This window comes from Ceratotherium simum, chromosome 17 (genome assembly GCF_057802395.1).
Source record: "Ceratotherium simum simum isolate JZ-2026a chromosome 17, ASM5780239v1, whole genome shotgun sequence".
NCBI lineage: Eukaryota > Metazoa > Chordata > Mammalia > Perissodactyla > Rhinocerotidae > Ceratotherium > Ceratotherium simum.
In genome coordinates this window covers 47,243,278-47,314,449 of record NC_141916.1, presented here as the reverse complement: position 1 = coordinate 47,314,449, position 71,172 = coordinate 47,243,278, and the positions used below count along the sequence as shown (strand labels likewise).

At 43.3% G+C, this 71,172-nt stretch overlaps 2 protein-coding genes across 3 annotated transcripts; one reads left to right on the top strand and one right to left on the bottom strand.

The window, feature by feature from the left end:
• Window positions 1–19,942: 19,942 nt before the first annotated feature.
• On the top strand, window positions 19,943–55,033 carry FAM234B (family with sequence similarity 234 member B). 2 transcript variants are annotated; one of them, XM_014791337.2, is made up of 13 exons: window positions 19,943–20,024; window positions 29,575–29,973; window positions 32,814–32,912; window positions 36,584–36,772; window positions 37,844–37,974; window positions 42,621–42,768; window positions 43,122–43,263; window positions 44,307–44,450; window positions 44,627–44,708; window positions 47,517–47,672; window positions 50,070–50,187; window positions 51,743–51,963; window positions 52,549–55,033. In XM_014791337.2, the coding sequence occupies exons 1-13, from the start codon at window positions 19,988–19,990 to the stop codon at window positions 52,552–52,554; spliced, it is 1,872 nt and encodes a 623-aa protein (XP_014646823.2). In that variant the 5' UTR covers window positions 19,943–19,987; the 3' UTR covers window positions 52,555–55,033. The 2 variants fall into 2 exon arrangements, with proteins under 2 accessions (XP_014646823.2, XP_004435558.2); XM_004435501.3 differs by lacking the exon at window positions 52,549–55,033 and having other exon boundaries at window positions 51,743–52,540.
• A 30-nt stretch (window positions 55,034–55,063) lies between these two features.
• GSG1 (germ cell associated 1) lies at window positions 55,064–64,741 on the bottom strand. Its single transcript, XM_087442718.1, has 6 exons — window positions 64,679–64,741; window positions 61,296–61,614; window positions 59,893–60,063; window positions 59,049–59,201; window positions 58,280–58,391; window positions 55,064–56,304 (listed from the first exon to the last, which is right to left on the bottom strand). The coding sequence occupies exons 2-6, from the start codon at window positions 61,612–61,614 to the stop codon at window positions 55,959–55,961; spliced, it is 1,101 nt and encodes a 366-aa protein (XP_087298844.1). The 5' UTR covers window positions 64,679–64,741; the 3' UTR covers window positions 55,064–55,958.
• Window positions 64,742–71,172: the final 6,431 nt, after the last annotated feature.

Here is a 71,172-nt window from a genome sequence, read left to right as displayed (position 1 = left end):
TTGGTTGTATTTTTAGGCTCTTCCAAAATTTGGGCAAGTGCCCTTTATCAGCTAAACCGTGCCTTGGTGCTTTTGACCTTGAGAGAAGTTTCAGACACCAAGAGCCAGAGGCCATCAGAGGATTTCCCACCATCTTTATGACCTTTGTGGCTCCCGTCCTCTGCCTGAGGATATCTTTTTTAAAAAATTATTTTATTGAAGTCATATTGGTTTATAACATTGCGCAATTTCAGATTTATATTACTGTATATCAGTTTCTGTGTAGACTGCATCGTGCTCGCCACCAATAGTCTAATTTTTATCCATCAGCATACATATGTGCCCCTTTATCCCTTTTGCCCACCCCCCAACCCTCTTCCCTTCTGGCAGCCACTAATCTGTTCGCCTTATCAATGTGTTTGTTTATCTTCCACATTCCAGTGAAATAATGCAGGGTTTGTCTTTGTCTGGCTTATTTCGATTAACATCACACTCTCCAGGTCCATCCATGTTGTTGCAAATGGCACAATTTGTCTTTTTTTATGGCTGAGTAGTATTCCATTGTGTATATATATATATAACACATCTTCTTTATCCATTCATCAGTTAAAGGACACTTGAGTTGCTTCCACGTCTTGGCTATTGTGAATAATGCTGCAGTGAACATAGGGGTGCATAAATCCCTTTGAATTGTTGATTGCAAGTTCTTTGGATAAATACCCAGTAGTGGGATAGCTGGATCGTATGGTATTTCTGTTTTTAATTTTTTGAGAAATCTCTGTACTGTTTTCCATAGTGGCTGCACCAGTTTGCATTCCCACCAGCAGTGTATGAGGGTTCCCTTTTTGCCACATCCTCTCCAACATTTGTTATTTTTTGTCTTGTTAATTATAGCCATTCTGACGGGTGTAAGGTGATATCTCATTGTAGTTTTGATTTGCATTTTCCTAATAATTAGTGATGGTGAACATCTTTTCATGTGCCTATTGGCCATCTGTATATCTTCTTTGGAAAAATGTCTGTTCATGTCCTCTGCCCATTTTTGGATCAGTTTGTTTGTCTTTTTCTTGTTAAGTTGTATGAGTTCTTTATATATTTTGGAAATTAATCCCTTGTTAGATATACGATTAGCAAATATGTTATCCCAGTTGGTGGGTTGTCTTTTCATTTTGTTCATGATTTCTTTTGCCTTGCAGAAGCTTTTTAGTCTGATGAAGTCTCATTTGTTTATTTTTCCTTTTGTTTCCCTTGCCTGAGTAGACATGGTATTCAAAAAGATGCTACTAAGACTGATGTCAAAGAGTGTACTGCGTATATTTTCTTCTAGGAGTTTTATGGTTTCAGATCTCACATTCAAGTCTATAATCCATTTTTAGCAAATTTTTGTGTATGGTGTAAGATAATGGTCTACTTTCATTCTTTTGCATGTGGCTGTCCAGTTTTCCCAGCACCATTTATTGAAGGGACTTTCCTTTCTCTACTATACGTTCTTGGCTCCTTTGTCGAAGATTAGCTGTCTAGATGTGTGGGTTTATTTCTGGCCTTTCAATTCTGTTCTGTTGATCTGCATGTCTGTTTTTTTTACCAGAGCATTGTAGTATATTTTGAAGTCAGGGATTGTGATACTTCCACTTGGTTCTTTTTTCTCAAGATTGCTTTGGCTATTTGAGGTCTTTTGTTGTTCTATGTAAATTTTAGGATTCTTTGTTCTACCTCCATGAAGAATGTCATTGGGATTCTGGTTGGGATTGCATTGAATCTGTAGATTGCTTTAGGTAACATGAACATTTTAACTACATTTATTCTTCCAATCCATGTGCGTGGAATATCTTTCCATTTCTTTATGTCGTCTTTGATTTATTTCAATAATGTCTTATAGTTTTCAGTGTACAGGTCTTTACCTCCTTGGTTAAGTTGATTGCTAGGTATTTTATTCTTTTTGTTGTGATTGTAAAGGGGATTGTATTCTTGACTTCTCTTTCTGCTAGTTCGTTATTAGTGTATAGAAATGCAACTGATTTTTGTAAGTTGATTTTGTACCCTGAAATTTTGCTGTAGTTGTTGATTATTTCTAATAGTTTTCTAGTGGATTCTTTAGGGTTTTCTATTTAGAAGAATGTGTGATCTGCAAACAGTGAGAGTTCCACCTTTTCCTTTCCAATTTGGATATCTTTTATTTCTTTTTCCTCCCTAATTGCTCTGGCCAAAATTTCCAGTACTGTGTTGAATAGGAGTGGTGAGAGTGGGCACCCTTATCTTGTTCCTGTTCTCAGAGGGATGGCTTTAAGTTTTTCAGTGTTAAGTATAATGTTGGCTGTTGGTTTGTCATACGTGGCCTTTATTATGTTGAGGTACTTTCCTTCTACACCCATGTTATTGAGAGTTTTTATCATAACTGGATATTGGATCTTGTCAAATGATTTCTCTGCATCTATTGAGATGATCATGTGGTTTTTATTCCTCGTTTGGTTAATGTGGTGTATCACATTGATTGATTTGCTGATGTTGAACCATTCCTGCATCACTGGTATAAATCCCACTAGATCATGGTGTATGATCTTTTAAATGTCTTGTTGTATTTGGTTTTCCAATATTTTGTTGAGGATTTTTGCATCTATGTTCATTAGCAATATTGGCCTGTAATTTTCCTTGTTTGTATTGTCTTTGTCTGCTTTTGGTATCAAGGTGATGTTGGCCTCATAGAATGACTTAGGAAGCACTCTGTCATCTTCAAATTTTGGAATAGTTTGAGAAGGATAGGTATTAAGTCTTCTTTGAATATTTGGTAGAATTCACCAGGGAAGCCATCTTGTCCCAGACTTTTGTCTTTGGGAGGTTTTTGATTACTGTCTCTTAACTTGTGATCAGTCTATTCAGATTCTCTATTTCTTCTTAATTCAGTTTTGGGAGGTTGTATGAGTCTAAGAATTTATCCATTTCTTCTAGGTTATCTAATTTGTTGGCATATAGTTTTTCATAGTATTCTCTTATAATCCTTTGTATTTCTGTGGTATCCATGTAATTTCTCCTCTTTCATTTCTAATTTCATTTATTCGAGCCTTCTCTCTTTTTTCTTAGTGAGTCTAGCTAAGAGTTTGTCAATTTTGTTTATCTTTTCAAAAAACCAGCTCTTAGTTTCATTGATTCTTTCTACTGTTTTTTTAGTCCCTATTTCATTTACTTCTGCTCTAATTTTTATTATTTCCCTCCTTCTGCTGACTTTGGGCTTTGTTTGTTCTTTTTCCAGTTCTGTTAGGTATAGTTTACGATTATTTATTTGAGATTTTTCTTGTTTGTTGAGGTAGGCCTGTATTGTTATAAATTTCCCTTTTAGTACTGCTTTTGCTGCATCCCATAAGAGTTAGTATGCTGTGTTTTCATTTCCATTTGTCTCCAGGTATTTTTTGATTTCTCCTTTGATTTCTTCATTGATCCAATAGTTGTTTAGTAGCATGTTGTTTAGTCTCCACATATTTGTGACTTTCCCAGCCTTTTTATTATAGTTGATTTCTAGTTTCATAGCATTGTGGTCAGAAAAGATGCTTGATATGATTTCAATCTTCTTAAATTTATTGAGGCTTGCCTTATTTCCCAGCATATGGTCTATCTTTGGGAATGTTCCATGTGCACTTGAGAAGAATGTGTATTCTGCTGTTTTGGATGGAATGTTCTATATATAAATCTGTTAAGTCCATCTGGTCTAATATTTCATTTAAGGCCACTGTTTCCTTGTTGACTTTCTGCCTGGATGATCTATCCATTGAGATAAGTGGGGTGTTGAGGTCCCCTACTATTATTATGTTGCTGTCAATTTCTCCCTTTAGGTCTGAGAATAATTGCTTTATATACTTTGGTGCTCCTGTCTTAGATGCATATATATTTATAAGTGTTATGTTCTCTTGGTGGAATATCCCTTTTATCATTATTTACTGCCCCTCTTTGTCTCTCATTATCTTTTTTATCTTCAAGTCTGCTTTGTCTAATATAAGTATGGCAACACCTGCTTTCCTTTGCTTGATATTTGCTTGGAGTATCATCTTGCATTCCTTCACTCTGAGCCTATATTTGTCTTTAGAGCTGAGATATGTTTCCTGGAGGCAGCGTATTGTTGGGTCTCATTTTCTAATCCATCCAGCCACTCTGTGTCTTTTGATTGGAGAATTCAATTCATTTACATCAGAGTTATTATTGATATATGAGGGCTTAATATTGCCATTTTATCTCTTGTTTTCCAGTTGTTCTATATTTCCTTTGCTTCTTTTCCCTTGTATTTCTGACTGCCATTTCAGTTTGGTGGTTTTCTGTGATGGTTTTCTCAGTTTTATCTTTATTTATGATTTGTGGATCTGCTCTGATTTTTTGTTTAGTGGTTAGCATGAAGTCTGTATAAAAGATCTCATAGATAAGATAGTCCATTTTATGGTAGCCTCTTATCTCCAACAACTTGAGCAGGTTCCATCCCTTTTCTCTTCCCCTTCTGAGTTATTGTTGTCACAAATTATTCTTTTTTATATCGTGAGTTTGTCACTAAATTGAAGCGTTTATAGTTATTTTTGATGCTTACCTTCCTTTTATCTTTTATGTTATAATTAAGTGTTTATTAACCTATTCTGATATAGAGGTGCAATTTTCTGATTCTACCTGTCTATTTATCTCCTTGCTGAAGGTTTTGTAAACCTTTGCTTTTTAGTTTCAGATAGGAGGGCTCCTTTCAATGTTTCTTGTAAGGCAAGCCTAGTGGCAATGAATTCCCTCAGCTTTTGTTTGTCTGGGAAAGTTTTTATTTCTCCATCATATCTGAAGGATAGTTTCACTGGATAGAGTATTCTTGGCTGAGAGTTTTTGTGTTTCAGTATTTTGAATGTATTATTCCATTCTCTCCTAGCTTGTAAGGTTTCTGCCGAGAAATCTGCTGAAAGCCTGATAGGGGTTCCTTTGTAGGTTATTTCCTTCTGCCTTGCTGCCCTTAATATTTTTTCTTTGTCATTGACTTTTGCCAGTTTTCATATTATATGCCTTGGAGAAGGTCTTTTTGCAATAATGTAAGTAGGAGTTCTATTGGCTTCATGTACTTGTAAGTCTAGTTTCTTCCTCAGGTTTGGGAAGTGCTCAGCTATTATTTCTTTGAACAAGCTCTCTGCTTCTTTCTCCCTCTCCTCTCCCTCTGGAATACCTATAATCCTTATGTTGCTTTTCCTAATTGAGTTGGATATTTCTTGAAGAATTTCTTCATTTTTAAAAAATTTTAGTTCTCTCTCCTCCTCTACCTGAAGCATTTCTATATTTCTATCCTCTAAATCACTAATTCTGTTCTCCATAACATCAGGTCTATTTTTTATGGTTTCTAGATTATTTTTTATCTCATTAATTGTGTTCTTCATATCCAGAATTTTTGTTTGTTTTTTTTTTTTAGAGCTTCCATCTCTTTGGTAAAGTATTCTTTCTGCTCATTAATTTTATTCCTGAGCTCATTGAACTGTCTTTCTGAGTTTTCTTGTAACTTGTTGATTTTCTTTTTGATAACTATTTTGAATTCTCTGTCATTTAGATTGTAAATTTCTGTGAGTTTAGGATTGGCTTTTGGAGACTTGGCATTTTCCTTCTGCTCTGAAGTGTTACTGTAGTTCTTCATGGTGTTTGATGAATTGATCCTTTGATGGCACATTTGTGGTAATATAAGGTTGCAGATTCCACCTGCCAGCACTTGAAGGAGGGGGATGCAGGAGTTGTGTTTTCTGATCCTGCCCTGTCTGCTGGAGGTTGTGCTAGTAGGGCTCCTCTGTGTTTGCGTGGACTGGCCACAGCTGCTTGGCAGGTCATGCATGCACATGCAGGCAGGGCCTCTGTGCTCCATCAGCAGGTCACTCTCATGTGAGCAGGACTGCTGCATTTGGCAGGGGACCAGCCAGGCTGCAGTGCTAGCAGAGACAGTTTCTTTTGCATGGGCCAGCTCTGTGCTCTTTGGTGGCTTGGCTGAGCTGCTGTGCTTGGTGGGCAGGGCTCCCTTGCAGGGACTGAGCTGCTGCCCCTCAGCGGGGAGCATTTCCAAGGGCAGGACTGCTGCAGCACAGTGGGTGCTCCCACAGGCCGGGCCACCACTCCAAAAGCATTCATGTGCAGGCCAGGCTGCTGCCACCTCCTCTTACAGCTGCCTGGCTGCTGTGTGAGGACCTGCGACCTGGATTGCTGCCACTGGGGAGGGGAAGGGGTCCACTCACCCAGTTCCACTGCTTCCCGGGGATCCAGTCCACCCACCTTCAGATGTAAGGCTGCATGGATCTCTCAGGCTTCCTGTTGTGCTGTGTAGGGAATCCTATGTTGGTTAATGAATGTCTGTTTAGTTGTAACTTAGAGGGGAGAGACAAAAGAAACAACTCATTCGGCTGTGATGCTGACGTCTGGATATCTTCTTTAAAGCTCCCAGTGGTCCTCAGCCCAGACTCAGTGTCTCTGTCCTGACTTGGTATGTCTTTGTCAGGACATGGACGAGAGAGGGCAATTGAGTGTCTGCAGGCATGACCTGGTGACTTTTCTAAGGAGTAAGATTGTTTTTTCTGATATATTTATTTTTTTTGATGAAGAAGATTGGTCCTGAGCTAACATCCATTGCCAATCTTCCTCTTTTTGCTTGAGGAAGATTCACCCCGAGCTAACATCTGTGTCAGTCTTCCTCTATTTTGTATGTGGGATGCCACCACAGCATGGCTTGATGAGCGGTGCGTAGGTCTGAACCTGGGATCCGAACCTGTGAACCCCGGGCCGCTGAAGCAGAGCGTGCAAACTTAACCACTATGCCACTGGGCTGGCCCCCAAAGTAAGATTGTTTTTTTGTCCATATATTACTTTGCTCAGAGCAGATACTGTGGGCTCATGGAGATATACCACCATATCCTCTACTTCATTTGGGTCACCAAGGGGCAAGTTTATTCCTGTTGCTTAGAAACATGAAAACATACAAGCATGTGTTCTCCATAACAGGAGGCTTTTAGTAGTGAAGTTGTAAAAAACTCACCTTCTGCTCTCTTGTGTCAGATGTACAGTCTGGTTTCTGGAAAGAGCTTTGTGAATATTGCAGTACCTTGTTTAAGAACAATAATTAGGAATGGTTTGTTAATCTCATCTCTTCCCTTGAGATGAAAGAATCACTACATGGCTGGATTAGGGTCTCTGGCTCCATGTCGAGGTATCTGCAACAACTAGGATAGGTGTTAACAGCTGGACTAGAGAAGAAGCAAGTAGTTTGGGAGAGAATCTCTTTAAGACAAGGCAAGAAGAGGAAAAAATAGTATCATTGGGAAAACCTACTATGTAAGAGAACAGAATTTCACACCTATCAAGTGGAGATACACAAAAAGGATATTTATGATTGTTGAAGGTTTAGGGGGCCAATCAGTTAATACCCATCTTCCTTGCATAGCTCTGACTGAACTGAGAATAAACTGAAGAGATGGGCAGTTGGAGATAAAAATATCAGCTTCGTTATTGAAAGAAAGCTGGACTCAATGACATGGCTTAGATCTGTGGCCAAAAGGGCTTGCAAATCCTTTCTTTGAATTAGAGAGACTTACTCAGTCTGGCATAGTAGGAAAATTGCAGGCTCCTTAAGCCACAGCAGAGAGTAGACCAAAATGCATGCTCTGAAGGTAGGCAGATCACTCCTCGTCTTTTCTTCCTTGATCTCTCTGCAGCATTTAAAACAATTGACTACACTGTTACCCTCAAACACTTTTTTCTCTTGGCTTCCAAGGCATCAAATTCTCTTGGTTATCCTTTGATCTCACTGGCTACTCCTGCTGCTTTCCTCTGCTGGTTCTTCCTCTTCTCCCTGAACTGTGGGTGTTAAAATGCTGCAGCACTTACTCTCCCCTCCCCTCCCCTCCTCTCCTCTATCACACTCACTCTTTTAGTGATATCATTCAAATATGGGCTGTACGTTCATGACTCCCAAATTTACATCTCCATCTAGGACTTCTCCTTGAAGTCCAGATTCTTGTATCCAACTGCCTAATCACCATTTCCACTTTCATGTCTGATGGGATGTCCAGTTTAGCACATCCCAGACCAAACCCCCATCTCCCCTTTCCAGCCTGCTCCTCTCTGTCTCCCATTCTCTAGTTTTTCAGTTGCTCAGGCCAAAAGCCTCAAAGTCTCCTTGATTCCTCTTTCTCTAACACCTCACATTCACTCCATCAGCAAATCCTGTGGCCTCTACCTTCAAAATAAATTAAGAATCTTACCACTTGTCCCCACCGCCACTGCCACCACCCTCATCTAAGTCACCATCAATTCTTGCCTGGATTACTGCAGTAGCCAAAAGGTATTCAGCACCTCTACCACCTCATAGTCTATTCTCAGAAAAGCAAAGTGATCCAAAGGGATCCTTTTAAAATCTAAGTCAAATATACACTTCTGTACCCAAAAACTTTCAAAGGCTTCCTATTTAACATAGACTAAAAGCCAAAGTCTTTACTTTTGCCTACAAAGTCTACATAACCTGTTTCTGCTCTGGCCATATCTGACCTCATCTCTTACTAATCTCTCCCTAGGACCATCTTTTCCAGCCACATTCTTGCTGGTCCTCAAGCAGGCCAGGCATGCTTCTGCCTCAGAGGCTTTTCACTTGCTAGTCATGCTGCCTCCATAAATGTTTGTTCAAATGTCACCCTCTTACTGAGGCCTTCTCTAACCATTCTATTTAAAATTGGGCCCCCCCGCCCAGTCACCAGCAACTTCCACACTTCGTTTCCCCTCCCTATTCTATGTTTCTCCATAACATTTATCACCATGTGACATAGCATATATTTTATTTATTTATCTACCTTCTCCCCTGCCTGGCTCCACTGTTCCCACAAACACATACATCATGGGGGCAAGGATTTTCATCTGTTTTGTTTGATCTTACATCCCCAGCATCTGGACTAGGGCCTGGAAGGTAGCAGTCACTCAAATATTAGTTGAATGAATAATTTTAAAAATGAAAGAATGAATGAATGAGTCCCAAAGGGGAAGCAGCTATACTAAGCATGCCCTCCTTCCTTCTTCTGAATACATCAATCAGAAAACTCACTTCTTCCATGATGCTGTAGTGGAAATCCCTCCACATAGAAATCTGAGGGTTGGGGAATATAAGTGTTCCCCCAAAAAGTGATGGAGGAAAATATAAAAACCCATTACAAAACATCTCCTCAAATAAGATGAGTGCTAGTCTTTAAGAGTGGGGAAGTGGTCATGCAAAATCTCCGAGGTGAAGAAGAAAACTCAGATTTTTAAAATTAACTTAGCAAAAGAAATAAAATGAGACATTTATATTAGGAAGGAGAAAATACCTTTATGCAAAATCTCATCTCTAACCCACCTTTGTTCTTTAAGACTGGGGCAACAAAGTCAGTAAAAGGAGGGAAATAATAAAAATGAGAGCAGAAATAAATGAAATAGAGACTAAAAAACAGTAGAAATGATCAGTGAAACTAAGAGCTGTTTCTTTGAGAAGATAAACAAAATTGACAGACCCTTAGCCAGACTCCCTAAGAAAAAAAGAGAGAAAACTCAAATAAATAAAGTTAGAAATGAAAGAGGAGAAATTACAACAGATACCACAGAAATACAAAAGATTATAAGAGAATACTGTGAGAAGGTATATGCTAACAAATTGAATACCGTAGAAGAAATGGATACATTCTTAGAATCATACAATCTCCCAAAATTGAATCAAGAAGAAATAGAGAATCTGAATAGATCAATCCCAAGTAAAGAGATGGTAACTAATCAAAAACCTCCCAAAAAACAAAAGTCCAGGACCAAATGGCTCCTCTGGTGAATTCTACCAAACATTCAAAGAAGATTAATACCTATCCTTCTCAAGCTATTCTGAAATATTGAAGAAGATGACACTGCCTAACTCATTCTACAAGGTCAACATTACCCTGATACCAAAACCAGACAAGGACAACACAAAAAAGGAAAATTATGGGCCAATATCACTGATGAACATAGATTCAAAAATCCTCAACAAAATATTGGCAAATTGAATACAACAATATGTTAAAAGGATCATACACTATGATCAGTGGGATTTATTCCAGGGACACAGGCATGGTTCAACATCTGCAAATCAATCAATGTGATAAACCACATTAACAAAATGAGGAATAAGAATCAGCTGATCATCTCAATAGATGCAGAGAAATCATTTGACAAGATCCAACATCCAGTTATGATAAAAACTCTCAATAAAATGGGTATAGAAGGAAAGTACCACAACATAATAAAGGCCGTACATGACAAACCCACAGCCAACATTATACTTAACACTGAAAAACTTAAAGCCATCCCTCTGAGAACAGGAACAAGATAAGGGTGCCCACTCTCACCACTCCTATTCAACACAGTACTGGAAATTTTGGCCAGAGCAATTAGGGAGGAAAAAGAAATAAAAGATATCCAAATTGGAAAGGGAAAGGTGGAACTCTCACTGTTTGCAGATCACACATTCTTCTAAATAGAAAACCCTAAAGAATCCACTAGAAAACTATTAGAAATAATCAACAACTACAGCAAAATTTCAGGGTACAAAATCAACTTACAAAAATCAGTTGCATTTCTATACACTAATAACGAACTAGCAGAAAGAGAAGTCAAGAATACAATCCCCTTTACAATCACAACAAAAAGAATAAAATACCTAGCAATCAACTTAACCAAGGAGGTAAAGACCTGTACACTGAAAACTATAAGACATTATTGAAATAAATCAAAGACGACATAAAGAAATGGAAAGATATTCCATGCACATGGATTGGAAGAATAAATGTAGTTAAAATGTTCATGTTCCCTAAAGCAATCTACAGATTCAATGCAATCCCAACCAGAATCCCAATGACATTCTTCATGGAGGTAGAACAAAGAATCCTAAAATTTATATGGAACAACAAAAGACCCCGAATAGCCAAAGCAATCTTGAGAAAAAAGAGGAAAGCTGGAGGCATCACAATCCGTGACTTCAAAATATACTACAAAGCTATGCTTATGAAAACAGTATGGTACTGGCAGAAAAACAGGACACAGATCAATGGAACAGAACTGAAAGCCCAGAAATAAACCCACACGTGTATGAACAGCTAATCTTTGACAGAGGAGCCCAGAACATACAATAGAGAAAGGAAAGTATCTTCAATTACTGGTATTGGGAAAACTGGACAGCCATATGCAAGAGAATGAAATTAGACCATTATCTTACACCATACACAAAAATTAACTCAAAATGGATTAAAGACTTGAATGTAAGACCTGAAACCCTAAAACTCCTAGGAGAAAACATAGGCAGTACACTCATAAGCAAATGGGACTACATCAGACTAAAAAGCTTCTGCAAGGCAAAGGAAATCATGAACAAAAAGAAAAGACAACCCACCAACTGTGAGAAATTTGCAAATCATACATCTGACAGGGGTTAATTTCCAAAATATGTAAAGAACTCATACAACTTAACAACAAAAAAACAAACAACCTGATCAAAAAATGGGCAGAGGATATGAACAGACCATTTCCCAAAGAAGATAAACAGATGCCAACAGGCACATGAAAAGGTGTTCAACGTCACTAACTATTAGGGAAATGCAAATCAAATCTACAATGGGATATCACCTTACACCTGTCAGAATGGCTATAATTAACAAGGCAAAAAATAACAAGTGTTGTAGAGCATGTGGAGAAAAGAGAACCCTTATACTCTGCTGGTGGGAATGCAAACGGGTGCAGCCACTATGGAAAACAGTATGGAGATTTCTCAAAAAATTAAAAATAGAAATACCATACGATCTAGCTATCCCATTACTGGAGATGTTCATCCAAAGAACATGAAGTCAACAATACAAAGAGATTTATGCACCACTATGTTCATTGCAGCATTAGTCCCAGTAGCCAAGACGTGGAAGCAACCCACGTGCCCATCAATAGATGAGTGGATAAAGAAGATGTGGTATATATATCTACAATGGAATACTACTCAGACATAAAAAAGACAAAATCATCCCATTTGTGACAACATGGATGAACCTTGAGGGTATTACGCTAAGCAAAATAAGCCAGACAGAGAAAGACAAACACCACACGATTTTCCTTATATGTGGAAGATAAACACATGGATAAGGAGAACAGATGGTGGTTACCAGAGGGGAAGGAGGTGGGGGGACGGCAAAGGGGTAAAGGGGCACATATGTATGGTGACGGATGAAGACTAGACTGTTGGTGGGAACACAATGCAGTCTATACAGAAACTGAAATATAATAATGTACACCTGAAATTTACACAATGTTATAAGCCAATATGTCCTCAATAAAATAATTTTAAAAAAAGAGAGTCTGGAGCAAGAGAATAAGGAGTAACTACTCAGATGAAAGAATAAAATTCCCAGGTCTTGAAGACTAAGACATAAAAGGAGAATGTTTATGGTAGGAAAGAAGAAAAAGAAATGAGTGAGATTTTATGAACTTTTTAAGTAAAAAGCAGCTTTATACAGTTTCTGGAAAAATTTCCCAGAGCCTTTAGTCTTTCAAGGACAAGCTCTTGGAAGGAAAGCAAAATAAAAGAAAAAGGAAGGAATGAAGATATTTGGTGGCAAAGGTAGAGTAGATTTATTTGTCTTACAACCTCTGCATGGTTTGTGGCTACATACATCATTTCAGCTCTGTCATTGTGATTTCTCCTCTCAAAACCTCAAATAACGTCCTAGACATGATTAAGCATCACATCAAATACTGTGTCATATTAGACCCCAGGTTGATGAACCAAGCTTGCTGTCAAACCCAGAAAGCCAGGCAGAAGTAAATGGTGATCAGGTTTTATTAGATTATTTTAAAGGCAAGATTAGAATGAAAAATATTTAAGAAATAATTTTTAGGTTTAATGTGACATAAAATTACATAACAGTATGCTTCAAATAAGGAAAGCTGAAAGTGTTAATTGTATAGGAATGAGAATAATGGATAGTATCTACTATAATTGTATGTTAGGGAGAACTTACTTTTATACAGTATATCTCATAGGATGGCCATTTACCTTCCCCTCACGACAGATCCATATAGAGGTAAAGAGTTTATTTCCATACATTGTGTGTTGCGCTGTCATCTAAGGTGATGGTTCCACACAGCCCAGTGGCATCACTGAAGGCCAGAGAGCCTCAGTATCTGTGTGTGATTTGGTCCAGTCTTCTGACGGATGAGAGCTGACTGTGGCTGCGGGGAGACTGGCTGCTGGAGTGGCAGGTATGTGTCAGGCTGGGTATAGGAAACTGTTCCATCTACAGTCAGGCTCACAGGAGAAAGAATACGAGTTCTGTAAGGTTTTAAAGTTTGTATAATAAGAGGAAAATAATCAGCACTCATTTTTTTTTCTTGCCAGAACAGGAAAGCAGGTGAAAAGTCAGAATTTGTGCATACATTGTGTCTGAGAGACAAAGCATGAGTAACTTAACCCACCATGACCTCTTTCTCGTAACCTGTCTCCCTGTCTCCACTCTTGTTTTCCTCCAGTTTATTCTCCACATAGCAGCCAATTGGATCATATCACTTTTTGATTAAAGGCCTCAAGGCATCTGCATGACCTGGCTCCTATCTACCTCTTGCTTCTCACCACTAGCTCTTTGCAACTATCCTCCAGGCACACTGGTTTCCTCCACAGAACCAAGCTCTTTTCTGACTTGGGCCTTCATACACTGTTCTTCACTCTTTACACAGCCAACTTCTACCCATTCTTCGGTTCTCAGCTGAAGTATCAGTTTCTTAGAGGGCCATTTCCTTACCCCCCACCTACTCTATGTTCGAACTCCTTGTAATTGTCTCTCATGGTCCCAGGTTCTTCTCTTTCACAGTGCTTATCACAATTTAAAATGATACATTATTTACTACTTGCTTAATGTCCGACTCCCCCACTAGATTGCAAGGCCTTTGAAGGCAAGGATCTTGCTGGCTTTGTTCACGATTTTGTATCCAGCTCTGCAGAAAGAATTGCCCAATATTGGCCCTTGAGAAGGATATAGCCGCTGGACTCAAGGAGCAGGGCACTTGATATCAAGGATCAACACTTCTTATTCTGTGTTATGATTCCTTATGGAGATGCAGAGATGAGATGACCAGAGGTAATTATCAGAAAAGCTGAGTCCTCCTAACCAGAGGGAGAGGGGAGAAGTGACAGCCATGAGGCATATGTGGAGTATGTAAGCTCTACAAAAGGATATACATACAGAGGGACTGGGTTTCCTGAAGTCATGCAGGCTGGGTGCTTGGACCGTGGCATTGGTGTGAAGAGGAACACAGAAAGAACTTGAGAGCATTTGGATTACGTGAATCAGGGAATGTGAACTTAGAAAAAAAGTTTTATTAATTATAAAAATTCCCCCCTCCTTTTTCTTAAGCTTTTTTCTAAATTGATTTCATTCTTCTCTCATGTGATAGTCATTCATTCATGAACTCACATTTATCCAATAAACATCTGGGGCAATGTGGTCTGCATTGTATAGGGCTGAAAAAGATACAAAAATCTCACTTGTATTCTTTAAGAACTCAACACTTAGTCTGGGAGTTTTAATATGGTAGACATATATTCATATTATTACAACACAGCTGCCTGTGATAAATACTCTAAGAAGGACATAAAAATGAAGTGTTCTAGTAGTTCAGTTACACAACCAGTGGTACCCTAATTTATTGACTTTTAGAGCATTACTTAGGACTTAACCAGTGAGCTAGAACTGCAGAGCTAAAAAGACTCAATCAGGGGTGTGGACTAAAGATTAACACACGAGTACTGCATAGGTCCTGCCCAATCAGAACGTTATGACTAATCTGCTAGAACTCCCGAACAATTAGAATGACTGTTGGCCAAATATGAGCTACATTCAACATTGAACACCTACCATGATTCAGGCACTGCCTTAAAGGGGTTTTTAGTCTGGTTACTATGGTATAAGCGAGGCAGAGGTTACAAATAGTTTTCAGTTTTTAGGCCGAATCAAACTGATAGGTGGTGGCACCTTGGATAGCTCAGGTGAGGATTCTAAAGCTGAGTGTAGGCTCACTGTGAAAGAGTGTGGTGACTGACATGTGCCATGGTGAAGAAAGGACAAATTGTAGCACACGTGCCATGTATTTGATGTCCTTGTTTGTGATTAAAAAAACAGACAAACTTGCATGCAAATCCTCCTTCAAGCACGTAGGAACTGTGTGACTTTAGACAAGTGCCTTTATCTATCTAGTTCATACACCCTCATTGTAAGATTGGGGCAGTAATACCTACCTCATAGGATTATTGTGAGAATTAAACAGGATAGTATTGGAAGGACAATATGGAGAACATTGTGTGCGAATTCCATTGTATGAAGTGACAGCTTCCATGGAAAGATTCTTCCCACTGTAGGATGGAGGTGAGATTCCAGCCTCATGTTGAGGCTAACGGCAAGAGGAAGCAGGAAAGAGAGGAGGAGAAAGCCTAAAAGCGAGAGAGACCCAAGAGGGTCCTGGTGGAGGAAGACACAGTGACGGAGCCAGGAGCAGAGACCTGGGACAAGAAATGTGTCTAACAGATTTTTTTTGGTGAAATGCTATGTGCCCTGTGACCCCTCCCCCTGGCCCCTTGAATCTTCAGTAAAAATACACAAGTCACAATGTGCTTGGTCCACTGGATTTTTTTTGGAGGCTGGTGAAGAGCTGAGTTTTAGATCAAGGTTGGCTAGAGTCCAAAACAGTGTCTTCCCCTGTAAGTGATAATGGTAGCTATCCCTATCCCCATTACAACCACAAGTGCTTCGGCAGACATACAAACAAGCTATGATGAGGGCCTAGACGAAGGAGAGCTGTGTTGTCCTGGGTGGGTCTGTCCTTAATTACACTCTCATTCTTAAACATAGGTTCCAGCCAGAGACTTGTTAAGAAGAAGCCTTTGTTTAAATCTTGGGGCCCAGAAAGCATTTTATAGTCTAGACTCTAGAAAGTTCCATAGACTGGAAGTCTGTATGAATCTAAGCTGGAAGAGTCCTTATGTTTTATTAAAGGACGCTCTGGGAACATAAACCTATTTGTCCTCATGATAAGCTATGCAACTCCTGGTCACAGAGTCAAGTTCTCTGTGATGAGAAGTGAATATGCCACTTGTAAAAGCCCTTTTCAAACTCCCTGATTCAGATGCAAGGCTGATTTCATGGGATCCTTGGCATTTGCATCTAACTCCAAAATAATCTCTGCTGAGCACCTCTTTTGCTTTTCTCAATCTCCCTGCTCTCATCGCTATTTGCTACAGTATTTTCTTTTTGCTTTTTTGATCTCATACTTATTATTTCTTCCTGATTCTATCTCTTTGGCACCCGTGTAGCAGAGGGTACTACTCTGAGCCTGAGATGGGTCTGCCAGTGAGTGCAGGCTCGTCCATGCCCTGCTGACAGGTAGGAATGGCCTCCAGAAATCTGAGGAGGGACTGAGGAGCCTCCAGGGAGAGCTTTCCCTTACACACAGTGACAAGTCCTAACTCAGGACATCAAGCTCGGTTCAGGAACAAAGCATTAGTCCCTAGAGGAAAAAGGCCATTCTAAGTAGACCAGTGGAACCCGCTCCCTGCCACCAAGAACTCAGCTCTATGTCCTATAAATGTGGGGTGACTAGTATAGCAGGGACTGGCTAGATGATCACCAAACTGTTTCTTTTTCTTCCTGGGTGCATACCTTCCTGGCACACACATTCTGTGTCTGATTCTGGCCAAATATGTGTGGGCAGAAGTCGCAGATACTACCTCCAGGCCTGGCCCATAAAACTTCCTGCATGATCGGGAGGTGCAAATGATCCAGGGGAGGACTCCAAGGCCCTAAGGATAAAAAAAGCACTAGACGGAAGGAGTCTGGGTCCTGAATGACTGGGAGGAATAAACCCCCAGTGCTGCCCATCTGTGCCCTCACCTTGACTGTGACATGAGTAGGAATGAACTCATTCTCGAAAACCACTGAAATTGTGAGGTTGTTTGTTATAGCAATAACCTTGCCCTGATTGACTCATAAGAAAAAGGGAAAGCTCTGTTTAATGAAAATACTGCATCTGACCTTGAAGAATAGGCAGCATAGCATTGGTATTTTTCTAATAAAGTGTAACATAAAAGGAAGAGAGAGGCAGTCTTCCCCAGTTGCCATTGCTCTGAACAGCTTCAACATTTTAACGGCACTAAAATATGAAGTGGCATTGACTAGCGGGAGACACGGGAAGATGTAACCGTTTTTGAAAGGAGTTAGAAATGGCCATGAAGTCTGGCAGTCTCAGTGGTACCAAGAGGGGTAGGTGGCAGCTGCTGGTGGACACAGTGGTACTTGTTCCAAGAGGGAGCGGTGAAAGCTAGGAGGAGGGTCAGGAAAGCAGAAGTGGCCACGGTGTCCAGGGAATGGTGAGTATTAGATGACCAGACTTGATCACGAGCCCATGTGGGACGCTTAGAGATTTTGAGCAGTACTTGGCATATCACAATGGTAGTAAGCACCAGCAAATATGGGTTCCCTCTACAAGGTTCTGGAACCTAGGAAGGTTGGGGAAGAATACTCCCACTGCAGATCAATGTAGGAAGAATAGAAGGGGCTCTTCTGGCTTCAGCTGTGACTTTCAGAAATAGAATTTCTTCTCTTTATGGCAGGCACAGCAGTCAGGCAGGTTAGACTGTCCACAGGCCTCCCTCCCCAGCCACCGTTGTCTCGCTTCTCGCGGAGGTAAGCCAAGTTGGGACATCAGGAAGCCCCGCGCTTTTGCCTTTTCCACAGTGACCTCAGTGGGTGTTCGGGCAGCAAAGGCACTCATCTTCCACCAGGTAACCGGAGAGGAATCTGCAGGTTTTCTCCATGTAAAAGGCAAAGATCCTGGTTCATTTGGTGGCTACTTTGAATTTTTTCCTTTAATTGGAAGAAAAGTATGTTAAATTTGAGAAACGCTGTTCTAAGCTGTGGTTCCTGTGGTAAAATGGGAAACAATGTGGAGGGATGGGAGAGATTTCCTGAGAGGCAAGGAAGACAAAGAGGAGGAAGCTTGGGGAGCTGGGAGGGAGGGATTCCTTAGCATCTGCTTCCCCCTGAAAATCAGTTGGGTGAAACTGGGGGGATTATGGGGAGAGTAGGAATGCCATAAAGATTAGGCATGGAAAGCTGAGGGGCTGGAGATGCCACATCTACGGGATGTGTATACACTCACATACGTTTATGGGCACACACGTAATTGTGTGCACACAGATGGGTACTTTGGGTGACTACACAGTCTGAAGCTAAGTTTTAATGAAACTTTAAATTATACAATTTCATTTTACTTTCATCACATAAGAAGGGAATCTCCTAGAATATACTTTTCACTAAGAAAAGTGCACAGATTTTCTCCTTTTCTCCTATCCTGTGTAAGCCTTCTCTTTAGTCTACCTGCACCCTCTCTTAGAAATGTGAGTTCCAGTTCTTCTGCAGCAAAAACGGACATGTCCTACATCCTACTCACCTTAAAGGTTATTTTTCTCAGTCTTTGTATCTCAGGAATGTGTTCCAGTTAGCTAATCTGATATCAGGCAAGCCACTTCTGGCTTATTGTCACTTGTAGTGCTGTTCCTCCTAGATGACCTACATAGATGTAAAATATGGTTTTTAATCATACCTCCAGAGAAGTGGCAAGCAGTGGAAATTTCAGGTATTGTGGAATGCTGAAAGAATAAATAAATTACGAACCCATTAAATTATTATAAAATTTATTATTATTTGTTATTAAGTGATTAAATTGTCAAAGAATAAATTATTAATAAAAAGAAGAGCTACACTTATAAAACACTGGGTGCTAGGCACTGTTCTAAGTGCTTTGTATGTATCCATTTAATTCTCAGGACAACTCTGTGGAATAGGAACTATTTCATCCTCATGTTGCAGATGAGGGAATTGAGGCAGACAGACATTAAGCAACTAGTCTTAGATCTGGAGGAAATGGTGGAGTTGGGATTTGAGCTCATGTGGCCTGACTCCAGAATCTGTGCTCTGTCAGAACTGGTGACATTTTTTCGTGGGGAAAAGGGTGGGGGGCATGGCTGTTAGAGTTTCTTGGATTACACCCACAGGATAGTCCTGTCAACAGTTTCTCATGGGAATGAGGCAGCGTCCTAGTGAGAGGTATCTTCGAGCTTTTGTTTGACACCAGGTCACATCACCTTTCTAGATCTCAGTTTTCTCTTCAATAAAACAAGGAGGGTGGACTCCATGGCGTCTAAAATCCGTTCCAGTTCTAAGATAAATAACATCTTCAGCATAACTAACATGCTGATCTCTTGGTGCCTGGGGGGGAGAAGCAGGTAAGTTCTTGCTTCCTAGACCTTTCACACTGGAAGCTGCGGGGTAGGGTGCCGAGTAGACACTGGAAAGAACTGGTAACAAGAGATGAGAGTTAGAGCTCCAGGAAACCTCCATCTTTACCTTAGAAACATAGACACACTTACTAGGTGCCTGCTGCGTGCTGTGTGTTTAAAACAGACTATATAATTTAATTCTCACAGTAAGCTTGTGAAGTAGGTAGTACTGTCTCCATTTTAAAAATGAAGCTGAAGCTTAGTCACACCAGTGACTTGCCCAAGTTGGCCCGGCTAGTAAGGGATGCAGACAGGATTCAAATTCCCGTCTGACTCCAAAGCCCACGCGCATTTCACAACCAGTGCCTCCTTTAATATCTATCTCATTCTATTCTCTCTGCAAGCCCTGGGAATAGTTTTTATTTCCCCATTTCACTGAGGAGGAAAGTAAGACAGAGTGGTGAAGTGACTAGCCAAGCAAGCGGTCTGACTCGGAGTGGGCGGGAGAAGAGCCCGCAGGCGCTTGCGCGTGGGCGTGGATGCTGCAGCCGGGCGCCTCCTCCCAGCCCTGCTCCGCTGCGCGGCTCCCACCTTTCCAGGTCCCAGCCCTGCGCACGAGCCGCGCCGAACTACAGTTCCCGTCAGGACGCGGGCGCGCGCACGCGCATCGGTGCCTCCGCTATGGCGACCGTGCTGTCCAGGGCGCTTAAGCTCCCGGGTAAGAAGTCACAGTTTCGCGACCACCCCGTCCGCACCAGGCGTGGGGAGACGGGGAGCCGAGGCTTTGGGGGCGAAGCCAGTCGGGGCCTGGCTCCAACCTGGGCGGAGCTGCAGGCGCACGGAGGCGAGGCGGTGCAGTCGTCGCGGGCTGGGGTCCGTGCGCCACCAGGGGGCGAGAGGGGCGCCCGGCGGGTCGGGGGTCGCGGGCGCGGGGCGAGCCTGGGAGATGCCAGGCGAGGGACCGCTGGAGGCGCGCGAGGCAGATGGCCTGGAGCGGGTGGGCGCTCCGGCGCCGGCGAATGTCAGAGCGCGCGTCGCCGCTGCCCCACGGGGAGGGCTGCTGAAGGGAGCATCCTTTCCAGAGCGCCGCAAGGATGTACCGCAGGGTCTCCAGCTCCTCCTGTCTTAGGCTGGGCTTGGGCCGGGGCATGGGGCGGCAGGACGGCAAGCGACCCTCTGGAGTAACCTCTCTGCTTAATGACAACGTTGGCGCAGCCATGAGGTAGGCGAGACAGGCATTTCTCCTCCTAGTTTACGGCAGAAGAAAATGAGAGTTATTTGGCTAATGGACTTGTCCAATGTTGCACAAGCACTATTGGAAAAGCCTGGACTTGAACGCAGAGAGTCTTTTGACTCCGGATCCCGGGCTTTTGACCCACTTGGTCAGCCTCTGGCTGTCGAGACTAAGCACTTATGAGGGAAATGATTTGGCACCGCATGTTGCAGATACTGTATGGAATATTCTTTAAGGAGGCACTGGTGGGGACGACAGCTTCCAGAGCTAATTCAGTACTTTGGGCAGCAGCTCCAAATTTTTTTTTTTCCTTTCTCTTAAACCCTCCAGAATGGGACTGTGCTGCTAGAAACTTGCTCTTTTAATAAAAGTATATTTATTCTGCCTAAATAAATTTTAAACGTTAAGGCTTTAAACAATTTTATGGTTCTACCTAAATAAATTTTAAACATTAAACTATAAACGTTTGTTTGCTGATAACTTAAGGTGTTAAAGGGAAAAGCAGTTAGTTTCACTGATGGTTAGAATGGGCTGGTTGGGTGTCTGGTGGATATCCAGCATAAGGCTGCAGGGGGATCGCAGGGTCCTTGTTCTCAAGGAGCTCTCAGTCTGCTCCACTGTCGTGTGGATGACACTGGGTTGGATATGAGTTTGCATTTCTGTCCCCAGACTTCGTGACCTCAGACATCTTTTTTTTTCCACATGGGCTCATTAGAACATTGGAAGGAACACTGATAATATCTATCTTGGAATGTGTTATGTAACATTGGAATGAAATGTGGGACATGTCCCTTTACCTAAGGAATCATTAACTTTGAAGAGAGTAGTCCTGTGTATCCTTAGTGTAGGATGAGACCCTCCCAAGGGGGTAATGAGATGTCAGACATATTTAGCTTTATGTCCTTATTTCTTTTAGATTCCTTGTTTTTTTCCCCCAGTGTAGGTAATTGTTATTCTCTGAGGATGGGAATGCAAGAAAATCTTGCTTTTGAAGCTGTTGAGCTCCTTTGCATCCTCACATCCTGAGGCTGTGGCGTTCTTACTCTCTGGAGTATTCAGTTGCAGTAACCTGGTCAGCTGACAGACAGGGGAGGGAAAACACAATCTGGTCCTGGGCCTGTGTTTGGACAACAGCTTGGCCCTGAGCAGGCAGGTGTGTGTGATACTTTTTTTGGTCCAGATACAATAGCCATATGTTCTTTTTTTTTTTTTTTTTTTTGGTGAGGAAGATCAGCCCTGAGCTAACATCCATGCCAATGCTCCTCTTTTTGCTGAGGAAGACCGGCCCTGAGCTAACATCTATTGCCAATCCTTCTCATTTTTTTCCCCTTTTTCTCCCCAAAGCCCCAGTAGACAGTTGTATGTCACAGTTGCACATCCTTCTAGTTGCTGTATGTGGGCCGCCGCCTCAGCATGGCCGGACAAGCAGTGCGTCTGTGCGCGCCCGGGATCCGAACCCAGGCTGCCAGCAGTGGAGCGCGTGCACCCAACCGCTAAGCCACGGGCCGGCCCCAGCCGTATGTTCTTTTATGTGATGTGGGTTTTTTTTCCTTGTCTCCCTCTTGCCCTTTCTCTCCTCCACCCCAAATATAATTTTTAGCTTTTATATTAGGTAGAAGTTGCTTTCTTATAGCTCTTTTTGGATACCCTGTAATTGGGACTGTGGGGCTGCTGTCCTGTTTGGGCTACCTACTGTGTCATGTTACCTTAGTTAACATCCTATTTTTTTTTTAATTGAGGTATAATTGACATATAACATTACTGTATATTAGTTTCAGGTGTACAATGTAATGGTTATATTTATGTATATTGTGAAATGATCACCTGTTTTTATGTGCAAGGAAGCAGAATAGAATGGTGACTAGGAGCCTGAGACAAGCTTGGGTTCAAATCCATTCTTTATGAGATTAGTTACTTAATCTCGTTGAACTTTAATTTCTTCATGTGTAATAATAATATTATGGAACATTCACTGTGTGCCACACACTCCACTACATATTTCTCTCATAGAGTTATTTGGCATAGTAAGAGAGATGGATGTACTTAGTAGGTTTGTTAACCTTTGACACATGTTAATTATTCAATAAGTGTTAGCTATTATCATCATTAGCACGGTGATCATTTATGAACGTGATACCTGAAGGAAGACCTGATGTAACAGTGGGCTAAGGATAGATGTCGTCAACCTTGTGAAGAAAGAGCAGTTGCTGGGAATGTATTTCAGTCTTATACCCTTCCACTAAGCCCAAGATAGAAAGATGTTTGGCTCACATGCATAGAATGAGGTTAAATAGTAACAGAAGGACAACATGATATTCATAAAGCAGCCTGTGGGACAACTTATCTCTTAAGTATATATTTTTTTAGTCCGTTTTAAAGTTTGAAGGTCAAACACGGAAGGGACTATCAGAGCACAGTGTTATTGTAATGGTTTGTTTTATTATGTGTAACTTGGATAAACTAATCCATAGTGTGAAATCTTTACCTTTAGTTGCAGTAGAGTGTATAGTATAGTCTATGTATAGTATAGTACATGTTATAGAATAGTATGCATCATAGTATATTTCCCTGAAAACATTCGGGGATGGTACAGTTGCATCTCTTGCCTGTTTATGTTTTCCTCTGTATCATTTTGGGAGTACTATTTAAGCAGCATCCTCAGTCTTCCTAAGTGGAAAAGTGATAGCTGTGGAAAGCTCATTTATATTGATGTATTATGAAATCACTATCCTCTCCCTTATTCTTTGAAAGCCTTTCATTGATTAAAAATCTGCGTGGTGGCTGAAATCAGCAGAGAAGAGAGCTGTGAGATGTGGATTTGTATCTGGCTCCCCAGCCTGAGTATGACTTCGGGTCAGTCCGTGTACTTTATACGTCACTCTCTTGTCTTTCTGTGAATAGATAGAAAAAATATTGACTTAGGAGTTCTCTAATCAAAGCTTGCAGTCTGTAATAATTAAGCTGAGGTTTGTCTTTGCACTATCTGAAAAACTATATGTTAATCAGGTAAAAGTCAATCTCCTTCTCAAGAGTTAGGTCAAGAACGCGTCCTATTCTTCTAAGATCTTTTAAAGAAAGACTCAAGTATGATAGTCTCTGAGTTCTTGCATGCTTGCCTTTATATTTCAAAGATGTCCTGCCTGGGTCAGAGTTCTTAGACTCTGCAGCCTGTGTTCTTTCTCTGAGGGCTTGTTAGATATTGCTGCACTATGCTTTGTAATGTATGTTACTGTGGAGAAGTCAGCCTGATATTTGTTTCTATCATTAGTGACTTGATTCTTTTTCCCTTCGCTGGGCTGCTCATAGGGTTCTCTCTTTGTCCTTGAAGTTCAATGCCTTTACTAGGATGTGTTTCAATACTGATTATTCTGTATCAGTTTTTCTTGGGACTCACTGTACCCTTTATTCTGCAGTTTTAGGTCTTGCTTTATGGCAGGAACTTTTTTGATATATCTTTTAAATATCATTTTTTGTTCCATTTTCTTTTCTGTTCTCTTCTTCAGTTATGCGTATATTGGATCACCTTTGTGCTATTTATCCTTTTCTTTCTAGTCCTTTTAAATAAAGCCTTGATCTTTTCCATGGGGGGCACACAGGTAGTCAATGCAGACCTCAAAGCCAGGCTGCCTGGGTTTGAGTCCTTGCAGTATTACTTACTTGCTGTTTAACACGTACTTAAACTTCCCAACCTCAGTTTCCTCATCTTTAAAATGGAGATAATAATGTGTGTGCCTCAAAGAGTTGTTATGAAGATGTACCGAGATAAGACATTACAAGGGTTTGGAAGAGTGCGTAGTAAGTGCTCAAAACTGCCAGCCATTGTTGTTATTCCCATTTCATTTTGGCTGACTTTCTCCAGTCCATCCTTTGTGGCTCTGACTCTGTTTTCAGTCATGTCTGTTATTTTTGCTGATCCCAATGAGGATATCTTTTCTAAAATCATTTTCTTATTTTCTTCCATTGTTTTCCTGAGCCTGGTTTGTTTACTTTTCATCTTCTCTATTGAATTGTTGTTTCTTCTTAGAAAGATGATATTTTTTCTATGAGCCCTTATTTCAGAGAAGGCTACTTTCTTTAATTTCTTGGATTCCACGGGGAAGTGTCTGTTCCTTATTTCTTCCATTTCATGGTATAATTTGTCCAGCATTTGTTCTTGAGCTGATTTTGTTTGCTCTGTTTTGTTGTAACTTCTTTCTTTAATGTAGAACTTTTTAGTATCTTACAGAATGAGTTCTAGTGATGTCTCCTTTCTGAATATTAATCGTATGTAAATGGGCAGTTGTTTCACAGCTAGATGCTGGCTGACATATGGGCAGAGGCTGGGGCATGGGGAGTGTGCTAGGGCAGCCGGAAGCTGGAATTTCCTCTCAGCCTGTTAACCCAGATCCCTTTCCCACTGGTGCTCTCCCTTGTGGATGTCTCTAACCTGGCTAGCAGGGGCTGCTGGTGTGTCACAGGGCCTGAGAGTGCTAATACAGCATTTACTTCTCTTTGTTTGTTGTGTCAGTTATCATTTTATTGCCCCTGAACTCCAGATTCTCTTTTGTTGCCTGATCTGTGAAAGCGGATCTGGGCCCTTTAAATACCAAATTGCTCCTTTCCATGGATACAGTCTCTCAATCCTAGTATACCTTGTAGAGTTCTCTTGCCATCTTTCTGTTTACTCGCCTATCATTGTTTAATGATTGTTTATATTAAACTTGTCCTCTTTGAATTACTATCTGGTTTCTGTCTCCTGATTGGACCCAGGCTGTCAAAAAAAAAAATCCGTCTCTTCAGAACTGATTGTGCTTTCAGCTACTTTTGTAGGCTGCCATGCTGACAGCCTCGCCTGCTTCTTATAATGATGGAGGCTTGTGGGCCGGCCCCGTGGCTTAGCAGTTAAGTGCGCACGCTCCGCTGCTGGCGGCCCGGGTTCGGATCCCGGGCGCGCACCGACGCACCGCTTCTCCGGCCATGCTGAGGCCGCGTCCCACATACAGCAACTAGAAGGATGTGCAACTATGACATACAACTATCTACTGGGGCTTTGGGGGGAAAAAATAAATAAATAAAAATTAAAAAAAAAAAAAAACAGATGGAGGCTTGTACTTTTTCTCATTCAGTCTTACCTCTGTGGTGTTGAATGGCAGTCATTGGTGCTTCTGGGACCCCAGACTTTGTCTTTCCTTGCAGGAAGTTACTGGTTTGGCTATATATCCATGCAACAAAGGAGGTGGTATAACTTATTGGTTAGAACTGTCGACTCTGTACTTCAATTGCCTGAGTTTGAATCCTGGCTCTTCTTTCTAGTTCTGTGATCTTAGGCCACTTACCTCTCTATATTTTCATTTTCTGATTGATAAAAAGGGGATAATAATAATACCTCCTAGAGTTGTTGTGAGGATTAAATGAATTAGTACATGTAAGTGCTTGGACCAGTGCCTAGAAGAGTAGGCACTCAATAAATTTCCAGTTGTCATCATTGTCATCGTCATTCTTGTTGTTGTCATTGTTAATTCTGTGAACTCTGCTCATTCCTGGAGACCTGAGATGTATGTGCCTGCTCTTACTGTGCTTCCTTAATTGGATACAAGTTTCACTGCATTTGGCAACAAGTTTCCATAAATTGTAGTTTGGGAATGTGGCTGTTTCCTATTTTTTTCTATTTTTATCCTACCCCTTCGGTTTTAGAGAGGAGACTGACAGAAATACCCTCCTTTGTCATTGTTATGTAGAAGCGTATAATCTTTTTAAAGGACCAATTTAACAGCAGCGTTGTTTTTTAAAGAATGCTTGCAAATTATTTTTATAGATTTATTAAAGATTTTACAAGTTCTGTAGTAGCATATGCAGCCAATTTTCTTCCTGCCTATGATAGTATATGATACATTAAAAATGCACTTCTTTTGAACTACGTTGTTAGCCGAGCCGGTATTTTAGTAATGATTTCACTTTGGCAAAGGTGCTGTTTTAGGCTGATATGTTTGTTGCAAGGTGGAAGTTGACCAGCAAGATTGAATTTAGTAATTGTTGATGCTAAATTTTTCTCTTGATGATAAAAATCCAGTTGTATAATTATAGGAGGGCTTGAGCGTGTGTAGAAAATGCTTGGGAGTTTTAGCTGAATCACTTGTGTGATGTGACTGCCAAGAATGCTGGCCATATATTAGGTGACAGTAATTGAATTGTAGTGTACTGTCTAGATTAGGGAGGGCATGATTCTGCCCTCCCCTGCCCTGGTGAGACTGCACCCTAGGGATTGTATCCAGTTCTGTGAACCATACTTTAAAAAGCAGTGACATATAATGTTGCGTCCAGGGGAGAGTGGAGGACACCTGAAACAATGCTTCTTCAAGTAATGGCTTGAAGAGGTGGAGATATTTAACCTGGAGATGAGAAGACTGGATGAGGACAATTGGGAGATGTAATGCCAACAATAACAATAGAAGCTAAAATTTATTGAGTGTGACTATAAGCCAGGCACTAAGAACCATTTATATATTATCTTATTTAATCCTCATAACAGTCATTATGAGGTAGGAACAATAATTATCCCATTTCGTAAATGAGGAAATTGAGGCTTACTAAAATTAAGAAATTTAATTGAGGTCACACAATTAATAAGAGATAGAGCCAACATTTGACTTTGTCTTTCTTATTGTAAAGACTTGAGCCCTTAAATACCATACCATGTGTTTCTTATGATTGGCGTCTTGTAGTATTTGAAGGACTTGCACGTGGAAGAGGGGTCCCAGAAATTCAAACTAGGACAGCTGGTTGGCAAATGCCCAGAAGTAGATTCTTGAAACAGTGTAAAGAACTGTTTTCTAGACTGTAGGGCAGTGAATTCCCTCATACTGCTTATGTTCAGGTGTACGCTGAGTGACTGCTTGGTGGGTGTTTGTCAGGAGTTGCAAGTTTGAAATAGTGGTGGAGGTGGATTATATGATCTTCAAAGTCTCTTCCAACCCTGGGGTTTGAGGCTGCTGGGTATGTTTTCCTCTTTGTCAGGTGTATTCTTTTTTATTTTTTTATTTTTAAAATTGTAATAAATACACATAAAAAAATTACCACCTTAACCATTTTTAAGTGTACAGTATGATATTATTAATTATATTCACACTGTTGTGCAACTGATCTTCAGAACTTGTTCATCTTGTAAAGCTGGAACTCTATACCTGTTAAATAACAACTCTCCATGGACCTCTACCCCCGGGCCCTGGAAACCACCTGGAAACCATTCTACTTTCTATTTCTGTGAATTTGACTACATATAAGTGGAATCATACAGTATTTGTCTTTTTGTGACTGGCTTATTTCACTTAGCATGATGTATTCAAGAGTCATGTGTGTTGTAGCGTATGTCAGTTTCCTTACTTTTTAAGGCTGAATAATATTCCATTTATGTATATACCATATTTGTTTTTATCCTGTCAGGTGTATTCTTTTAGTTTAAAAAAAAACACCTTGGAAAGTATTAGAGTTAATTTTATTACAACAACCTATGGTTCTGCTTGTAAATTATTATAAATAAAGTTACCTGAGATGGTTAGGAAATGATGTGCCCTAATTAATAAAATAATTTGGTGTATGGAATAGATATATAAATTATAGGAGATTAGCTTGAACCTGTACTGACTCTATGGCATTATCCTTGAAGTACTATTTTGAATTAAATTCCTAATAATCGGTTTATTTTCTTACAATTTATGCTTTTAAAAATCAAATCCAATATTTATTGGACAAAGTGAATAGCTTTGAAAGTGAAAATACATAGAAATTTCTAGTTAATAGAATGCTAGATTACTCAGTATCTTCTGTGTGTCTTTTGCAAAATACTTAATGTTATAAAATAATTCTGTGGAATGTTCATTTTTTAATCAAACTTTTATTGACTTTCTATTACCAAACACTAAACTTTACACTAAAGATTTTACTTCCCATATTGGTCTACATATAGTGTTTTATTGCTTCATTTCGTGTTTTCAGCAAACAGACGTAATATATGAAGTGACATCATCAAGATCACAGTGACCAGAGGCAGACATTAGCATCAAGAATTCTTTATCCCTTTTTAATTAGCTGGGTTTTATTTTCTTTTTTTGTATTTCTTCTTAGCAAAAGATTTAACAGTAGAATTTACATTAGTAACAGTTTACCAGGTAATTTCCAAAAACAGAAACTTCTTCTTGGTTTTTACTTGGTTATAGCATGAAATAAAGGCATAAAATCATCCAGTCATTGGCAGTGAGGCCAAGGGATGGCTTGGGTGGAGGTGTGCTTAAGCTCTCTGGTAATTTCCACCTTCTCGCCACCCCAAATAAACCACAGTCTAAGTGAAAACAGGGTGCTTGTTGTGTAAACCAGCTTCAAGACAAGTCCCTCTGCATTCCTGCTCCATCCCACCCCTCCCAGAACACATGCTCAGAAGGTGAACACTGTTGACTGCAACACGTTCTGCAAGGGCATTAGAATCACAGGAGGTTCTTGGAAGTGAGTTTCAGTAAAACATCTCCAGGTGACATTTGGTTTTCAACGGTCTTAAGTGTTTCCATAGAAACAATGGGGAAGCCATGCAGATATTGCACTGTGAGCAGCAGTGTACAGAGAACAATTGTTCTAAAAGTTTAGGGAAGTCCCAGGAAAGATTGGAACATCACAGATCTAAGAAAATCACAGGAAATATGCACATTAGGCACAGGGAAGGTTGATATAAGAGCCGTGGTCTTTTTCCTTAGTGAGATTCAAACAAAATAAGAGAGGGTGTTTTTTTTTAAACTAAAAAGGAATTTGAAATTTGCTACTTTCTTTGTTTTCCAGTTTTTTTTACTCATTTGAAAGAAGTAATTTGAGAATACTGATTTTCTTGTTCCCCTCATTCTTTACCCCCCTTTGCTGGCATCTGTTTTACAGGTAGCCACACAGGTCCAGACTTGAAAACCTAGATTTGTTTTGTTTTCTGGGTGCTCCTCGGTGTTTGCAGTTGCCTTGTATTTGGAGAGGGTTTCTCCTTCCTAGTTCTCCTTGACTCTCTGTCTTTCTGTCTTTTCAGGAAAGAAGAGCCCAGACCTAGGGGAGTATGATCCACTCACACAGGCCGACAGTGATGAGAGTGAGGATGATCTTGTGCTTAACTTGCAGCAGAAGAATGGAGGGGTCAAAAATGGGAAGAGTCCTCTGGGAGAAGCACGGGAGCCTGACTCGGATGCCGAGGTTGCAGGGGCTGCACAGCCACGTCTTTCAGAGGTCACCACAGAGGGCTACCCTTCGGACCCCCTTGGGGGCCTGGAGCAGAAGGCAACCTCTTCCATAGTGTCTTATGTGCGCACGTCTCTCTTTCTGCTGACTTTGGTGATCTCAATGATCCTGGTGCTCGTATGTGCTTTCCTGATCCCCTGTCCCCCCAGGGATCTGCACAGCACTTGGAGCCGCCACTTGGGCCCCCAGGGAGGTGAGTTGCAGGATTTTCTGCCCTAATTCTGTAAAATGTGATTACATGTAATCCTGTAAAACTTCTGATTACATTGAAAATTTCCTCCAAGTCTTTAAAAATTCATGTGTGTCATACAGCCTTTTTCCCCCTGTGTGTGGAGGTGGATAGGAGGTCAAGATGTGAAATAAAACAAAAAGGTGGATTGATGCAGCTCTCAAAACTTGGGAAGATCGCTGCTTTATTGTGTTTGTTGGCCTTGGTCTTAATTAGGTGCAGAGAGGACTGAGCATTGGTTTGTTGGGTTCCTGCTATGCAGCCAGCTCTCTATCAGGGAAAGCAAAGCTATAAGAAGGGCTGTTCACAGAGAAAAGTGAGGCTTCAGGCCTGGCCAGACCAGAGGCCAGTGCTCTTACAGGACCCTCAGGCATTCATTGATTATAGAAGCCTGACCTAAATTGAAATTTTACATAATTTCATTTCAAGTACATAAAAGACAGTTGCCTTCTTGCAGCAACTTTTCTGTCTTGCTCCTAATGCTTGAGTGGTGCTACCCAAGTAATTCTAGCTATTTCGTCTCATTTTGGAGCAGGTTTCTTTAAAATAGCTTGTCTGGGTCAGGAATGGGGATTACATCTACACTGGCAGTGCTGAGCATCCTGTCTCCTGTATACTGCATTGGGCTGAAGGGGTTCAGAACACACCACCCCAAAGTATGTCGCTTTGGCATATTGATTATTTTGAGTTAAAGGCACTCGAACAGCAGCAGATGCAGTAAGGGCCGTCTAACCTTCACTTCTTCCTGAAAGCAGGAGATGAAACTTTCATGTGAAAGACGCCTTTCCTGTACCAGGAGGAAAGAAACATTCTTGTCACCAGAGACGGGGAGCCGAGGCCAAGAGAAATCTGTGCAGACAGACCTCTTATCTTCCCGTAGTCTCCTCATATATTTTAGTTATTTTTCCACATTTGTCACTCTTTTTCAACCTAGGATATAAGCACTTAGATCTAGCCACTTCTTTAGGTCTTCATTTTCCTGTGGGGACTCCCATGTACATGTACGATTTTATTAAATGAAATTTGAATGCTTTTCTCTTATTCCTCTGTCTTACTCAGTTCCAGCCAGAAACCCTAAGAGGGTAGGGGAAAGACTTTCCCTCCCCTACAATATTCCCAGACCCCTGTATCGTCTCGATCTAGAAATATTTTCTCCCTGATCTTCGTTGGGTTAGCTTCTGATGAGTTCTCTGTTCTCATCTTTGCTTTCTCTTCAGGCAGAACTGGGTGGATGTGGCTTGTGATACGTTCCTACTCCTTAGAATGTCTCTCTCTCTCTTCCCTACTTTTTTGATTTTTCTGAGTTCTTGTAATATTTATATAGAGTGTAAAGACTAGTAACAGATTGTTGGCGTATCCACCACCCAGTTTAAGAAATAGGACATTATAAAGACCTCTGAAATCCTGTGTCCTTCCTCACCATGTCCTCCTCTGCCCACCAAAGGATTCCACTCTCCTGAGTTTTGTGTCGGTTATTCCTTTACTTTTAAGCTTTACCCCATAAATATGTATCCCTAAACTATATATTCTTTAATTTTGCCTGTTTTTGAATTTTATGTAAATGTAATCCTGTAGTCTTCTGTGACTTGCTGTTTTGTTTAACATATTTAAAAAAATGTTTTTGAGGCTCATCCATATTGATGTACTATAACTAGAGTTTGTTCATTTTCACCACTGTCTAATTTTCTGTGATATGAATATCCCATGATATATTGATCCATTTGATAAGTTGATATATTGATCCTGTTGATAAACATTTAGGTGGCTTTTATTTTTTTAAAACTAGGTGACGCTGCTAAGAAGATTCTTGTACATGTTTCCTGATGCAATGTATAGGAATTTCTCTAGGGCCTAAACCCAGGAGTGAAATTGCTGGGTCATAGAGTGTGTATATGTTCAGTCCCAGTAGTTTATGTTAAATTATTTTCCATAGTGGTTGTACGAGTTTACACTTCCACTATCCAAGTGTGAGTTCTCTCCACATTTGGCAGGCATCCTCTGACTCCACACTGTTGGGGGTGGGGGTGGCACTGCCTCCCTTGTCACTGCTGGGTGGGTGTGGAAGTCCAGGCTCCCTGCTGGGCCTCTGCTGACACCACCGTGGGTGGAGGTAGAGCTGTAGGCTTCCTGTGTGTGTGGAGGGCCTCAGTACTGCTAGATGGGGATGAAGTCTGGGCTCCCCACCTGGCCTTCTCTGACATGACCTAGGTGGGGGGCTAGGTGAGGGGAGGCGGGTGCCTTGTTACAGCGGGGCGAGGGTGGAAATCTAGGCTCTCGCTTGACCTTTGCTGTGAGGGTGGGAGTGGCGCCGCAGTCTTATCTGTGGTGTTCAGTTGGAGTGCAGGAGTTAGTATCTAAAACTTCTCTCTCTTGCTATGCTGTGCCTTTCCTGCTCCTTTGGCCAGGGGAGCCAGCTTTTCTTGGGGCTTTTTTACCTGTGCCTGTTGGCATTGCTGGGTTGCCGGCTTCTGCAGCACCCTGGCTGGGATATATGAGGCCCAAAGAAAACCCTGGGAGTCATCACCTTGTCATTCCTCGGGTCTCGCAGTCCCTAGCTGGTCTGCTTTCTCTCCACCTTCCAGAGTCGTCTTCTGTTTGTTTTGTATATAATGTCCAGGGATTTTAGCTGTACTTAGTGAGAGGAATAGGCAGAATTGTGTCTACTCTATCTTATCTAGGAAACGGAAGTCTGCCTGGTTTTATGGAAGTGCTGGCACCGCTCTGCATCCGTTACCTTTCTAACCTAGAGCAGGGAACTGGTTTGTGGTAACTTGCTAAGGACTTTTTTTTTATGTGTTTATCAGGTGGGGACCTGTCTCCACTGGAATTGGCTGATGTTAATGGAGATGGCCTGCGTGATGTGCTTCTCTCCTTTGTAACTTCCAGGAATGGGAGTGCCGTCGGTAAGAGATGTCTTTTAGAGGCTGAGACAGGAGAAGCTCATTGAGTTGGGGGGCTGCGCGCTAAGAGAAAGCATCAGGGTTGTCTCCTGAGGGGCACTGTAGACAAGGATCTGCAGTGAATAGAGAGTCATCACGGAGCTGGCATACATGGTAAACCTCATCAGAAAGCTCCTGCATGTAAAGACAGCTCATTTCAAGAAATCCTGGAGAGCTCTAGCTGGAAGGACTTTTAGTGGTCACCCAGTCCAGTGAAGAAACGGACATCCAGAGAGGAAGCGACTTGTCCACACACCTGCAGTGAAGAGCATTAGTACTTAGGGTCTTGAATTTTCTCCCCGTTTTCCCTTGCTTCTTAGATTATAATAAATGTTGCCTCTCTCCTACCTTCCCATCCCCGGCAGGAAGCTTTTGTTTATGTTCTAATGTACCTTTACACACATACATCTTGGCAGGGTATTTTCCTTTTACTCCTTCTGTTTACTGCTCTGTCTCTGCTCTCCATCCTGCTATCTGCAGGATGGGAGGCTGGCCTGTATGCATTATGTCAATAGGATCCGTTGCCTGTGGACTTCCAGTTGGGTTTGGCCAATGGCGGGCACAGGCAAGAAACTGGAGGCGAGAAAGAGAGTGAGGAGAGAGTGTTTATTCCCCTGGCTTCCTCCTCACCAAGGTCACCTCAGGCTGGCAACACCCTTGATCATAGTTCACAGTCTCTCTCAAGGTGGTCCTCTTATAGGACTTTCTTTTTCTGGATTCCAGGAATTGCTTCCTCCCCTGTCTCTTATGAGTGGTAACAGTTTTGAGGGACTGTACTATCTCTTGTGGTTCCTTTATACCCTGACCACATCGTTGTAAAGTCTCCTTATTAAACCTTCCACAACTTACCCTAATTGAGTGTGCTGTTTTCTGGAACCCCAATTGATACACATGTCAACTGCAAAAAAAAAAAGTTGCATTTTCAGCATAGGTACATGGGGGCTTCTGGTTTGTCCTGCAACCTCCATTAAAAGGGATTCAAACTGCAGTCTGTAAACTGATACAGAAATTCTAGATTGAGGCTGAGGATGCCCTAGTAACTACTATTTAATCATTCAGGCCCTGGAATAAACATCTAGGTATATTTAAGAGAATTTTAGGCTGCCTGCCTCTCTGAAGTTATTAGAAATACCTTTCTGGGGCTTGTGCAATATGTGGAAGCAATTTGGGCATAGATCTGTTACAGAGAGAACCTCCAGCCAAGAAATTGACTTTTATATGATGTTGAACCTTAATTACATTTTTTCCTGCCTGCGATTCATTAGCCTTTGAAGTAAAAATTTCCTCTATCTGTTTTTAGATTTAGAGATTTTTTTCTTAGTCATTTGGTATTTTGCATGGTTTGCTACATATTAAGACTCATAATGACAAGGTCATGGGTTTGTACTCAATAGGGACTAGCCCGATTTGGCCACAGATTGTAAAAATAACAACATAACTAACATACAGTGCTTCCTATGTGCTATGCACTGTTGTAAGTACATAGCATATATGATGAACGAATTTATCCCTCAGCGCAATCCTGTTAACTAATATTATTATCCCCCATTTGCAGATGGGGAAACTGAGACATAGTGAGATGAAGAAACTTGCCCAACATCCCACAGCTGGTAATTGGTAGAGCTGGGATCCAGATCCTGGCAGGCTGGTTCTGGAGTTCATGCCCTTGCTCCTCATGTCAAACTGCTGTGCCCATAACCCCGGCTGGTGGGTTCAGAGATCTGTTCCACTGAGCATAAGAAGGGTTGTGTTTTTTATTTGTTCGTCTATTTATTCAACAACTGTGTGTTGAATGCCTGCTGTGCACCTTGCATAGAGCTGTGCTGGTTATATTGAGCTAAACAGGATGAGCATGGTTGCTGCCTGAAAGAGTCACGGTCTAGTGCGGAAGGGATAACCCCTCACCACCCGGAAAAAGGTGAGTCAGAGAATTGAAAGGGAGTAAGCAGGGTCCTTTTAAACCTTCCACAACTTACCCTAGGGAGAACAGCACAGTATATTAATCACAGCTTCCCTGGGAAGTCTGGAAGTTAACATCATGACCATGATTTGTCATGTGTGTCACTACTTCTGGCAACAAGGTCTGAAACAGTGAGCCACAGTTTGTCACTTGTTTTTAGGTTGTATATTTAGATAGGAGTACTGAGGAATAAGTACAGTGATGCTCTAAAGCTCACATTTCCTTATCTGTATTGGTTTTTGCTGAAAGTGGAAAGTGTGTGAGATGGGTCAGTATCCCCCTCCTGAAAGTGAATGGCAAGAGAGAAAGTCATTACTCTGATGTGTTAATTAAGTGACATAAAGGGTTATTTATTAAAGAGGTGAGCTGCTCTAATCCTTTACCAGCTGTCCTTGGACCTAGGTATTAAGTTTTGCCAAGTATTCTTTCCTGACTGAAGGCCGAAGCAGCTGATTCCATGGAACTCTAGACCAGGAAGACCTACTGATCATTGCTTAGTGTAATCTTCAGGTTTATTTATTTATTTATTTATTTTTTTGGTGAGGAAGATCAGCCCTGAGCTAACATACATGCCAATCTTCCTCTTTTTGCTGAGGAAGACTGGCCCTGGACTAACATCCGTGCCCATCTTCCTCCACTTTATATGGGACGCCACCACAGCATGGCTTGACAAGCGGTGCGTCAGTGCGCGCCCAGGATCTGAACCCAGGCTGCCAGCAGTGGAGCGTGCACACTTAACCACTGTGCCACGGGGCCGGCCCCTTCAGGTTTTTTTTTTTATTTTTTTGTGAGGAAGATCAGCCCTGAGCTAAGATCCATGCCAATCCTCCTCTTTTTTTGCTGGAAGACCGGCCCTGAGCTAACATCTATTGCCAATCCTCCTCCTTTTTTTTTTTTTTTTTTTTTCCCTGTTTCTCCCCAAAGCCCCAGTAGATAGTTGTATGTCATAGTTGCACATCCTTCCAGTTGCTGTATGTGGGATGCCGCCTCAGCATGGCCGGACAAGCGGTGCGTCAGTGCGCGCCCGGGATCCGAACTTGGGGTGCCAGCAGCAGAGCACACGCACTTAACTGCCAAGCCACGGGGTTTATTTTTAAAAAATATTTTTTTTCTGCTCTCAGGCAGCATTTGCTGGTGATGATTAGAATTTAGGTATTTTATGTGCTCTGCACGTATTCTTGATCAGTGTCACTTTGCTGAGCATACCTTTCCCTCCTGATTTTTTTATTCTCAACAACTACCTTCCCATATTCTTGATTTTGCTCCTATCTTTTCTTCAGCAAGCATTTTGTTGCTATATGTGCTAGGCACTTTGCAAGGCACTGAGGATACAGAAATTAATGTGACAGTCTTTATCCTTAAGGATATCACTCTAGTGGTGGCTGAGGGGACAGACATGGAGACAAGTGTGTTGGAGAGGTGCAGGAGTGAGATGCGTGTAAGGCAGCCTTGTAGAGGCCCACAGTGTCTTGTCTTATATGAGCGACATGTTGAGCAGATGTGACAAATACTCTGTTTTCAGACCTTTTTGCCAGGAATATGGGAGGGAGCTGAATACACAGGTGTGGGTTGCTGCCTTCCCACCATTTGCTTTTGGTTTTCTGGCCTTCTGCTCATCTCTCCCTCCTATCTCCTCTCCCTCCTTTCCTCTCTCGTCTCTCTTGTGTGCTTTTAGGTGTCTCAAGGCCAGCCGCTGTTCTTGTTTGCCTTTCGGGGATGAATGGCAGCACACTGTGGTCTACTCACCTACCCGAGGAGGCCCGAGATGTTACATGTTTGGATCTGATGCCAGGAAGTGTGGCTGAAACCATCTGCCTTGTAACAGGGACACACAAGTTGCTCAGCATATTCAATGCGACATCAGGTACAGATCATTTGCCATGAAAGATCTCTGCTTCAGGGAACCATAGTCTCGGATCAGAACGATCTGGTGGGGAAGGGACCTTTCCACTCTCACGTGGTGGAAAGTCTCATTTACTCCTCTGGAGGGTGGATATTAAGGGAAACAAGAGAAAGGGTTTGGGTAGATTGAGTAATAGGTCTACGGTTCAGCCTGTTTGGTGGTAGGATGGCACTAGCCTGAGTTACCCAAACAGAAACTGCCCTGAGGCCTTTGGTTTCTGAATAGTCTCCTTACTCTCTTCTTTGTGCAAAAGACAGCTGAGCTTTCTCTCTCTGTATTTGACATACATGGGGGCCCTGTATAAACTTGGGCATTAACTACTTAAAAATGTGTCAGTGAAGAAACCAAGGTTTGTTGAGGCATGTTGATTTGGCCTTTTAACTTCTTATTGCATTCAGACACACATGACAAAAGGAATGAAAAAGAATCGACTATAATGTTCCTTACAGAACCACAAGTATACTGCCAGTATGCTTGTTAACACCTTGGACTTGAGTGAAGCTGAATAAATAGCATCCTTCCCAGTTTTAGAGGTTGGAGTTTGGTAGTGAGGTACTTCTGAGTGAAAAAAATTTGAATATGAGTTAACTCTAGAACTGAAGTCATTTTGGAAACCTCCTATGATTTCTTTGCTCATGTGAACATATGGTAGAAGGAGAAAGAGTTGGTCTTCTGGTTGGCTGCCCCTGTATGGTTCCTTAATAATTGGAATAATCTCTAAAAGATCAGTTCCTCAGCCCCAGACATATGGGCTCCTCTTTCTGGGAGAGACTTCAGCACCTCCATTTTATCTAAAAACTCTAGGTGTGAAGTTATTACATGGATTTGTTAGCCAGATACTTGAGGATTTCAGCTCACACTCTCTGCTCCCTTCCTCCCCATTGAGATAAAAACTAAAGGAAAAAAGTAAGTGAGAGCTGCTGCCTGTCCTTCGGCTCATTGGGTTTCTCTTTTCTGGCCTGGGAGCATTGCATCTGCCTTCTCCAGAGGCAGAGGGCCATAATTGTGATCATCTTGTTTGTCCTTCCCTAGGGAAAGCCATTTGGACTTTAAACCCAAACCACTTATCCAATGGTACCCTGGCTGCCCCAGGCGTGGTGCTGCCAGACTTGGATGGAGATGGCGTTAGAGATCTTGTGGTTCTAGCCATTGGAGAATCGCAGGTACGGTCTGTATTAAATGGTCCTTGTTTCTTATAGGGAATCCTTCAACTTTAGTTATCTCAGTTCCTAGTATTGTTATTATAAATGCTGCTTGAAACCTTCTTTTTATGAGGGCTTAGGTTTAAATAAATTCTCTTTGTGAAATTAAATGAATAAATGACCATTATGAACCCATTTTCCCAGTGGTCTCATTATGTTTCCATTGACTGTGGTATAGTGGAGCTTTGGAGCCTGACAGGCCTGTGTTTGAGTGCTTCCTCTACTGCATGTAGCTCTGTGGCCTTGGGCCAGCCCCGGAACCTACACAAGCTGTGGTTTCTTTGTAGTAAAATGAGAATGTTATATCGACTTGCAGGATTGTTTTGAAAGTTAGAGCTAACATATTTAAAGGGCCTAGAGTAGTGCCTAGTTTTTATCATGTGTATGTATTGCTAGTTTTATTATATTATGTGTATTTAACTTTTATTTCAACTGTGAAACAAAAAGAAAGACTAATGGAAAGTTCATAAAATATATATAGAAAAAATTATAAGTTGGACAAGAAATAACAATAACCAAAGAAAGGAGAGTTATAGTTTAGGCCGTGGCAATACAGACTTTGATTGTAGTACAGTGGTCCTTAAATTATGTTCCTCCATTATGCTTTGCTGGAACTCCAGTATAATGGAACTAGTTATTCTCTGCACAGATAAAATAATAGTAGTTTTTTCCCTAAATCATAGGAAAGAATACATTAATGAACAGAATTATCTCAATTTTAGGTTTTTATTCTTAAAGCTTTTCTCGGAGCTTATGTCAAAGTTTCTCTAAGAGTTTTTCTCAAACTTCCCAGTGTGAGTCTGCCAGGAAATGCTTGTGGGCAAAAGAATTGAATAGTTGGCAAAGAACGTTTGTGGAAAAATGTGAATACAGATTATCTTGCCTCATTTGATAGCTTATTTTAATTTTAATAGACCGTGTGTTGCTATTGTGATTTTTATAATGCATTTATGGAGTGGAGTTATAAAATCTGCAAGTAAAATTATTTAGAATAGAATTAAATCTATCAGTATTTTGTGGTTTCCTGCCAAGAGCGTCATAAACTAATTCAGACTGCTCCACCCATCACAAGTTTTGAGGAGCTCTGCTCTGGTACACCAGGCGATACTTGATGTTCATGAGATGAGAGGAAAGAAGATAGACAATGAGGTAAATTTCTGAAGGCTACTCAGTTTTAAGGGTATTTTCTGTGAGTTTTTCTTCAGCTGGCCAGTTGGTCTTGAAGTAGACTGAACGAAAAATTCGGGAACTATTCATATAATTTTTTTTTTAATTTAATTTAATTTTTTTTGTGAGGAAGGCCAGCCCTGAGCTAACGTCCAATGCCAATCCTCCTCTTTTTTTTTCTTTTGCTGAGGAAGACTGGCCCTGGGCTAACATCCGTGCCCATCTTCCTCTACTTTATACGGGATGCCGCCACAGCATGGCTTAACAAGCGGTGCGTCAGTGTGTGCCTGGGATCTGAATCTGCAAACTCCGGGCCGCCGCAGCAGAGTGCACGCACTTAACCGCTTGCGCCACTGGGCCGGCCCCACGCATAATTTTTTTTTTATTGAGGTAACATTGGTTTTTAACATTATATAAATTTCAGGTGTACATCATTGTATTTTGACTTCTGTATAGACTTGTGACAACATGGATGGGCCTCGAGGGTATTATGCTGAGCGAAATAAGTCAAACAGAGAGAGACAAATCATGTGATTTCACTCACATAATCTTTTTCTTTTTTTTTTTTTTTTTGGTGAGGAGATCAGCCCTGTGCTAACATCCGCCAATCCTCCTCTTTTTTTGCTGAGGAAGACGGCCCTGGGCTAACATCTGTGCCCATCTTCCTCCACTTTATATGGGACGCCGCCACAGCATGGCTTGCCAAGCAGTGCGTCGGTGCCCGCCCGGGATCCGAACCAGCGAACCCCGGGCCGCTGCAGCGGAGCGCGCGCACTTAACCGCTTGCGCCACCGGGCCGGCCCCACATAATCTTTTTTATCCCAGTCACTGTGAATAAAGAGACCGAGGTCTAGGGAAAATTTCAATGATTACATCCATCAGGGAGTGATTCTCCGAAGATCCCAAAGTAGAAAGTGTGGGCAGTTTCTTTTTAATGGAATTATGGTTAGCACAGACATAGCAAGATACTGAACAAGTTTATGTATCCTGAACACTTTTAAAAATCTTAGTCTTAATACCCCAGCTGGCTTCTTCTTAGGCAGCAGTGGTTGATGGGATAGAAGCTCAGGCCTTTAGGGACCCTCTGTAGGGAGGAGGCCTCTATAAGAAGAATTGGCTTCTTGCTGACTTCTACTCTGTGTCTTTTTTTTTGTCTCTACCAAAAAACAAAAAAAAAGTGTATCACCCAACTTGCCTTATAGAATTTGCTCATTTACGCAATAGTGTACAGATATGGAATAGTCTCCATTCTGCCTGAAAAGTGATAGACAGTACTAGAAGAATCTTGGAGAAGCGATGGTTTAGAGCAGTAGCTTTATGTTTATACATCTTTGGACCTGAGGAACCTGTTTACTCTGAGCTACAGATATGGTAGGCGCTCTCTTCACAAGGAATGAAACATCTTAGGTCTATGACTTAGAGTGATTGCATTCTTAGCTCTGGGTTAAGAGTGAGGTGGGCCTGGGAGAACTAGACCTGGTTTGGGGTTAGAGAACTTATCTGGTCTAGAACATTAGTGGGAAGGGACCTCAAGAGCCATGTGGTAACCCTTTCACACCATGCAATAATCTCTGATACAGTATTCCAGACACATTGGCACCCACACACTCCTTGAGTGCTCAGGCTGATGGGAATATCACTAATTTGTGAGACACTTCATTTCATTTTTGGTCAGCTCTAGAAAATTCTGTCATATTGGTGAGAAATCTGCTTTCTCATAGCTTCCATTCATTGTGCCAGCCTCAGCCCAATAGAGCTACTCTGAATGAATCTAATCCTCTTTCTACATGAAAGCCCTTTAGCCGTTAGCCTGGTCCCTCCAAGCCTGCTGCTCTCAAGGCTAAATATCCCCAATTCCTCATACCGTTCCTCATGCAACATGAAGGCCAGACCCCTCTCTTTCTTGATTTCTTTGCCTTTGTCCTCCAGTTTGTCCATATCCCTTTTATTTATTTATTTTTAAAGATTTTATTTATTTATTTATTTTTCCCCCCAAAGTCCCAGTAGACAGTTGTATGCCATAAGCTGCATATCCTTCTAGTTGCTGCATGTGGGACGCGGCCCCAGCATGGCCGGAGAAGCGGTGCGTCAGTGTGCGCCCGGGATCCGAACCCGGGCCGCCAGCAGTGGAGCACGCGCACTTAACCGCCAAGCCACGGGGCCGGCCCCTGTCCATATCCCTTTTAAAATGTGGTACCCATATCTGAAAACTCTATTTTATTTGTAATTTAACCAGTTATATCAACATAAGGAAATTGTTACTTCTTTTCATATAGACTCTGTATTTCTATAAATGCAGCCAAAGATTATGATAGCCTTTCTAAGATTCAGTTTTTGCTTATAATCAGTTAAAACACCCACATCTTTTAATTAATCAATTAGTTAATGGCCCAATTTCTTCTTCCAGATTTTGATCCATCCTCTAGCCTAAGACATTTTTGAATTTTGAGTTTGTCATACAGCATATTAGTTCTCTCTCTCAGCTTTGTGAAAAGCTTGAGTTCTATTCATTCTAGTCTTTGATAAGAATGATTATAGGAATGGGATAATAGCAGAGTGCTGTGACATTCCACTAAAAACCCCCTTCTGGATTGGCATGGACTCTTTCTCTGGGTACACTGAAAACCACATCTCTTTATCTTATCCATAAGAATTCATAATGATAAATTTTATCAAAATCTTTCCTGAAGTCAAGATATTAGTACAGTCCTTATATTTCCCAACTGGCGACTCTATTCCCAAAAGAAAATCTTCTAGAGCAGGAGTTGGCAACTATGGCCTGTAGGCCAGATTTGGCCCACTGCTTGTTTTTGTAAATAAAGTTTTATTGGGACACAGTCATGCCTATTTCATTTATGTATCATCTATGGCTGCTTTCATGCTATAGTGGCAGAATAGAGTAGTTACTACAGAAACCATCTGGCCTACAAAACCTAAACTATTTACCATCTGGCCCTTCACAGAATACGTTTGCCGATCTCTGCTTGAGAATAAGGTTGAATAAGGTTGATAGTGGTGAGGCCAGACATGGATGCTGTGATGGGAGAGCACTGCCTGCATTGGTCTCCTTGGGACCAAATATTACTGGGGATTTCTAGGTATGAGAGTAGAGGCCCGGGGGTCAGCTGTCCTATATTTAGCTCTAAGCTAGAATTCTGTGCCTCAGGTGACTGTTCATCAGCAACAGCTGTGTTTCAGAAAAGTTGCCCAAGCTGCCATCAAGATGCCCTTTGCATGAATCTAACAAGGAAGTGGGACCTTTGCCTCACTTTCTTACTTCCAGGGAACTAAGTGAAGCAGGTTTGGCTTTGTGCTTTCCAACTTTGGGACGTGTTTCTGAACCTTTAGCTAATGAGGAAGCAGTGACTATCTGGAAAAACTGTTCGATTAGGAAAAGATAGGGCTTCTATTGATTTGACCCCCTTCTTTCACTTCTTCAGCTAGATCTGTGCTTTCTGCTGGTGTCTGGCCGAACGGGGCGTCCAGTGGGCCGACCTGTGAAGTACAACATCGTGGGAGTGGGGAATCTGATTGGTCCTCAGGCTTACATCACCGCCAGCGGGGCTGTCTACATCCTGTTTGGCTTTGGTGAGAAGCAAGGCTTGTTTTTGCTGCTGTTCCCCATTGGGGTCTGTGATTAGGCCTCCTGTGTGAGACAGGGTAGAGGCTCAGGAATTGCTGACACCGGCCCTCTCGTCACCTCCTGCTGCAGGAGCCTCTCACTCTCTCCCACCTATTGCTTTACCTGCTGCCTTCTCCAAAGAGAGGACTCTTTGTCCAGCATCCACTTAATCACTTCCCCATTCACTCCATGTTGGAGCAGTCTGGGCGGACTATATTAGATGCATCTGATCAGGCTCTGTGTCTCTTACTCAGATCCTCACCCTGGGAGAGTTCTATTAAATTCAACTTCTCGATCTTGGTTCTTCCTGTGGTGCTAGGAAATATCCAAGCTGTCGCCCTGAGGGACATCTTTGTTCAGGCCCAGAATCGAGACAGCTCGCCACCCTCTCTGCAGATAGAAGAGCCAGAATGGGAGAAGCGAAGATCCGTCAACCTGTCTGAGCTCATTGACATTTACAGGTGGGGCAGGTGTTTGACCTCATCACAGTGAGAATTCCTGAGATCTCAGGTGCCGTGGAGTCTCTAAGTTTGGTTGGGCTGGTGAATGTGTGGGCAGAGGTTTGGGGGAAACAGTGCTAGCCTTAATATGCCATCTTCTGATCTGGTTAATGTGAGTGAGGAATTTTCTTCTCTTGGTAACGTAATGTGTTGATATCTATGTGTTGGTGACCATGGCATGTGATCACCTTGCACGTAGTGTGCAAGGACAAGTATTTGTCTAGGGTTCTGGGTCAGGGTGGGGCAGGGTGAAGCTGGGGAACCTTCAGGTAGGGAGATAGACTTTTTAAAAATAATTGTTTGTAAAACTCTGCAGAAGTGTCTGCCCTACTGTTCTCCTGTATTTTTCTCTTAGTTGAAGAATCATTTTGGCAGAAGCAAGGATAGCATCCATGAAATCTTATTTTTTATTCTTGTTTATTTCTTAACTAAAAGCATGTCGTTTGTCGTATGCAGTGGATTTTACTCATTTAACTCCAGTCCTGAGTAATAATTGTCTTCATTCTTTTCTACCAGAAGTTTCAAATCATTTTCTAGCATTTTCTTAGGCAATCTAATATTATTTCAGTGAATTTGGCAGATATTAAATAGAATGGTCCCAGTTGTACAGAGAAGGAAATAGTTCAATGAAGGGTCTACCATGAGTTACTGTCCAGGCTTAGTGACAGTTTCAAGCTCCTGTCCAGATCTCCGTCTGCCTTCCCTGCCGTTCTCCTTGGCTCTGTTTTCTTCCCCAGAGTATCAAACATGAGAGATGTGGCTCTGTGGCATTTCTCCTGGGGTTTCCTTTTGAACTTGAGTGAATTTTCTGGGGATCTTGGTTTCTAAAGGTCAAGAAAATGAGATTCAACTGGAATGACAGAGTGCCTCACTTGATAAGATGATGGTGGGAAATGAATTCAAGAGTATATACAAACATGTACACTGAGAGAAAAAGCCAAAGTAAGTGGGTCAGGAATCCTATCCAAGCCAGAGACTAACTGTTGGGGTCTTGTTTAATTCAGTGATGGTGTTGAGCTACTCCAGACGGTGAAGGCACCAGACTCCAACTCCAGCAACCTCCTGATCACCACCAGACATGGCCTCATCCTGCTTCGGGGGCAAAATCTCACACCTTACTGGACACTGAGCCTTCAAGGCCTGCGCAGGTTTGCAGTGTGCTCCTTGTAACGTTTGCTGTAGTGATCCACTTTCCCACGGTTAAAAATTGCCCAGAGCACTTGCTTGATATCTGGAGCCAATGCTAGACAAGGGAGGGAAGGAGATCCTGGTTTTCCTATTTTTCTTATTCACTGTTGATTGCTTACTTTGTTCTCACTTGCAGCCAGCCTACTCCTGGGTATTTCACTGACGATGAAACATTAGACTTCCTTCTGCAGATAGAGGATGGAGTTGGGATGAGAAAGGTAAAACATTGGGACTCAAATCAATCAAAACATATATAAAGTATATATTTTGGGTCCAGCCCTGTGCTAGGCGTTGTGAGAAATAAAAAGAACCTAGGGGCTGGCCCCGTGGCATAGTGGTTAAATTTGGCACATTCTGCTTCATCAGCTGGGGTTTACAGGTTCGGATCCTGGATGCAGACCTATACCAGCCATGTTAGCCGTGCTATGGTGGTGACCCACATATAAAGTAGAGGAAGACTGGCTCAGATATTAGTTTAGGGCTAATCTTCTTCAAGCAAAAAATGAGGAAGATTGGCAACAGATGTTAGCTCAGGGCTAATCTTCCTCAGCAAAAAAAAAAAAAAAAAAAAAAAAATTAAAAATGAACCTAAAATATGGTCCCTTTCTTCAAAGAACTCAAAGTCTGGCTGAGTGGAGAAAATGAAAACTCACAGTTCAGTGTTGAAATCTATAGCACTGGACACTTTTTCTAGCTAGCCTCCTTCCTGTGCAGGAGTTCCTTCTTCTGGATTCTTAACTTACAGTTAGGCGGTAGGAACCTTCTGAAGTGTCTTGGTGGGGAAAGGCAGGTATAAATAAGTTTAATACTTCAATACATATATTCCTAAGATTTCAGAGAAGGTGGGATTCTGGGGTGGCTGGGTTGTTATGGAGGACTTAATGAAGGAGGGAAAGATGAGCAGGGCCTTGAAAGTGGAATTGTGTTTCTGTGAGGAGGGGTGGAGGGAGAGGCATGCCAGGTTGGGAACACCAAGACCAGAGGCCCAGACACAGGATGGTATGGCTTGTTCCAAGGACACTGAATAGGTCTTTCTGGTTTTACGTGAGGTTGCGTATTGTGAGGATATAATGATTGGATAGACAATTTTCATTCCTTTAACATTACAGGCGGAATTAGAGTTTTAAAATTTCTTTTTATAATTGACCTAGCTTTTTGGTGAATCTTTGCTGTAAAATGTGTATTTATATATTGCACACTGTTCCCTGAGAGCGAATTCAACAAACACTTAATCATCACCTCTGATGTGTGCCAAGTTCTGTGCTAGATGTACAGATGATGTCTATGGATACGTAATGTTAATGAAGATAAGGCCACTGTCTTGTGTAGCTCCTAGTCATTGGGGTGCCTGTTCGCACACAGCTCTACCCCATCGTAGTAAGTGCTGTAATGGAGGTTCACACATGCGATGGGGATGTGGGGAGCAGATAGAGTGAAGGGAGTCAAGACATGCTTCATGTTGGTTGAGGTTGGTTGTGCAGAATCATGAGAGCAGAGAAGAGGTTTGCTGGATGGATAGATAAGGATGGGCTGAGGGGCGTTTCCGCCAGAGAGATCAGAATGAAGTCAGCTGATGGAGGGCCCTGAAAGCAAGGCTGCAGAATTTGGATGAGGTATGGGAAGCAGGAGGGTTATTGGTCATGAGCAGAGGACAGAGCCGATGATACAAGTGTCACTTCACGGAGAGTCTTCAGCAGTGCTAGACAGGAAAGAAGCAATGTCTGATTGTATTTCAAAGGAAACTCAGATAGAGACTGCAATTTTCATTGGCATTCCTAGCAGGATAAAGGGAGAAAGGTATAGTGTATAGGTTGGTTAAGAGCTGAGATGCTGAGGGTTCAGACCTGGATTTTAATCCTGGCTCCACTACTTATTGGTGACCTCGGTCAAATTACATTATCTCACCTAGCTACAGTTTCTGCATGTATAAAACAGGCGTAATAATACTGCCTACCTTCATAGGGTTATTGTGGCAATTAAATGAAATAATGTGTGGGGCTGGATAAAATTTTTTAGTGCAGTGTCTCTAGACTTCTTGTCTCCCCAAGACTACCTACCAAAGAGAATCTTGAACTTCTAGCCTGTTTGCCCCCTCTGCTTGCTCAGAGGAGTTTGTCTGTCCAGGTGGTTCCAAGACCTTTTGTGAGGCAGAGTCTGAGCATGGGCAGAGAAGGGCGGGACCGAGAGAGTGGAAGAATAGGGACGTGACTGTCGAAAGAGATGCAGTCCTTCCACTTATTGAAGAACAGAGACACTGAGGAGAGAAGCTGAAAGACACTGGGGCTGGAGGTACACGGGGGAGCTTCTTGGGGATTTTGGCAAATGAGAGGCTCTAGAACTGTGAGGTGTGAGGTATTTGGGGTGAGAAGGAGATATAAGTGCTGCCAGGGATTATGAATTCAGTCCCCTTAATTATCCTTTGAGAGATACAAGCAAGGAGTGAATTTTCTCATTTATTTTTTTGTCTGTTTTGACCATGCTCTTTTAAATTTGAGACTACCCTAGGGCTGAGCTGTGTATGCCATGATATCAGTAGAGTCAAACACACAAAGCTTTTAGCATGGGGCATAGGACACAGTGTTCACTGAGTCCTTGTTCCCCGAGTGGGTGCTGCGGTCGTGGGAGGGAAGGAGCGGAAATGAGGTGCTGCTCTTGGCACCTGGTTTCAGCACCACCCCTTCAGAGTGGCTGCTGTCTCTGTCTGTAAACACGGAGCAGCCTCAGCCACTTCCTGTCTCTGAGCCTCCATTTTCTTATCCGTAAAATGAGCGGTAGACTTATTCCCACTCGAGAGTTCTACAGTCCTTTAAACTCTGCGGAATGGGAACCAGGGCTGCAGACAGTTGAGTCCCGGTCCCTAGTTGGCATGTAATGCTCTCTGAACAGCCAATTTGTTCACATACAATAAGCTCAACCTGTTAGTATATGTATTATTTGAATGTCTATGGGGTTCTGTTTGTGTGTGTGTTTTCTTGGCCTTCTGCCTTTCTGAGGATGGGCCGTACTCACTGTCTTCTCTTCTGCAGATGGTGGTGGTGGATGGGGACTCTGGCTCTGTTACTTGGAGTTACAGTGCTCCGTGTCACATGAAGGAAACACCAACCACCTCAGCGGTTACTTCAGACCAGAAGTCTGTCTTCCTCTTCTGGGCTGAAGGGCTGTCAGCTGCATCTCCCAATTCCGTGAGTGAGCCTGGGAGGGTCCCGTTGTCACTTTGTCAGATGGCAGCTGCCCTGCAGGGCTGATTCGGTCTGGAGGTATTATTAGACCAGCCACGTTCCCGAGTGGTTATGGGTAGAACAAAACAGTGGGCAAAACGGGAACCTGCTTCCTCCTGAGCTGTGCTCCCCGCCTTTGCCTTTCAGCCAAGCAACGTGAAGGCTGATAACAGCCCCTGGCTACCGGCTACTGACAGTGGGAGGCTAGATAAAAGAGAAGAAGTCTTCTCAAGACACTGGGTCCAAATTCACAGATGGTTCCCATATTTGCTATGGTTGTTGAAGAGAAATAATTATGACTGGTCTGGAATGGGCAGGGAGGCTGGGCTTTGAGGTGAATAAACTGAGACTGCAGAAACAGGTGTAGGGGGCAGGGATGGCACAGCAGGTGGAGAAGGACATTGACTAGGCTGAAGTTCAAAGTTCACCTCAGGGAATTATGGGAGAGAAGGTCCGATACATAGAAGGCAAATTTTAGAAAGTCTTAAATACCATCCTGCAATATTTTAATGGATTGATGAGGTGGGGGGCCACCTGTGACAGGTGCCTGGGAGTTTTCAGTAAGATCCACCCTGATTGAGTTCAATTAAATACATCTTGACCAGCACCTGCTACGTGCCAGGCCCCGTGTTCTCTGTAGGGCCCTAAGGATGAACCGGAAACAGTGCTGGCCCTCCGGAGGAGAAGATGGATGGTCCTCGGATGATGGGGGGAGCCCGAAGGAAGAAGAGTCCTGAACTCATGCACTGTGTGCTCTTGGACAAGTCACTTCATGATTCTGAGCCACATGCTGTTTATCCATTGATGAAGATGCTAATGTATTCCCTCATTTTGAGGATCAGATTTGCTTAAAATCTAGATTATAGTCCTCGCTCTGCTATGCCCTCACATGTGACCATGAGCAATTTATCTAACATTTTAGCTTCCTGGTTTCCTCATTTGATATGGGACCAGCTGACTCTCAAATGTAAGCATCTATAAATGGCCACAAGACAAAGGCGTGTTAGAAATCCTCTAATAGAGCTACAGATAGGAAGTTTAGACGGAGGCACAAAAGGAGAGTGATATTAATTTTGTCTAGGGTGATGAGGGAGCTTTTCATGAAAGAGGTGGCAGTCAGGTTGGGGACCCAAGGACGAGAAGTGTTTTAAAATGTGGAAATGGGCTAGAGAGGATGGTTAGACAGTCAAAGGGGGAAATAAGATTGGCAGAGGTTAGAACAAAGTGAAGCATGTGCTTAGGCAATACTTAGACATTCTTGAAGAGTGGGGTGGGCAGGTAAATAACTGTAGGAGAAGGCTAGAAAAGGCAGATTTGGGTTAAATGATGTAAGACCTTCGTTCCCAGGCTAAGGAATTTGGGCTCCATCCTGTAGGCATCAAGGAAGAAATTTGGCTGTTTTCTCGTCTTGGTAGCTGAGCCAGAGATCTGTCCCATCACGCCTGGGATCCTCAGGGTGTGTGGAAAAGGCCGACTTCTGCCTTGTGGGCACATGGCGGGAGAGCGGCTGCAAGCTTCCCGCCCACGTTGCTCCTCGCTTAGTGAACGTCCTCCCATGCTAACAACGTGGGAGGAAGCAGGGGTGACATTCATCCCTTGAGATTCCATTGCCTCCAGTAGGGGAACCCCAGGATGGTCCCAGGGAAGGGAAGATACTCAGGAGCTCAGTAGAGCAGCCATTTACTAACCTGTACACAATATTTCTGTGTACAACTGCACACACACGTGCCAGATATCATCCCTGCACAGAGTCCTGCTGGTAAAGGAAGTTCCAAGGTGCATTTCTTCTGCTGTGGGGACTTGGGAGACTGACACTCAGGCCTTGGATTTTTTGTTTTATAATTAATGACTTGCTTCTGTCTGGTCAATGTTCTGTTTATGTTGAGAACTGATAAGATTTTTGTGATTTTTTAGCTTGATACTTGCTGTTGGCTTTAATATCCAGTGAGAGGAAATGTCTTTGGCTCACTGTGTTTTTCTACATAGATTTTGTCTTTACAAAGCCCCACCTACTGCAGGGGATGAACCAGTATTCTAGTACTCCTGTAGGCAGGAGACTGGGAGGTCCCTACATTAAACTTCTCTCCTGGGGCATGCACATTTCCTTTCTTCTTTCTTTTTTTCTTATAAGGGAGAAGCATTTTCTAGCTATGGTGGTTTGAAGAAGTTAGTGATTAGTCAGTGTTTTGAGCTCTTTGAAATATGTCTCTTGTGTATGGGAGTTTCCCTCAAACACATCAGTCTTAGCATCTGAGAGGAGTGAGTAATCACCACTGTCCCCTCTGCCTTTTTCCTCAGAGGACCGTCATTTGTGGGAATGTAGAGTTACCTTTGCTCTTCTTGTTTGCTTCTCATTGTCAGGATGTCATCCCAGGAACTGAGCCCCCCAGCCTTAACCACCTTTACCTCCTGCATCCAGCATTCCCCTCGATTCTTCTGGATCTGGCCAATGCCACAGGCACAGTGACGGCTTCAGAGGGTAAGTCCCAGTGACGGTGGGGGTCTGTGCACACAGATGAGGGGAGAGGATGTGCTGGCTGTGTGCGAGGATACCGCTGTGCCACCAAGGGAAGGATGTGTGCGTTCAAGCTGCAGCAGGAGGTGTGTACTGAGCTGCTCTCAGCATTTTCCCTGGTGTCCCTGGTGGCCGAGGCCATTGCTGGAGTGCTCCCTCTGGGAGGAGCTCCCTCACACGGTGAGGACCCACAGCCTCTCAATATGCTGAAAGCTGAGGGGAAAGTGTGTTCCATTCCCAAAGGGTTCTCAGGTGGTAATGATTGATGCAGCCACTCACTCAGCAGGCATTTATTGAGCATCAGCTATACGCCAGGCACTGCACCAGGGGCTGGGAATACAAGTAAGACTAGTTTCTTCACCCTCTAGGAGCTTAGGACTTGGAATTAACTGCGAGCGATATGATGGAGGTATAGTGTTTCCTCGGGGCATTAGTTTAGGATCAATGGAGACTCTCTCTGGACTAGTAAAAGTAAACATGCCCATTGCATAGGAATTGGAGCCAGAAGAAAAATCAAAAGGAAAAAGAAAAATTGCTAATCTGACCGCTTATCACCACTGTTAACATGTTGGAATTATTCTACTTTATATCTGTATCTAAATAATATATAGCAAAACTGGGATCATGTATTAGGGATCCTTAATTCAGGAAAGAAACCAAAGTTCTGGAAACTCAGCCACTGCCACTGCTGGTCTGGATGTGTCTGATGTTCGCCTCCTCAGAGACTCCTTGCCTCAGGCTGGCCTCAGGCAATCTGCCCTTCCTGCTGGGGGAGGAGTCGGGAGACCAGACTGGCCACTTTTCTTTCTTTTCTTCTTTCCATGTTCTCTTGCCATTCAAAGAGCTGCTCTCTCCTTACAAACTCATTTGCCTTGAAATTGAAGCTAGTGCTCGTGACTCTGATTTATTGAGATACGCTGGAAAGAACAGCTGATCTGGAACTTGCAAGCACACCTGTGGTGGGGGCCATGGTGGGGGAGGTATCAGCTTGCAGAATCCTATGATTGGATCTAAATGAGCTATTTTTCAATATTAGCATAAAATATTATTCAGTGCACATTAAATAATGGTAATTAAGAATCGAGACTAAAAATTACAACATCTATTTTAAAGATGAGGCAAAATAAACACTGGCTAGGTCAATAGCTAATATGAACATGTAGTGACAATCTAGGAATTCTTAGAATTTCTAGTTCGTTGTGCTTACTTTTCTACCGAATTGTCACCACAGTTGGCATATCTTCTCATTTCCTGATTTGGGGCTGTCTTAGAAACAGCTTTAGAGAAGGAAAGGTATAAAGGCTGAGAAGGATGTGCTGCTTCGCCAGCATCCAGTCATTCACCACTACGCACCACCGTCTAGCTCAGTGCCTTGCATTTATTAGGTGCTCAGTAAACTTCTTAATGAATTAGTGAATGAGTAAATGAATGAATGAATCTAGTTGCTGAACCAAACCCCTCTCCTGTTAGCAGAAGTTTTCTGTCCTTGTTAATTGCTCTTGTTTTTGTTCTTCCTCAGTTGGAATCAATGACCTCTGGAAAGATGCCTTTTATGTTACCAGGACAACAGGGCCAAGCTCCGAAGGCCACCCAGCACCCCTGGTGGTCAGCAAGCTTAGTCTACGGTGGGCAATGATGGAGGGCCAAGTGGTCCAGCTAAAGGAGACCACCCCCAAAATTGGCCGTGGGGAGCTGCGAAGGTTCCTCTCTAGGATAAAGTTTATTGATTCTCTCTACCAGGTGAATAGCTTCTGAAAGAAATATTTGGTCACTATTGAGGGTTTAGGACAAGTACTACGAACTCCAGGTTTGCTTTTTAGAAAGTAGGGAGAGTGGAGCCTTCCTGAGTAGCTGGTTATCAGGAACCCGTTGTTTGAGACCAGTGCTATTTTCTAAGGGTGCTTCATGACCATTAAGAAATGGTACCATCTCCCTTCGTACCTCCTCTCTAGGGGACATTTGGAAATGCAGGGTCATGGTTTTTATTGTCCCAGTGACTGAGGGGGTGGATACTACTGGTGTTTCTGGGAGGGGCTAGTGATGCTAGCATCATGCAGGACTGGTGGCGGTTACATACTGCAAAGAATTGTCTTGCTCAGATTGCTAGCCCTCCCTACCCTCCAAAGACTATGGTCTAGTTCAGTGTTCAAGACATTATCATGGAAAAAGATAAAAAGTCTCTGGGTCTTTTTGGAGGGACACTCATGAACTATTGGGGCTAGACAAAGGACAGGAAAATAAAGGAAATATTCTGACCTTTAGGTTTCCTCCATTTCTCTGCCAGGAAAAAAGCTAAAGTCACTGATACTCGCTCCTTTCCCCTAGATCTAGTCTGATGGAATGCTCAGTTTCAGAAGTGAACTGAATGGTACTGTCTCTCCTGGTCGTGTAAAATCCGTTCTTTGGAGAGAAGGAAGACTCCTTCGGCCCCGTTTCGCAACCTCTGGGTGATGGTTGCACAGCACTTTGGAAGCCACATTGGACTTGAGAACGGCATGATCCATTTGGCTGGGGTATCTTACCTGCTTTTTCAGTCCCTGCATTAACACCCCCTAAGCACTCTGTATGGATAGTTTGAAAATGTGAATCTTTTAAGTGTTTTATTTTTTGTGTCTAATTTATAAACTCTTGCTGGGAAATTCCAGTGGAGTTCTTCACTGGAACATTTTGTTTTGCATTATGCCATGTGTGTGTATTTTTAGTGTCTTGATGAAATATTTTCTAGATATGTCCTAAGCTCCAAGGACTTGGTTTCTTGTTCTTCTGAAATACATCTGGGTTGTTTGATCATCGTGAGACTTCCAGATGGCCTACCTCGGATTCTGAGGGCCACCTGTCATTTCTCTCCTTATCCCCTCCCGACCTGTACCTTGGTTTCTTCCCAACCTTAGCAGCAGTGAGAAAGACTGAGAGTGGGGACAGAGTTGACTATCCTAGCATTTTCATCTGTTTCTTGTCTTACACATCCTGTCTTTTCACACCTTCCATCTCTATGTATTTAGTGACCATAGATGTTCCTATCCGAAGGGGAGCAAGAGAAATATAAATGACCCACCTCTGACAAGGTCTTATGTTACCATGTGGTTTTGGTTGTTCCCCAGTCATGACCCTTTTTGCTGCAGTAACCCCAGAAGTGCTCGTGTGTGTGCTGTCCTCAGCTCAGCGGAGAACTGGGAGTCAGGCCCTTGAGGCAGGCGTCTGTGTCCCTGCTTCATCTCTGCTCTGCTTTCTTAGCATCTTCTTCTGTTGGGCGTCCTCCTGACTGCCTCTCATTTTGCTCTCTTTTATTCAGGGATGTTTTTGCTTTGCTTGCATGAGAGCAAAGCTGTTTCTGGACTTTTACTCTTGCTCCGTAAGTCCAGTGTGCAACCATTTTGCCCTGCACATCTCCTTCCTGGTAGAGCCTTTGAAGCATTCTATTTCGAGAAAATTCCTATGTAAATACTATAACTTTTAGAATTGGTTGAGTTCTTCAGAATTATCTCCAGTGCTTACTTCTCCCTTCTTCTGTATAAATATGTTACTTCTATTAAGTTATCTCCTAAACTTCCAGGTCGTTGTTTATGTAGCAGAAAATCCCACGTTAGCTGGTGGAGAGCTGCTTTTCTTCTTGAATAATTTTGACATGTCATCCCTGAGTGCAACTCGGGTTCTCCCTTTACTTGAGCCTGTATCTTTTTAGCTTGTGTTAATAAAGGAATTCCAGAAAATTCCAAGATTACAGAAAATTAGGGATCCCCAATTTAAAGGGATATATATAAATTGCCCACTGGAAGGCTTTATGACATAACAGGAGGTTGGTAGCAATAGCTCCACGCTGGCATGTTGCCTGGCCTGCAGATTGGCCTTCCAGGTTTCTGGGCGCCCCCCTGCCTTAAGCCCCTAAAAGCAAATTTGGTTTCAATGCTTTAGAAAGCATGTGTGGGTCCAACTTATTGTAAACTTGGGGGAACAATTAGAGGATACCCAAGTGTGGGCATGATTCCAGTTTTACTTCTAGATTTGAAGCTCCCTGGGTAGAATAGCCTAGGATCTAGTTTGCTCCAGTAGAGAATTTCTAAGGACTAATTTATAGTCGACTGAACACCTGAAACTTGGGTGGTGGTCCTGTGGCCTGGGCTGAGCCATCTATGCCTAAACCTGGTTCTCTGCCACGTTGAGGCTTTCTGGGAAGCCAGCCACTTTTGGCAGGAGTGAAATGAAAAGTAAAACAGTACCTGGTTTGGGGGGATTGTTTTGGGCAGAAGACTGCATTTATGCTGGGTGAGTCCCAGAAATACATAAGAAGAAGCTAGAAAACCATAACATCCCTAAATTCTTCATAGTATGTTGGCTAACTAAGCATAGCTTGTTTTGACTGTGTTAAGTGTGAATCTCTCCTTGCTAGACACAGTACAAGCTCTTGGTTTCTGCTCCTTCTTGCCGCCAGTACAGAGGGTGTAAATGGTGGCTCGAGACTGCGGAAGCTTCGTCTGACCGGTGTGGGTGGTGGGGTCTCTTGTCAAATGTGTCCCTAAGCTTCCTTCTCCTTGCAGGCAACCACCCACCAGATATCTGAGATGGGAAGTGCTCTTTTCTTTCCCCACTCCCAGCATGGGGTTGCCAGTAAAGCCAGTATGACCACTACTTAGAAATAGTCATGACTTCTGCAAATGCAAGGGTCTTCCTTCTCCCAGTCTCTCCTCTTTCCTTCCCGTCCAAACCCCTCCACCTTAGACAACATCCTCCCCCTCCCACAGATGGTCCCTCCTCACCCGGTTCTAGTGTGGTATAGTGATACCAACCCCCTCGAATGTGACTTGCTATCCTTACTGCCCATATTAAAGAAGAGCCAGCTGGTATATTGTCAGGAGGCACTATTTAAAATGTGAATTGTTACAGAACAAATAAATACTATGTACAGGAACATACTTGTGCCATTGTCATTCTTCTTAGCCATCTGGGATGGCTTGTTTTCCCTCAAGGAAAAGAGAAAGGGCAAATGGATGGATGAGAAGGTGGGGACAAAGAGAAGATCGTATGACACAGCCTTGTTCCCTGGGGAAGTCTCCTTTGTGGTTCTCCACCAGGGAACTGCAATCCTATCTGAATAGCCTCAGTGGGACATTTCTGGAAGTGGAGCTGTCCCTGTGTGCTGTAGGAGCCTTCTCATGGACACTAGTCTTCTGATGGCTTCTATGATCATATTTAATTAAACTTTCATCAGGTGCCTACTGTGTGGATGCAGGACACTGTAACAGGCAGTGTGGAGGACATCTGTCCTCTGTGTCAAAGCTCCTAGTGGTGTCAAAGCTCCTTCGTCTTCCATTCTGTGACTTCCAGGAAAATTCAAGTGCACCGTGGAAACCTGAGCCACAGTCAACTACCATTGATTTGCCCACCTCCATTCCTCCAAATCCCAGACAGGTGACCAGATTGAGAAGCCCCTGAAGGGCAGGAACTGTGTGTTACTCCTCTTTTGATCTCCATTGCTTAGCCCAGGACCTGGCTTATAACAAGCAATCTGTAAAGGAGAGGGGATTCTGAACGCGGGAGATATGGGGGATGGCGAAACAACACAGCCGTGAGGGAGCAGTGCACACCGGGCACGCACCCCTTTGGACTCGTACCTTAAGATACCCTTGTTCTTAGCCTCTAAACACCATGCTCAAGAAACAGACTTCGGCTTAAGCATGTGTTGATAACAAACACACAAGTAAGGTTGGGCTCAGCCTGCTCTCCAAACCCACTTACTCCTAACACTGTTCTTCCTCTACAGATGACCCAGCCACCTCTTCTTTTAGCCCCTGGCTGGGCCCTTGTCGAAATCCCTTGTTGTGTAGCTCTGAGTAGAAGTCGACTCCTTCAGAGACAGAGTGGATGGGCTGATTGTGATACTGGTGGTAGCTGGTCAAAGGCCCCCCCGGGTGGGCTGCACTTGACAGTTGCTGAAGGAAACACCGGTGGTGACGTGGGAGGCTGCTCAGGTTTCCTTTGAAGCTCTTACTGTGCTTGCACTTGAACTCCAGCACCAGCCTGGTGTATGTGTTGAAGGTGGTGACAGCCGATGCCATGCAGCAGGTGAAGGAAACCCAGGCCATGCTACGGACAAACACGCAAAAAATGTGCAGTAAGAATCTGACTTTCCTACAGGTTTGAAAGAAGAATACCATGATCCCTTCCTACTGATAGACGAGGCTGATGCCTTTTAGGGATTTAGGGACCTGAGTTTGCTGTCTTCCACCACATTGCAGGTAAAGAACTATGGGCAAGAGGACTTAATTTGGTCTGTCTTAGGGTCCATTCTGAATGTTCCATAGTGACAAAGAATAACTCATGTAGTGTTAAAGTCAGACTAGGAGTTGAATGGATTCATTTTCACGGAATGAATCCGGTGTACTTCCTCCCTCCCCCCTCTTCAAGATTCAAGATTTTCCTTTACTGAGATGCTGGGAGTGATCTTCCCTCTTTCATCTTCCTTTGTTTTGAGTTTAGCAGTCTCAGGGTCGACAAAGTTGAGCCTCTGAGAGTCGTTCAGGAAACATTTACTACAAATATGGACGTATAGGTTGTACGAGTGGAATTTGCCTCTTATGAAAACAATGTGGTTCTTGGCTTAAGGGAGTCTATAATGGACGGAAGAGAAGCCGGAGATTGAGAGATGCTGGATGGATTCAACAAAGAAAACAAACACATTCCTAAAAACTTGGAAAGTCAAACCCCTAAATCTCCCCATGTTTCTGGGGAGAAACAGGAAGTTGTGTGAGGTTAGTGAGGGATTCCATGAGGCCAAGTGATGGTTAAAGCCAGGCCATGTGCTGGTACTGCGTGTACCCATCTGCTGCCTCCCACAGACTACGTAGACTCAGGCTGAGGGTGCTTCTGATGGGGGTTTTGTGGTCTGAGCGCTGCAGTTGTAATGCCAAGAAAGGGCTGAAAATAGACAAAAGGTGAGAAATGATAGGTCTGGAAAACGAGCTAAATTGATAGGGTGGCTGATGGAGCAGACCAAAGGCCCCTGAATCAAATAGCACATATTATACCATGAGAAAAGGGGATCGGATCTTGTAACAGACGTGTATAGGTTTCCATATTGCCTCCGTTAGCATGGAAGCTCAAGCCCAGCGCTGTCTTTTCGGCACTGTTAAGGTACTTCACTCCTATCCCAGGCAGTTAATGTAAGTCCAAGTTGGCACCTGTGTGGTGAAAGGGAGTGTGTTCTTCAAGGAGATAGTGAGGAACTCTTAAACAAAGGGCATGTTTACCTTGAATGTGTTTGTTTTGTCATGGTTGCTGCTTCTCTCTTTTTAAGAGAAAATCTCAACTGACCCCTTAGTTCTTAAAAGGTTAGAGAATGGCTGGTAGGGGAAGTTTTATTTCTAACACAGTTTGGTGGAATAAGAATGGAGGTTACTTTTAATTACAGGATAAAAGTAAGCCACTCACAGGGAATAGAATTCAATTAAATTTCAAGGCTAGTTTTCCATTTCTCTGTCCTCCAATACCTTGAATCATAAAATATATAAAATATAGAGCATTATTTCCATAAGCCATACAAAATCAGTCTTATTTCCCAAGGACAACATACATAGCAGGTGAAGAAGCAATTGCTATAGCTGTATCAGCAGGAAAACTGGACAAGGCAACATCCTCACAAAACAAGCCAGAGGCATCCTCTCTGTACCTCTTCAGAAGGTGGGGAAAGAATGGGTGTGGCCTGATGGTCTAGCCCTCTGATTGACTGACAGACTCCTGAGATGAAGGATGAAGAGAAGGCAGAAGGACACAGAACAAGCATGTAGAGGGTAGCAAATCTAGGGGGCCAGCCCCATGGCCTAGTGCTTAAGTTCAGCGCACTCTGCTTTGGCAGCCCAGGTTTGCAGGTTCAGATCCTGGGTGCAGACCTACACCACTCATCAGCCATGCTGTGGCGGCGACCCACATCCAAAATAGAGGAAGAATGGCAACAGATGTTAGCTCGGCAAATCTTCCTCAGCGGAAAAAAAAAGAGTAGCAAATCTGATGAACGTTGGCTAGGGAACGGGCTAAAAGGTTCAGGAGATGGTTAAGTACTTACTAGAAGGCCCAGCCGTAATTCCAAGCATGTGGCCTCCAGTCTTCTGGACCCATGTTGGCAGTTGCCTGGAAGACTTGTGAATACGTCATATGGGCCACCATCCCCAGAAGACCTACAGAGGGAAGAGGAAGGCAGCACCCTTAGAGAAAGGCTGGCGTTGCCATCTACAGGGAGTATGGTTTTGGAGAAACGTCTTCATTTTGCATCAGGTGCAGCCTCTGTTGAGGCGTCCCATTACCCATATGCCACCACATTCCCAGGGAGATGAATCTGCAATGGGAGCTTCTCCTTGAGTGCAGATCTTTGTGATAGCGTCCCCCAGCCTCTAGGTTTAGAGCTATGGAAAAAGTTCCTGAGTTGATGCTCCACTCAGGGCTGCTGCTCCCTTTTACTTCTTCCCACTAAGACCCACAGTGTGAGCTTTATTCTTGATCTTTTCTAGGCATCTTACTTTATCCAACAAAGTCTTGAAAAGCTGTGTTTATGTCACAACTGAACAGTAAAACCAAACTGTATTTTACATATTGAGAAAACTTGCAAATAATAACCTAGAGAGAAATCATTTTGCAAAGTACATAAAGATCTAATATAAAATTTTACATGTTATTTCCATTTAAAATTAAAGAGGCTATAATGTATCTCCTACTTCCATTCTTTATATTGCCTTTGGGCTCCTCCTTCCTGCCCTGGGGACAGAGGCTCAAGCCTTCCAGCTCTTGCTTCAAAGGCTGCTGAGGACAGCCACCCTCTATAGCTCGAAGGCGCTCACCTGACAGGACGGAGGAGATAGCTGAGAAGGCGCTCAGCTTGAGCCCACAGCCCGGGTTCCCCGTGAACAGCAAGTCCGTTAGTAGGAGGAGGAAGCTGATGAATTCAAGTCCGATGTAGGTGAAGTGGGCTCCCAGTGATAACCATAGGATCTCTGTCAGAAACCAGAGGAAGAAGAACCCTCACCCTGACAGTTAACTCAACAAACGGTGAACAAACGATGGCTGTGAGGAGCGAAAAGCCTCACCGAGTCATAGAAGGGGAGAACGAGACAAAGCAGAAAGCAACTGGGGCATTCCTTAATTTGGGGTCCTTTGCTATCATCCCACAGCTCCCACTCTGCTCGGTGTCCAATATACAATCAGGTAACCTTGATGGACTATATATACTGTTAGGGCGATTTGAGAAGAAATCATCCAATTTTCACAAAATCTTGCAGGGCTGTAACTCTGCTATTTATCATTTTTGTTTCTCTTTTTTTTATTTAACTTTGGAACAATCAGTTTTGTTTCCTTTCTCCCTCCCTCCCACCCTCCCTCCTTTCTGTTTTACAAAAAAAAAAAAAAAAAAAAATTATTGGAGAAAAAAAGGAAAAACTAAGCTTTCAACATGGTTACTTGGCAACAAGAGGAGGTTAGAGCTGTTGGCGATTTTCTGTTTGTGAACTTTATTTGTCCCTGCTGTTCCTTTTTTGCATTCCCGCTTGTGAAGGAAAGTCAGCTTTAGAGAGAATTTGTGTGACCCTGTGGGGCTCAGAAGAAGAGAAAAGCAGGAGAGCCCAGTACAATTTAGATCCAGAGAGGCCCAACTCAGTGGTAACGAAATTTGTTATCAAGCCCACATACTTGCCACAAGCCCCAAGGGAGGGTGGGGGAGGAAAGCCTTCTCCATTAACCGCTTCCCTCCAAATCGGAGAGCAGGGTGACGTGGGCCTTGCAATGTGGCAAATTCCAGTAGTCCTTTCTCACCTCTCTTGGTTGGTGGTGTGAGTTCAATGAAACTTCGGCACCTCTCCCCTGAAACACACACAAGGTATAACTTCATGGAGGCGCTTCTTTGGACAATGGGGATGAAGACTTTCCCAGGTCCCATACCTGGCGCTGCCCCATTTGTTCTGACCCAGCGCCTGCCCAGCATATAGCAGGCAGGCAACCAATGTGTGGCTTTGAAAGCAGAAAAGAATGTGTGGATGAATGAATGGCATCGTCAAGAGTCATCCAAGGTTAATTTCTCTCTCCTCAATTCCTGATAATGAAGCAGACGACATTGCCCTGAGTGTGCACACACAGGGAAATGTTCCTGGTTCCTGCGTCAGGAAGAGGTAATGGGCCTAGTGTTAACCAATACCTTTTGCTGCCTGTACCACTGGTCTGAATGGCTCTAAATTGTTTCCAGGACTGGAGTTGGAACAGTGCTAAATGGCACAATAGTAACTTAAATATAAATGCGCACACATTTATATGCCTCTTCCATCTCCTTTGTCCCTAAGCCCGAATCAGCAGAAGCAGCAGGTCGCAAATTGTACATGATTCTGGGCTTTAGAAAAACTTTATTACCAGGTGACCTTTGAATGCTTTGAGCAGTGTCCTCAGTCCAATTGCTCCTAACCCGAGGACTACACGGTAACTAATGTTCGCTGACACAGTGTTCGCTTTGTGATGTGCTGACTGGTAGGGGACCTGGGAGGGTCTGTCTTCAGCTCCTGGAGGATGTCCTTACAGGATCTAGTCACCCTCTCTGGGCTTCTGTTCCCCAACCTTTTAAATTGTAACAATAGTACTTAGAACGAGAAAACCCTTCTTGTGGGGAGGGGGAGGAAGGGGTCTGAAAGGTGATCTGCTCTGATCCTTTCATCTCACAGACAGAAAACTAAGGCCTGTAGAAATGAAGTTGTTCATAAGGTCACAGCTAGGCAGAGCCAGGGCTTTTCTTGTTTTGTCTCTAAACAGCAATGTTAGCTCACTGGAATGAAAAATCTCATAATGTTAAAAGTCTAAATGAAACCCTTTAAGGGTATGCTATTTTAAACCAATGAGTCTACTAGACAGTCGGGAGGTGAAAAGGCAGATGACTTTTGACCTTATTAAAAGGGAGTCCTATAGGAAAGGACACAATACAGAGGTGGGAGATGCTGAGCCTGGGGGTAGCCCCGGTGGGGTGTGGGGAATGCTCTACTCCCCGCTGGCTCTTTGCCCGCATAAGATCCCTTGGGGGGGAAAAAATCAGGCACCTGGGGTGAGGAGGCTACCTGGTTCTTCCATGATTTCCTCACAGGATAGCCACATGCCACTCCGGAAGGTATGGAAGGAGAAGCGGTCATCCCCAGTCTCCCAGCTGTATTGCACCACCTCCTGGGATGATGTGTTGGGGCCGCTTCCATCCAAGGGCATCGGCACGTCAAGGCACTTGGCTGCCAGACCTTTCCCGCACAGGGGCTTGGGCACCTTCTGTGTGCCCACAAACCAGTAGCTGCTGAGCAGGGATGTTGTGGAGAGGCTGAGTGATAGCATGTTGAGGATGGCAGATAAGAATGTCCGTTGGCCAGAGAAGCCCTTCGGGAGCTCCATCTGTAACAGACAAACACGTGGAGAGAGCCTGACTTCAGAGTGTCCTTGGAGGGCTGGACACCCTTCCCTGCGGCTTTCCTCAAGCCGCTTTCCTCTAACACGATGGACACAACCAGGCGCGGGGAGTTTTCCCCCAGGAGCCCTGTGGAAGCTCGGCTTCAGGAGTGGCCCAGAGCAGGCATCAGAGCGATGATGTTTATTTAAGCTGGACCTTATTATGCTAAAATGCTTATTGAGGATGATTCTGAGTAAGCATCAGATAATGACTTCAGTCAGAATGTGATTAAGCCACTGAGGCTAATATATATCAGATTGAATTGGGAGCAGTCTAAATGCTCTTGCTGGTAATTATTTTTGGTTTTGTCTTCATTAAAAGGTAGTTGCACTGACTTGCCTGAGGTATTCATTATTGTAACAATGTGAGTTTTTGGTGTCCTCTTCCTGCTGAGAGGAGTAAAGAGGGATATGTCCTATCAACGAATGTTAAGCTGGATCATCCAGGGAGGGTGGTGCAGGTAGAGGCTTTGGGGCCTTGAGGATAAAAGAGGGGCCTTGGGATGTGGGCTATTGAAATCTCTGGGGAGGAGATGGGGCTGGGTTCTGAGAGAGGTGGTGAGCTGGGTCCAGCTTCCATCCACTGCCACCGAGATGACAGAATCTCAAATGGGAGGTGGCTGCGTGGTGCTCGTAGGGCTGGGCACCAAGTGTCACAGCCATGGAGCCATGGCAATGGTGCTCTTGGCTGGTGGAGCGGAACCTGGAGGGGCGTCTCCACAGCTTGATGCAGCAGCGGTGCCTGACTCACCGTAGGGACACAGTGCGTGGCAGCAGAAAGATCTGTAGCTCATGTGGCTCTGACTCGAGCCCCTGACCTCCTTGTCATTTTTAGCCTAAGACATGAGAAGGGCGAGCTGAAAACTGACTCATGTTAGATGTTTCAGCTTTGGTGAGTGGTTGGAGCCAGATTTAATTTGATTTAGAGAAATAAAGAAATCTGACAGGTCTTGCACTGTGTGTTATGGAGCAGTTTATACTGTTATATTAATACAAGCTGAACGGAAGAGAAGCCTGTACTTAGTGGCTGACAGACGCTTCTTAAAGTAAACCATCTTGAGCTTTCCAGGGGATCTCTTATATCAGAATTAATCAGACCTAAATCTGCTTAGCTTAAGACACGTAAATAAAACCACAGCTAAATGGGACAGGGCCATAAATCTGCCTCTCTCATCATCTCCAGCTTAACGTTTTCTATGTTTAACAGAGAACTTTATCTTAGAAATATAACAGTTTGTTCTTCAGAATTTTCAGGGACGAAAACAGTGCATACCACAGACGAAGCGCAGATTATTTATGGCAATAAGAAATATACAAGGTTCATATGTATAAAACCAACATACAAAACATACGATAAAGCAGCTTCTGGAAAGCAATCTGCTAATATGATTTTTTTAAAAAGCACTCAACAAATTAAATCCACCAAGAGTTGTCAGTCTGTGCAAGACTCTGGGTGACCTTGGTAAGGACTGAAAACCCACAGCATCTGGAAGATCTTGTATTGCTAGATACGGGAGTCTTATGTTGCCCTTGTCCCCCAAAAAGAATGTTTTCATCTTGTTTTTAGTTATGAAAATTTTAGTTATTGTTCTGTTGCTATGAGTTATCCTTTCTAATTATTTTTATGTCCATTGCTTGAATAGGAAATGGATTTCTGGGTAAAACACCTTCATTAATCCTTCTGAATAAAGATTGAACTAAGGCGTTAGGCAATTCTATATGTTCAATAACTTTATTTTCAATCTTATATGGCTTGGAAATTTGTCTACTATCACATTACATCAGATTTTAACTCTACCCTTAATTCATTTCAAATTATACAAATTCATAAGCTTTTCTTCAGAAATAAGAATAACAAACCCCACACACATCATGTACAACCACTTTGCGGTGGCATCAAGGTGACAACAAATTTAAGGAAGAGGTGATCTGAGAAACCAAGGGTGAAAAAAGAGTTTGGAATGAAGCACAAAGAGGATGTCTCCAGAAGGAGTGTCCACCAAGGACAGACTCAAAAAGCCTCATGCAGCGTTATTCACAATAGCCAAGACTTGGAAGCAACCTAAGTGCCCATCAAGGGACGAATGGATAAAGAAGATGTGGTATATATACACAATGGAATACTACTCAGCCATAAGAAACGATGAAATCCAGCCATTTGTGACAACATGGATGGACATTGAGGGTACTATGCAAAGTGAAATAAGTCAGAGGGACAAGGTCAAATTCAAATACCATATGATTTCCTTCATTAAGTAGTAGATAATAACAACAACAAACAAACACATAGAGACAGAGATTGGATTGGTGGTTACCAGAGGGGAAGGGGGGAGGGAGGAGGGCGAAAGGGATAATTTGGCACGTGTGTGGTGATGGGTTGTAATTAGTATTTGGGTGGTGAATGTGATGAAATCTATGCAGAAATAGAAGTATAATGATGTACACCTGAAATTTATACAATGTTATAAACCAATGTTACTGCAATAAACAAAAAATTAAAAAAAAAAAAGAATTATCTTGATAATTGAATGAGCATCCATTCAAGAACCTTTTCAAGAATCATCTTCAACACCTCTAGTGCCATGCCCTTCCTTACATATTCTATTCCTCCACCTAAACATGCCTTTTCTCTCCAGGATCCAGATATCTCTGGAATTGGAAGAAAAATTCTAATTTTGCAATGGTTTCCTTAAGGTGATCATGAGGAAGTAGCAGCTATAAGAGAAGTTATATCTTTGCATATGCTGACAAGCCACATGCCAAGGTGACTCTACTCTCTAGAAAAGGGACAAAGTGTGGCTTTCCTGACACTTGGCTCAGATTACTAGAAGTGCATAGGTGCCAAAATGTCAGTAATTCTTCCATCAACATAAGTTATCAGAAAAACTTGGAATTAACACAGGCTAGTAAGGACAACAGATTGATGAGACAGGCACATCTCTTAAAGGAATCAGGTGCAAAATAGCTATGGAATGTATGTTCTGAGCAATAAGAGGGGGAAGCTGTTTACCTTGGCTATGGCCAGCGTCTCGCCGCTTGTCCAGGAGGACCGCAGGATGCCATCTGCGCTCAAATCCCTTCAGTTTAATGTTGAAAGAATGAAAACTGCCTTCCCACCCTCCTCCCTCCCCTCCCAGCCCTCCTCTTCTATCTTATGTTTGGAGTGCCTCATGATTAAATGCTGGGGAACTTGGGCATTTAATAATTGACAATGCAATCATGGCCCAGCTGTTCTGGGAGATTACACAGGAGAGTTTGCCAATGGGGATCTGGGATTGAACACAAAGAAGCAAGGACTTGCATTTGCAGAGGGAAGTTTCTTTAAAAAAGTAAGTGATGATTTAGTTTCCATCTAACTTCCATTCCCTCGGTAACTGGTGTGAATGGATTGGGTTGATTTTATGGCAGACACAGAAAATATTACAGGGTCACCACTACTACAAAAGTTCCCATTAGGTTGAGTAGCGTTTTCCATCCCGTTTATAAGCTCTACTCTCCACAATGTCAGGGCCTCAGAGCCATGAATATGAAATAGCTTCCTTGTGCCCTGGGTGGTCTCCACCCTCCAGTTAGCATCATTAGTAAGGATTGTTAAGCACCTCCCTCCACATGGAACGCTGCGATACAGTGAGAGAGTGTTGGGTGAGGATGGGGGTGAGGATACAGATGGAGGAGGATCGGAGAGGAATAAATGTCATGGTCAGCAATGCTATGGCTCTATACCATTTCTCTCCCAATCTTCAGGCAAAGGAATGAAAATTTTTATTTTTTAAAAAAAGGATTTCCAAAACTTAAAAAAACTAATGTGACAAATCAATAAGGGGTTGATTGCATATCTTCTTGCAGCCAGTCACTTAGAAGTACAAGTTGTTCTTTCTGTCCTCAAAAATTGTACCAATTAGGGCCGGCCTGGTGGGTGGCGTAGTGGTTAACCTCACGTGCTCTGCTTCAGCAGCCCCGGGGTCATGGGTTCAGATCCTGGGCACAGACCTACACACTACTCATCAGCCATGCTGTGGTGGCGTCCCACATACAAAATAGAGGAAGACTGGTAACAGATGTTAGCTCAGGGCCAATCTTCCTCACCAAAAAAAAAAATAAAATAAAATAATTGTACCAATTAATTGGGGTGACAAGAGCGGGAGACATTCTGCAGCTGCTATGATTCCCTCAACACCTCATGGACCTTCATCCCCCGGGCCTTCACAGATGCTCTTCCTTCTTCCTGGAATGTCTTCAGTCTCTTTTCACCTGGTGATCTGCCTCTCATCAAGATCAGTGTAAAAAGTCACTCACTCTTTGAAAATGTTTCTTTTCTCCCTAAGTCAGAACAGTCCCCTCCTCTCTGTCCTTGTACCCTCTCATAATACTATGTCACATTGTAATTATTTGTCTTGAATTAAAGTCCTCAAAGTCCCCTCCTCTATTCGAGAGCAGTAGTTCTCAATTCTGACTGAGCATCAGAACAATCTTTGGAACTTTGGAAAATATGCAGATTGCGGGCCCCACCCTGAGATTCCATAGTAGTTCTGGGGCGAGGCCCAGGAATCCATAATTTTAGAAAGCTCTTAGTATGTACCCAAGGATGGACTTCTGTTTTCCAATTCTGCATATAAGGAGCTTGGAAGTCGCCACTCCATCCTCACAACAAGTAAAAAGCTGGACAGACTGAAAAATATATAGCCAGGGAATGAATATACCATAAAACAACACCTGTTTGACTCATTTGGGGCTTACATTTAATGAAACCCTCTATATCCTGCCCTACCCTTACCCCCCTCTTCCAGATTTGCCACCGAGTCATGTTATTCCCCTTCTCTATTTGTGCAGTTAGCTTAGGGAATCAAAGGCAGACTCCCCTAACTTCAGACTGTTTGAATTAGTCCACATTTTAGCCAAACGAGTCTCTTTGGATCTTGCTTCTGTCACCCAATATATTCTCTATATATGAGAATTCATTCTCTACCCTTCTTAGCCTGATGTTAACAGCAGATTTGATACACACGTGCTTATGTCCAGGCTCGATTCCAGTATCACCCAAACGACCCTTTATTCATTGTGACAGGACTCCCTCTCCTTTGCGAGAAGGAGAGCAAGAGTTTTGTGGTCGTTTTTCCCGTTAAATTGGCTGTCGGTTTCCTGGCTACGTGGTTTTCATCAACGCTGGGTGGCACTATCTCCTCATATTTTTCCTCTCCAGTCTCAGGCTTCCCCCACCAGTCTGCAAACGTGGGTGGAGGTGGCGGCTCCTCCCTGTAGGATTGTTCTCTTTTTTCTTCATTTGGCCTCCTCCCCACATAGTAATCTATAGAACACCATGTGTCAGCCTTATGGAATTCAGGACTCAGAGTGAACTCCAGGGGCACCAGCCGCTCCCTCGAGGACGTCTTGTAGGATTGTTTCCGGTAGCACATTTTTCGTGGCCCGTTCCAGTTTTCAGTGACTCAATAGAGCCTCAAATACTTCCCATGGGAAATACAACTCCACAGTATCAGAAAATACAGTCAGCCAACGTTTCCTGATGAGTTTTGTGTACATTTTTCTTTACTTAATCGTATCCTCAATCCCTTTCCACCCCAGAACAGTGAACAATTCTGTTCCCTTCTCTCTGCTTACACCCTTCAAATACTTGCAGACACTTCTCATATCCCGCTTGAGTCACCGTTTGGCACAGCCTTATGTCTTCGGCTTTTATTACCTCTGCTCATAAACCGCACCCCTTGATGCCTTAATAGCCTGAAATTTGCCTTTTCCAGGGAAAAGGGGATGGGAGTGGCAGAGTCGTGAGTGGGTTACGTGAGGAGGCCTGGAGGTGGACTTCGAGCAAAGCTCATGAAACATCAGCTTTATGGTTCCCCAGTTACTTGGGCCCCTTCCAGGACCCTGTTACCTAATTTGTACTTGTCATTTTGTATTACTTTTCTTAAAGAGGGCCTCTCAAATCATATTATTTTAGCCCTCCCCAAAGCCTGAATCTGCCCCTTAGACGGCTGTGCGTTTTGTGTGCGTGCTTGGCTGGCTACGAGCTGTGACCCATCTTGAGACCCCCTCGCTCCCCAAGGACCCTGGGCCACAACGTCTAATTTCCTCTTTTTGACAAAACATGAGTTTCTCTGCCTGCCCACAAAAATCAGAGCCCAGCATCCCACTCACTTCCTTTCATTGTAATTTGGGCATGTTAATAGTTTTTTCTTCTTTTTCCCTTCTTAGAACAGGAAAAGTAATTGCTAGTCAATGCAACATAAATATAATTAGGTTAGGCTCGGAAGCTTGTGACTCAGCACAGACCGAAGATTCCACATCTCAAAACAGTGTTTAACTCTGGTGTGTTGGACTGTTACTATATCAGCCTGACCCCACAGGGATATATATGCAAATCAACATTTACGACATTTATGACGTCACAAAGCCAATGGTTTGGACTACCCTATGTTTGCTAAGGTCCTCACTCACTGTTTCCTGTACTGTACAAAACCACATTTATGAGGTATGAATAAAGAGAAGCTGGTCTTGGGACAGCCACACATACTTTGAACACAGAAATTCAATTTATTGTTTTGGGAGTACACTGTAGATTAGAGATGATTCAAACAATGGGTCAGACTGCTGAGCCAGAGAAGATGGTATAGCATACAACTTCCCTAATGTCAAAGCCTGGGGCTAAGGCATCCAGTGGGGTCTTTTCATGTATGCATACTGACATCTTCTCCCAAGAAAGGTTCCTTTGCCCTCCCAGGCAGAAGTATCTCTGCCCTTCTCCCAGGAGTCAGATTTCCGACCCATGCCCATTAACTAACTCCTTTCTGTTACTCAGTAGACAAAAGGCTGGAATGCTGCTGCCCAGGGAGTGGAGTGTTAACGTTTTGGCTGTCTCTGGCTCTGATCTACACGCGTCCCCGTTCCTGCATGTTCTACTGTGTGCTTCTCTCATGTAACTCATCACACGGTTTACTTGTTTGTTATGCTCACTTGACTTTGAGTTGCTAGATACAGTAGCAGCTATGTTTTATTCATTGTTGATCCTCAGAGCCTAGCGCTAACATCCACGAATGAATGAATGAAGTTTGTAATGGAAACGAGGCTCATGAACACAATTAGGAAGGCTATGAGTGAAGATGTGAATAAGGAAGTGTCCAAACAGCCTTCTGTTACTAAAGGAGACGCGAATCCTCCTGATTCACATACATAAGAGCAGTGAAAAGCTAAAAAGAGGGTCCACACGTCTACAGACACACCCTATGCCTTTCTACACAGTTGCACCCATAGTTTCATCAATCACATCCTCTGCCAATACATTTCCTCCCACCTGTGGAAACATTCCTGCTTTCTGATGAGCAAAACCCAGAAAACAGCAATGATCTCATGAATGAGCATTATCTTTAGTTCACAGAGACCAAGGTACAAACAGATTGCTCAAAAGCCAGTGACAGATTGGAAACATTATGTCCTTTCCCAAGCTCCGTTGATTCCCTACTGATTTAGGGCCCTTTTGAGCTATGGATCTTGAACCATCCGCGATTTTGCAGCTCTAATTACATTTTTGACTTCAATGCATCACATTTGACTCATTCACTGATGAAAAAAATAAAAGTCTTCACAAAGAACATTTTGACATGGGCCTCCCAGCTCAGAAGGGAAGAGTAACGCCATCAAATGCCCACGCTGAGTGTCCAAAATATTAAGGTCACTATAGGACATGTAGCTCTGGGATTTCCCAGCTTCAGGTTCAATCTCAACTGTAACCATGTTTAATGTCCACATGGCTCCAAACGCTCACAGATTAAAAACGACTCCTGTCTTTCTAACACGGGTCCCGAGTTCTTGGAACACTTGTACTTATGTTCAGTGGGAAGGACCAAAGAAAAGCATTTTGGGCCCTCTCCTCTCTGTCGCCTTTCCCTTTCCGCTTTTTAATGGAATTGTTTGAGGGCTCTGGTGAATGCAGTCATTTCCAGGAGAGGAAGCCGCCTTTCTTCCATGTCCCAAGCAGCTGGACTGAATCAGAGGGGCAGCCACATCTGCACATCCTGTGGGGCAATCGCTCACGCGCGGGTGACGGGGCCCTCGGGGCCCGCTGGGGCTGGGGACTCCCGGGGGCCCGCGGGCAGGACGGGGCGGAGGCCGAGCGGGAGCGGCCTCTCGAGGGGTGCTTAGGGCGCGGCCGCCGGCGGGCAGAGCTGGGCCTCCCCTTTGCACTCCGCGTGTGCCCCCCTCGTCCCTTCTTTTCCTGCTCTCGCTCCCCCTCCCCCCGGCAGTCGCGGTGCCGGAGCCCAGCGGAGTCCCCGCCGGCTCCCCTCGGCCCCCCTCCCTCGATGAGTAACCACCCGGCTCCGAGTTTACTACGGCGCCCCGGTTGCCTAGCAGCGGGCGCGCGTTGCCACGGCGACGAGCCCCGAGCGTGTTTTGAATTGTTTGGCGAGGCCCCGCCCTAGCGGCCGTGAGTCGCGGACTTCCTAAGCGGGTGGGGCGGGAGCCGGGACCCTTTCTTCCTCTCGATCTTCCTGCGTGTGATGAGAACGGCGTCGCGGGGGCCTCCCAGGGAGGAGGAACCGGGAGATCGGGCCCCGGGGACGCCACCGAGCGCGGCCCGGGGCCCTGCCGCGTTGGGCCCCGAGCTGGGCCTGATGGCGCGGCGGCCGGCTCCTCTGCTGCCCTGGCGAAGCTTGGCAGAAGGGAGTGCGGAGACCGGGTCATCGGATAAATTCCTCACCCCCAGGCCTGTAGGCCAAGGGGCAGGGGGTGCCGGTTGCTCAGGCATTTCCCATCCCCCTACCCTTCCCCTAAAGGTACAGGTCCCTAGCCCCTCTTCTAAAGTAGGGCTATGTCTTTGCCGCATTTTGTGGATCTAAGAGGGGAAACTTGGGGACCTCGAACCCTCAGCAGATCTGAGTTCTAGTCACTACTCCACCCACGACTGGACTAATGATTTTGGCCAAGTTACATAATCTCCCTGAGCGACTCTTTCGTCAGCAGTAAATCAGCAGAGAGTTGTCCTTCACAGTGCTGCTGTGAAGGTCAAAAGAGGAAGAGTGAACATGGAAAGGAAGGGGAAGGGACCCCGAACCGCGTACCAGCTACCCGGCTAGACTCTTCACAAACATCTCATTTAATCCTCACAGCCAGCCTGAAGCAGAGGTGGCCACTCCCTTCTAGACTTGAGGACTCAGACTCGGAGCATTTGACTTGCTCCAGGTCACAACGCTAGTAAACGGTGGAGTCAGTGTTGGAAACCTGACTCATGGCCGGGCTGCCGCTCAGTAAAGGGGAGGAACGGTCTCCTCAAAATGCACGGCTTGCAGGCCAGATTATGGAAACTCACACAGAACGAGCCGTTGGATTAAGCGTCGTTTATACTTCACAGATACATACTGATAAACAGACTCTCCCATATTCCCTCTGTGTGTCTCCTCATAAACCAATTTTAAAAAAATTTACTATGACTGGCTGTTTCTATCGTGTTCCTATCCACTTCGGAGGATTCTCCTATTTATGATCTGTTCACTT

Coding starts and splice junctions, on each gene's coding strand:
- FAM234B (XM_004435501.3), top strand. CDS start 19,988: ATGGCGACCGTGCTGTCCAGGGCGCTTAAGCTCCCGG. Junction 44,451..44,626: donor AGCCTTCAAGGCCTGCGCAG/GTTTGCAGTGTG, acceptor TCTCACTTGCAG/CCAGCCTACTCCTGGGTATT. Junction 50,188..51,742: donor CACAGTGACGGCTTCAGAGG/GTAAGTCCCAGT, acceptor GTTCTTCCTCAG/TTGGAATCAATGACCTCTGG.
- GSG1 (XM_087442718.1), bottom strand. CDS start 61,614: ATGGAGCTCCCGAAGGGCTTCTCTGGCCAACGGACATTCTTATCTGCC. Junction 58,392..59,048: donor TATCTCCTCCGTCCTGTCAG/GTGAGCGCCTTC, acceptor TTCCCTCTGTAG/GTCTTCTGGGGATGGTGGCC. Junction 56,305..58,279: donor AATTACGGCTGGGCCTTCTA/GTAAGTACTTAA, acceptor GTTTGTCCGTAG/CATGGCCTGGGTTTCCTTCA.